We start from the raw sequence: 72,089 nt of genomic DNA, 5'->3' as shown, positions 1-72,089 counted from the left end.
TTTTTGTTTGCCCCTTCCCTTTCAGGAAATCCTATTGATCTTCTTCCCTTTCAGGACAACCTGTTGATTTTTTGAGATCATGAGATATCAGCTAGTCACCAGACTTATTTTATGTTTTGTGCTTTCTTCTGCCCTTTTAGATCAAACTATTGATGTTTGTGGTCATATCAACTTTGTGCGTGATCTTTCACTCCAATCAATCTCAGAGTATTTCGAGGAAGTTACCAGGAAAGTTGATGAAGGCAAGGTTATGGATATTGTCTACATGGACTTCAGCACGGTATTTAGCAAGGTCCCGTATAGGATGTCGGTCTAGAAGATTCAGTTGCTTAGCATTCAAGATAAAGTAGTAAACTGGATTAGACATTAACTTTTTTGGAAGAATCCGGAGTGTCGCTATAGACTGTTGCATTTCTGATTGGCGCCTGTATCTCGTGCAGTGTCACGGGGATCGGTGCTGTGCCTGTTGTTGTCTGTCATCTATATCAATGATCTGGATGAAATTACGGTAAAGAGCATCAGCAAATTTGCTGATGACTCCAACATTGGTAAGGTGCAGTGGACCAAGTGGAAGACTACACGAGCTTGCAGTGAGATCTGAACCAACTGGAGAATGGACTTAAAAGGGGCCGATGCAATTTAATGCAGACAGGTGCAAGATGTTGCACTTTGGATGGACCAATCAGAGTAGATCTTACACAGCGACCGGCAGAACAAAGTGATCTGGGAATACAGGTACATAAGCCATTGAAAGTGGCAGCAAATGTTGATAGGCTCTGAAAGTAAGTTTCTTAGCGCATTAACCTTGGTAAATGAAAATATCGTGTCCGATATGATGTTGTATAAGACGTTGGAGAGGCCTAATTTGGATATTATGTGCAGTTCTGCACACCTACCTGCAGGACAGATGGAAATAAGTTTGAAAGAGTACAGAAAAAAAAACATTACAAGGATGTTACCTGGACTGGAAGACCTAAGTTATAAGAAAAGAGTGAACTGATTAGGACTTTATTCATTGGAACATGAAAGATTGAGCGGAGATTTGATAGAAGTGTAGACAATTACATTGGGATATAGATAGGATAAATGCAAGCAGGCATTTTGTACTGAGGTAAAGAGGTACTGCAACAAGGGGTTATCACTAAAGGGTGAAAGGTGAAAAGTTCAAAGGGTACAAAAGTGAAACCGGTTTACTCAGAGGGTGGTGAGAGTGCGAAACTAGCTAGCAGGGCAAGTAGTGCAAGTGGTTAAGAGAATTCTGAAAAGATGCATGCATAATGAGCGTATAGAGCGCCATGGCCCGGTGCAGGTCAATGGGAATAAGTAGATTCTGTAGTCTGGCATGGAATAGATGGGCCAAAAGGCCTGGTTCTGCACTGTACTTTGCTGTGACTATGACAAGTCAGCCACACATTGTTTGGGAACTCACGGAACCAAGACAAGCTGTGGTTAGCTGGTTTCCCTCCCTCAGGTACCGCAGTGAAGCCGGTTGGCCCCATTGACAGTTTAATACTCATCCTGGATTAATGAGATGAGGTGAAGCTACCCGACGGTTCAGCCAAGATTTGAAATTAGTTTCAGACCGAATGCCTTTTGGAAGTCCAGATATGCAGCCACTGCTCTTACTTCACACTGATAAATACAGCAGGTGATACAAGAAAAGGTGATGCTAAACCTGCAGTTCCCAGTGCTCCCCACCTTAAAAACTGAAACCAGATCTGCGAGAGACGAGTCAGAGATCAAAGCCTCCATTCCCAAGTCGATCTCCTAAAACGTGCAGGAGTTTAATGTTGATCCCTATTCCCTCTGATACCAGCAGATCAGTGACAATACACGAACTGCACTCACCTCATTTTCTTCTCTACTGAAATGTCCCTCCTTTGTCAACATCCAACCCAGTCTCTCAACCTTTTCTTCAATTGCTTGTTTGAGTCTGTCCCTGTAGAACTTTGTCAGTTGGTACAGTCGATATTTCTCCCCCTGTGCCAGGAGGTCGGAGATTGTAAACTCTGGCTCTGTGAATATAAAAAGGAAAATGTAGGCTTGAACTCAGATATCCCTCGTCTCCACCGCTCTCACCCAACTCAACAAAAAACCGTGTCTTGAACCTGCCTACAGATACAAAACTGGATTAATTCTCCATCTCCAACACCATCACACTGAGCACGGAGTCCCCCTACGGCTGTGGGCACAGACCACTGCTGTTCACTCTGCTGACCCACGACTGTGCTGCAACACACAGCTCGATCCAAATCATCAAGTTCGCCGATGACACGACCGTGGTGGGTCTCATCAGCAACAACGACGAGTCAGCTTACAGAGAGGAGGTGCAGCGGCTATCGGACTGGTGCAGAGCCAACAAACTGTCTTTGAATGTGAACAGAACAAAAGTGATGGTTGTTGACTTCAGGAGGGCACGGAGTGACCACTCCCCACTGAAGATCGACGGCTCCTCGGTAGAGATCGTTAAGAGCAACTATTTTCTTGGTGTTCATCTAGCGGAGAATCTCACCTGGTCCCTCAACACCAGCTCCATAGCAAAGAAAGCCCAGCAGCGTCTCTAATTTCTGCGAAGGCTGAGGAAAGTCCATCTCCCACCCCCCATCTTCATCACATTCTACAGTGCTTGTATTGAGAGCATCCTGAGCAGCTGCACCACTGCCTGGTTCGGAAATTGCACCATCTCAGATCGCAAGACCCTGCAGCGTATGGTGAGGTCAGCTGAGAAGATCATCGGGGTCTCTCTTCCCGCCATTACGGCCATTTACACCACACGCTGCATCGGTAAAGCAAACAGCATTATAAAGGATCCATGCACCCCTCATACAATCTCTTCTCCCTCCTGCCATCTGGGAAAATGCACCGAAGCATTCGGGCTCTCACGACCAGACTGTGTAACAGTTTCTTCCCCCAAGCTATCAGAATGCTCAATACCCAGTGCCTGGCCTGACACCTTACTGCCCTATTGTCACGTATATTATTTATTGTAATGTCTGCACTGTTTTGTGCACTTTATGCAGTCCTAGATTGCTGTGTAGATTAGTGTAGTTGTTGTGTGGTTTTTTTTTCTTTTCCTCTGTTGTTTTTTTTTTTACGTAGTTCAGTCTAGTTTTTGTAATGTGTCATGCAACACCATGGTCCTGAAAAACGACTCATTTTTACTATGTACTGTATCAGCAGTTACAGTCAAAATGGCAATAAAAAAGTGACTTGACTTGACTTGAATGTAACACTTGCCTGAAAGCCTACCCAACAATGTTCTAGGCATTACGTAATAGAAGGACCACATTTAATATAAACCAGTCCATCCCCCATCCGACCCATTCACCTATTTAAATTTGGATGGGCATAAATGTTGGGACTGTCGGTAATATGCGCTTCCCGGAGACACTCTCTCCATCCTGGCGAATACATTTCCCCTGATACACATCCTGGAAACACTCTCCTCATCTGGACAGCTGCATTTCCTCCAATTCACATCCTGGAAATCCTCAGAGCAGGTAGTACATTTCCTATAGTGGGGTAACGGCTGCCCAGTGCACCACATGTACCACACCCACACATTTTCCCTCTCCTCTGACCAACCCTCCAACAAGGCCTCACCTTTACCCTCCACCCTGCCGCATTCTGTGAGCACATCACGCTCATATTTCACTCACCCGCTTCTTCTTGGGGACTTGACAGTTCTGTGTTCAATGAGCTTCCGAGTTGACAGACAGTCGCCTCACTTGTGCCGGTTCCAGGGTCCTGATCGGTGTCTCTGACGTCACTGTCTCTGGGCTGACAGGTAGTCGCCTCACTTGTGCTGGTTCCAGGGTCCTGATCGGTGTCTCTGACGTCACTGTCTCTGGGCTGACAGACAGTCGCCTCACTTGTGCCGGTTCCAGGGTCCGGATCAGTGTCTCTGACGTCACTGTCTCTGGACTGAATTTTCTCCTCCTCCTCTGCGGCCGGACCGCATTCCATTGGGACATCGCTCTCAATCTGACCCTGCGTTGGTACCTTGCTTCCCGTGTCCCGATCATCTTCCCTTGATGATCCGCCTGGTAAAATCCTCTTCAGTACTTTCCATACTAGTTTCAATTTTCCACATGAAATAAATAATGAATTGCAAGTTATACAAGTATGATTTAGATCTGAGCAAAACTGATTCAGACTGCAATGGAGCCGAGACTCTGGCTGATCAGATTTGGAGGGAAACTGTGCTGGTTACTGTGACCCGTACACCCTGTCAGGTGACGATCCCGATAAGCCGGTGACTGGACACATTTACTCCCAGTAAAATAGCACGATAAGCACAGTAATACTAATCACAGCAGTTGAACGCACGGATGACCACGGGATCATAATGCACCGGTGTCCGGTGATACTGGGAAATATCACTGTGATTATCTTCCACAAGCTAAAATCTCCCTCGGTCACTAACTGTCCAGTAGTCTGTGTCACACAAAGACCAGCAACGGGATTACACATGGTCCAGTCTGCTGGATCACACATTCTCCAGTTGCCTTGTCACACGAGGGGCTGGAGACTGGACAAGGGGACTGGAGTTGCTTTCTCCAGTCCCCTTGGTCACCGACTGACCATTCCCTTGAGACGCACGTCGTCCGGTCCTCTGGGTCGCAGGCTGACCTTTCCCTTGCGATATATGCTGTCCTCTTCCCTGGTTCCCTTCTTATCCCCCACCTGCTGATCATCATGTAACAACTATGCATGTCATTGGCAAAGTCTTGGTTATAGAGCTTTGTGTGTAGTTGCAGTTGCTAATCGATAGGATGGAGGTGATGAAGGTGGAAAGTGTGAAGTGAAGAATGAACACTACGGTACTGGGCTAGGGTGTTGTTTTTTGTGTTAAATGGGTGGGCTGGGACTGCTTGCCCTGGAGCTGAGGAGCTTGAAGGGAAGAGAGACGCACGCACGCGCGCACACACGCACACACGCACACACGCACACACACACACACACACACACACACACACACACACACACACACACACACACACACACACACACACACACACACACACACACACACACACACACACACACACAGTAATCAGGGGTGCAGTTAGGGTAGATGGTCACAGTCTTTTACCCCGGGTAGGGGATTCTGAGGCTCGAGGGCAGAGATTTAAAAGAGACCAAAGGGACATTTTTCCACATGGTGGCTGATGGGTATAAATTACATGCACCCAGAGGAGGCCGCAAACACAAATAAAATTACAAAATTGAGAGCATGTGGGCAGGAAAAAGGGGAGAAGAAGTTTACTCGGGAAATTTGGGAAAACTGCAGGAAAATGGGACATTTAGATCAGCATGAATTATATGGGCCGAAGGACCCGTTTCCAGGCTGGAGCATCGTTTTTATTCCAGCTGGAATCTCAGATTTGAGCACAATCACAATGTCTACAGGTGACAGAGACATTTGGTCATTGGTTATGCCGGGTTTCCCAGCCAAGATCCTGGGAATTTAAATTCAGGTAGAAGATCATATCAAGAGGGAAATATTTAGAAACTCAGGTTCACCATTTCTCCACAGCCCAGACATTCACTGGCAAATGTATCTACAATGAGCTGCCTCCTGATCCTCAGCCATTCCCAGCACCGGCAATGATCTCCGCTCCGCTACAGAAAACAGATTTCGGTGGCACCCCTCCTCCTTTGCGTAGCAGGCAAGAAAAACCAGGGGGGAGTTGGTAGCTTTCCTTCCAAAACCTGAAATGCTGTGTTATCATAGAACCTCGGAAATCCCGGAAATGCTCCTATCATCTGCTTCTGAATTTTATAAATGAAAGTTGAAGATGTCTTACTCCTCAGGGCCTGTCTGGAGGTGAAACGGACCCTGACCCTGAACATTCACATAAACGACAAGATCGCTGTCACATTCCTGTCTGTGTTTCACTCACGACCACCTGTTTCAGGAGCCCCTGCTCCTTTCACTCAGCTGAAGCTTTGTATGATGAGCGGAGTGATTCGACCATTACTGGTGTCAGGTCCCTGCGCTGGAACTGTTGGGTTGATCAATTACTCAAGGCCGCTTTACCAGTGGGATAAATGACACTGCTTGATGAAACTTTTCTATGCCCTGTTAACACCTGTGTCAGTTTTGTTTTCCATCTGAACTATTGTGTACAAACGCGATAGAAGTTTAATTCAAAGATCGCTGTGATCATACCTTTGGCCATTCTGATTCTGACTGACGATTGTTGATTGTCGTCGTCTTGTTTACACTTTGGTCGCTCTGCAGGACAGCTCCGCCTGCTGGTGAGGCTCTAAATTTCACAACAAGCAGACAGTGAGTCAGAGAGTACGACTACATTGCAAATATGACAGTATTTCCATCCCCTGTTGCATTTGGCATGGGGACCAAACATTCCCTGTTAGTAACCACTTCCACACCATATCTGTCCACTGATGCCTGGCGCATCTACTGACAGAGTCACAGAGCAATAAAATCCAAATTCAGAGCGTTCAACCCAACGAGACAATGACAACCACAGTGCCCGCTGAGATGGTCACAATTTCCTGTGATGGGGCCATCTCCCTTCTGGCCTCTTCACTCCATCTACACACCCCAACTGCTTTTTGAATTATGCAACTGCACGTGCCTCATCCACTTCCTCTGGCTGTTTCCTCCACATGATCCCCAACATCTGCATGAATCCGCTGCTGATCAGATTGGCTTTGCAATCTCTTTACCAGCCCCTGTCCATTTAGATCCCCTAGATGCTACGATAATCTTCTCTGTGAACAGAACTACTAATGTTGTGCATTCTGCGAACTTACCTGTCAAGTAATCCTTGTGGAATCGCATCCAAATCATTGCAATAAAATAACGAATATCAAAGGTCCCAATTTGTAGCCTCATAGCACACCGCTAATTACTCGCCTCCATTGCGAGGAGAAACCTTCAACCACCACCCTTTGCTTGCTACCTTGAAGCTAATTTTGAATACATCCAATTTGCTCTCTCTGGTCAGCATGGGACCTAATCATTGGGGCCAAGCTGTCATGTGACACTTTGTCAAAGGCTTTACTGAAGTCCCATGCACAACGTCCATTGGAACCTAACTTTGAATTTCCACCTCTGCTTAATGTCACGTTCACAGGTTCTGACAATGTAATTAACAGAAACGTACTTGATGAGGCCAAGGTATGTCAATGTAAATTATGGGTTGCCATGTGCTCATTAGGACTGAATAAAATGCAGTGTTGGGATATTTTGCTTTATAAATGGTCTGTTCTCTGCAGAGGCCTACGCGACGATATATTCGAGGGTAAGTATATCACTGCAGATTACAATAGCCAATGGGATCAAGGGCATGTTGCTGCAGTTCATGGTAACTCCACCTTTCTACAATCACTACAACACGACACACTCGGGGCTTTTTATAAAGGGAGGAAATTGTCAATGCATTTTAGGATGATTATAACGTAACAAGGAAACATCAGAACTAAACAAAAGCTTCTTCAGATGATGCAGCACCTTCAAATGAGCAAACACTCAGAGAATGTGAGTGTCTGTAAAGAGCTGGGCTGCTGAAAGCACATTACCAGACCTGGAGTGATTGCAACTTGGTCTGACCGAGGCATTCCACCTATTTCGTACCTTCCTTTGTAAAGATATGTAATGTTTACAGGACCAGTGTTCGAGTGAATGAGACTCACCAAACTTTCTCCTGACTGAATCAATGAAAACTCTGAGTCAGAGGGTTCTCTTCAGTTGGTACTCTCAGTCCTCGGGCTGGTTCACTTGTCGCTGTTCCCTCGTTCTCATTTGTGGCTTCTTTCCAGCTGTGGGCTTTTCTTCCAATAAATCTCTCACCGCAGGTCGAACTTTAACCAGAGAGATAATGAAGCACATTAACAATACAAAGGAGAAAAAAATATTTCTGCTCAATTTTTTCAAAAGCGAATCTCACTGAAATTTAAACGCTGAAGACAAATAAAAGAATCTCATGGAACAAATCTATAATTGTCCCTCACAGGTCACAAATCCTGATACGGGATATGAAGGACTCATCATTCAGTCATGATAAGATATCAGAGCAGAATGAAGTGATTCAGTCCATCGAGTCTCCTCCATCATTCAATCATGGTTAATTTTTTTTTTGCCCCAATGTCATATTCCTGCGTCCTCTTATAAAGTGCTGGGAACTCGGTACAGCAGATTGGATCTGTGGAACAAGACACTGTGGAAGACCCAGTATCAGAACTGGGATTATCCAGGATGATGCGTGATATGCTGAACGCTTAATTGCGCAATTTGGCCCAGATCACATCCTTGCTCAGACCTATAATGGGGGAGTTACTACACACAGTGTTCTGAAAAGATAGTAAAAGTGATTATCGGGGCATTAATAGTGATCTTTCGAGAAACAAAAACGAAAAGCTCTTGAATTTATAGTAAATGGACCATCTAGTTATTCGCTGCTCAATATTAGTTCTATATCATTCAGCACCTGAGCGTCTTTGCCTCACAGTACGCTCCCACGGACAAGGCGAAATTATTATTAATTTTTCTTGCGTTATTCATTACTATTTCCTGGATACCAGAGAGGCTCCCGGTGAAACTGTTCTGTCCACTCTATTGACTTTTAACATCTCCTCTATAACAGGAAGCACGATAATGTACCATATTCAATCGTGATTAATATGCATAGCATGTAACGTGGTTCGGTCTCCAATGTTCCCTCTAATTACTATTTTTGCAGCTACATGGATCAACCATTGCTCTGAGCCGGGAATTTTCACACGGACTGAGAAAAGCACAACATCGTAGATGTGTCCTCTTTTGTAAAATGCAACTATGAATATTTTAGGATGAAGACAGACGAGAAAAAAAATTCTTCTGATTTTACTTACTAATTAAAGGACAGGATAAAAATGCAGTACAACAAAGAAAAACGTTCAGGTTTCATAAACGTTTATCCGGCAGTGTTTAATTCCATCTGCACTGCAGCAAAGGCTCCGTTCGTGGGAGCATTTTGGTTCTGCAGACTAAAGTCCCTTCCCGTACTGAGCATGCGCGATGTCGTCAGCGCGTTATCAGAGCTGTGAGCGGGGCCTCGGAAATGGACCTGCAGATGCTGCAGCCCTGCGGTACAACGGGATCACATGACGGGTGGACGGTCTCAGGATCGAAATACTCTGAGGAAAGTTGTCAATTCAGTCAGCTCCATCATGGGCAGTAGCCTCCGTAGCATCGAGAACATCGTCATGGAGCGATGCCTCAAAATGGCGGCATCAGTCATTAGGGATCTGCTTCACCAAGGAGATGCCCTCTTCTCATTGGTATCACTAGGAAGGTGGTACAGGAGATTGAAGGCACACACTCAACTAGTTAGGAACCACTTCCTACCCTCTGCCATCCCATTTCTGAATTGACATGGAACCCATGAACCTACTTCACTGAATTCATTTTTGCAATAATTGTTTAACTTTTAGTAACAGATATTTACTGTAATGCAGTTTTTTCTCTACTATTATATATTGCATTGTACTGTTGCCACAAAGCCAACAACATTCACTACGTATGCCTGTGATATGACACACCCTCCTGATGACTCTTCGGGGATTAATTCCGATTGAGTCCATCGGGCTGAAGATCCACTTCCCGTGTTCTTCTCTGTTCCCCAATAACAAACTGTGCAGCTGGACGGCCAAAGATCAGATCCTCATCCCTGGGACAATAACAGCCATCGTGAGCCAGTAATGCCGCTGTTCCACTTGTCAGTGATGGGAAACCATCTTTATCGTTTCACTTTCCAGAGAGCCGGACTCTGGGCATTGCCGATTTGGGGCTGGGTTCACAGGGATATCCGAGGCTTTTTGAAACAGACTCGTTCCCACTGCCCTGAGAGGACACTTGCAGTGTGGATGGTCCTGCAGCAGCCCTGGGGTCATCAGATCCTGGACTCAGACAATGGGCAACAGCACAGCTACACAAAGTCTCTACACCCCCCCCCCCCCCCCATTTCCTAACTTTTATGGTTCGTTTCTCCCCAGAGCAGTGAAGGTATGATGTGCAAGAATGTTGTTGGTCAGTTATCAGACTGGAACAACGTGACACTTACTGCTCTGGGAGAGAGAACAGTTAATTTACTGAATTAAAAATATATCGTTCAGTACAATGTAGCAAGACATTTGGCAGAGTCCCACCTGGGAGATTAGTCAAGAAGGTTTGGCATTCAGAATGAGGTGGTAAATTGGTTTGGACATTGGTTTTGCGGGAGAAGCCAGTAAGTGGTGGAAGATGGTTTGACTCTCTGACTGGAGACCAGTGACTCGTGGGGTGCAGTGGGGGTCGGTGCTAGGTTCATTGTTGCTTATCATCTCGGTCAACGCTCTGGATGACTTAATTACTGCAATAGTTGTTTTTTGTTCAACAGTAGGTTATTTGCTGTGGTCCGTACTTATCAACTTAGTTTACAGTAACTCTGTAGTCAGAGCTTTTCTTGTGCACAGACCAGGCAGAAATTGGCCACTCAGCCCATCGAGCCTGCTGCCCCACACAGTGAAATCATGGTGTTCGCTCTGCAATGCCGCCTGTCGCTTTCTGTAACTGGTCACCCCACCCCCAATGTTTGTTATGTACCGAGACCTTGAACAGAATCAACGTCTTTTCTTTTAACGGGCGTTGAGGAAATCAGCTCAAAACACCAACAATAAACACAGTCATGAGAAAAACGACATGCATTCATCTGAAGTCACAAGTTTTAGAAACAGAAGCCATGTTGACTAAACATCTTTTTGCACACTTGCTTTGGAATCGTAACCCCTGATTCAGGAACTGTTTTTAACCTTGACATGAATTGTGGAGAATCTCAACCGTGCAGACAGGATAATGCAAGAACACAAATACCACGACCGCCAGAAGAGACAAAATAGAGCGAATAACTTATTCCAATACACACAAAATGCCGGAAGAGCTCAGCAGGCCAGGCAGCATCTGGGAAAGGAGTCTTGCCAAAGGGTTTCGGCCCAAAACGTCATCTGTTCACTCTTTTCCTAGATGCTGTCTGGCCTGCTGAGTTTCTCCAACATTTTGTGTGTGTTGCTCCAGCATCTGCAAATGTTCTCTTGTTTGCAAGTAACTTCTTGATCACTGGTCCAAAACACGGGTAACGTGTCAACTGGAAGTAAAGATCAGAAATAAAGAACAGAAGCTGAATTCACCTTAATTCACCAAGAATGTTTAGTCTCCCTGTGGGTATATTTTCAAGTCGTTTTCTTCTAGTTTCACACCAGACCATCAGACGAGGGTCATTTAGTAACTATGGGGGAGGGGCCGATGTTGCTGCTCTGTGAGACTCACAGTGCAATTTTCTGTGTGCAAGCTGCTGCCTGTCTGCAGGGCAAATTCTGACACGCAGGCATTCCTCGGAGCAGGGAGCGGCTTCTCTGCTGAAAACAAACTACTTCAACATTTCACGCTCACCTTCAACTGTGAAGAAAGCTAATTTAACACTGAATTTAAATATTTCTGTAACAGGAAAAAACATTAAAACACCGATGATATAGAAAAGAAAGTTCAACAGTGTCTGCAATCTGAATGTCTACTTATTACAATTGCTATTAGACGTTGAGAGTTTCCAGTAGTTTATTTTACTTCAAACATCCAATATCTGTAGTTTTAGTATATATATTTGCGACTTAATTGAATGAATCGATCTGTGGCATCGTCCACGGTGATGTTCCGAATGCCAATATCTTACAGTAGTTCTGTATTCTCAATAGTTTTTCCTGTGTATGTGAGTGAGTGTGTGTCAGGGAGGGCGAAGAGGGAGAGAGACTCTTTCACTGCCCTGTGGGGACATTTCGCATATCACTGCAGAAAGGTTTTTCTACAGCGTCTCAGTAGAAACCAACTGGAGAATGTTTGTAGTTGAAGGTAATTGTTTCTTTTAATCCATTTGGTCAATAATTAATTTGTTAATTTGAAGATTTCAGAGTTCCCTTCTCCCACTGACTTCCCTCCCAAGCCCGACAAAAGCCAAACCCATTGTAAATGCTCCCTGGTTCTGAAGAATCGGAGACAACACTTACTGTGATGTTGAAACCGGACGGAGTTCAGTGAGGTGCCGGGTGAGCGGTGTGCTCACCATACACAGAGATGTCAGTCTGAGCCGCTACACCCGAGGTTATTCGGTTATATAGTGTCTGTCGCTCATTACAAAACACTCGCTTTCCTTCCCGCGCTGTCCTCCCACTTGCCCCCTCCCCGCTGCGCTCTACTCCCACCCCCCGTCCACTTTTCCTCCCACCCTGTCCTTCCCCACCTACCCCGAGCTCTCTCCATCCCCCTCCCGCGCTCTACGCATCCCATGCTCAACTCTCCTTCCTCTTTCCCCACACCCTTCCCCGCTCTCTCATGCCTTCATCCCTCTCCATCTCTCCTTCTTTTTCCTGCCCAGCTACCGCCTGTCTATCCCCGTCTAATAATGTAGACTGTCATCTGCATGGGAGAATGTTCAAACATCAGAGGTGCAGAGGGAATCAGGTGTACTCGGGTCTGACTCCTGGAAGGTTAATTTATAGGTTGAGTCTATGATAAAGAAGGCAAGTGCAATGTTGTCATTTATTTTAAGGGGAATAGAATATAAAAGCAAGGAAAAAATTCTGAGTCTTTATGAGACATTAACCAGGCCATATTTCAAGTGTCATCAACAGTTTTGGGCCCAATATCTCAGAAAGCATGTGTTGTCGTTGTTGAGTGACCGCAGGAGGTTCATGAGGATGATTCCAGCAATGAAGGGGTTCACATATGAGGAGCATGTGGCAGCTTTGGGTCTGTACTCACTGGAATTTAGAAAAATGCTGGGGAATCTCACTGACACCTACTGACTATTAAAAGGACTGGCTGGGGTGAATGTGGAAAGGATGGGTCCTGTGGTGAAGGTATCCAAATCTGGGGGTTGCAGCCTTAAAATTGAGGGGCGACCGTTTAGAAAAGATTAAAGAAGGATTTGTTTTAGCCAGAGAGTAGTGAATCTGTCACAGACTGTAGTGGAGGACAATCCGTGGGTGTATTTAAGGCAAAAGTTGATTGTCTCCTGATCATTCAGAACATCAAAGGATATGGCAAGAAGGTAGATGTATAGGGTTGAGCGGGATCGGGGATCAGCCATGATGGAATGTTGGAGCTGAATTGATAGGCTGAATTCTGCTCCTGTGTCTCATGGTCTGGTGACTGTCACAAACTGATTTTTTAAGGAATCATGAAAAGAATGTTTTAGAAACAAATATAGACAATGTGAGTCTGAAGGAAGAAATGATAAAATTCCAGAAACTCACAGCAAGCAGAGCATCAACTGTAATTGGTAACGTTGTGGTTTCGAAATCATCGGTAGTGTTCTTTATATCAGCTTTCACATTCATTGACCCTCCCTGCAGCAGAAATAGTTAAGCAGACTAATAATGTGAATGTTTTCAAACCCAAATGAGAGGGAAACTTCAAACCAGTTGGATATGGTTTTAGCAGAATGGCCTAAAGTTCTGCTTTGAGAAGAACTGCCTATGGTTCTGTGGAATGTGCAGGGCCAAACAGCTGCTTCCACCAGACCCTGAGCTTGGAATCTTCCAGAAAAACAACCCGCACCTTTTCCCAGTACTCTTTCAACCTTATTTATTTATCTTCTATAGATAGATGACCAAAACTGCAGTCAATACTCCAAATTCGAACTCAGCAATGTCTTGTTCCTGCAAGGACAATAGTTTGCTCATAAACATTCCTCAGTGGATTGAAGGAGTGGCCTTATTTGATGGACACAGTCATTCAGGAGTGATGGATAGCTGAGTCCCCGTTAGTAGGGATAAAAGACAGGTCTGGAGAGACACCCTCCAGACACGCCAGTGGACACTGATTGAGTGTTGGAACCCACAAGAAAGGTCGGGGCTTCGAAGACCGAACCAGGCGGTCGGTCATTAAGGCAATCAGTGTTAACGCAGGGCTGGTGGGGACTTGTGCGTGTGTCCACTCATGCCAGAGTGACGAGTCCACCACAGAAGAACAGTCTAGCAGAAGGACGGAGGGGTCATAACTGAATAACCACACCGATACGACGGATTAAGAAAGCAAAAGAAGGTTTGCCTGACTGTAGCTGTTACATCTCACTCTCTCTCTCACCTAGATGGGGTCAGTTGTGCTGTGAGGATTACATTCCTTGACTTCTCTAGTGCCTTTAACACCATCCAGCCCAAGATCTTAAAGCACAAACTAACGGAGATGGGAGTAGACTCTCACATGGTGGATTGGATAGTGGACTACTTGACAGATAGACCTCAGTATGTGCGGTTGGGAGACTGTAGGTCTGACACGGTGGTCAGCAGCACAGGAGCGCCACAGGGAACCGTACTCTCTCCGGTCCTGTTCACCCTGTACACATCAGACTTCCAATATAACTCGGAGTCCTGCCATGTGCAGAAGTTCGCTGATGACACGGCCATAGTGGGGTGTGTCAGGAATGGACAGGAGGAGGAGTATAGGAAACTGATACAGGACTTTGTGATATGGTGCAACTCAAACTACCTGCATCTCAATATCACCAAGACCAAGGAGATGGCGGTGGACTTTAGGAGATCTAGGCCTCATATGGAGCCAGTGATCATTAATGGAGAATGTGTGGAGCAGGTTAAGACCTACAAGTATCTGGGAGTACAGTTAGACGAGAAGCTAGACTGGACTGCCAACACACATGCCTTGTGCAGGAAGGCACAGAGTCGACTGTACTTCCTTAGAAGGTTGGCGTCATTCAATGTCTGCAGTGAGATGCTGAAGATGTTCTATAGGTCAGTTGTTGAGAGCGCCCTCTTCTTTGTGGTGGCGTGTTGGGGAGGAAGCATTAAGAAGAAGGACGCCTCACGTCTTAATAAGCTGGTAAGGAAGGCGGGCTCTGTCGTGGGCAAAGTACTGGAGAGTTTAACATCGGTAGCTGAGCGAAGGGCGCTGAGTAGGCTACGGTCAATTATGGAAAACCCTGAACATCCTCTACATAGCACCATCCAGAGACAGAGAAGCAGTTTCAGCGACAGGTTACTATCGATGCAATGCTCCTCAGACAGGATGAAGAGGTCAATACTCCCCAATGCCATTAGGCTTTACAATTCAACTGCTAGGACTTAAGAACTTTTTTTTAAAGCTATTATTAATGCTTTTTGAGTTAGTGATTTAGATGCATATCATATTATTACTGAGTTAAGTATTGTATGTAATGAGTTTTTGCTACAACAAGTGTATGGGACATTGGAAAAAAATGTTGAATTTCCCCATGGGGATGAATAAAGTATCTATCTATCTATCTATCTACCATTACAATACAACAACTATAACTACATCAGCACTCATGAACTGAACTGAAGTTTATACTTTTCTATGACAATTTATTTACCCCTAGACATCAATAGAGCTTGTTTATTATTGATTATTATTATTATTCCTACACTTTTAGGTTATTACTGCTAACTGGTTTTATATGTATATTTGCATTATTGATATGGTTTTGCTTATTTTTATTAATAAACACCTTTAGTATAGTACCACCAGACTCCAACAAATTCTTCTTTCTCTGCTGGTTAGACACCCAGTTACGGGGTACGTAACAGATCCTCGCCCTGACTTTTTCCCCTCTCCCTGCTCAACCTCTCTCTCTCTCTCCACCTCATTCTGCCCCTCACCTTTACCCTTACATCAACAATATTTTAAGGGTTATTGGCAATTTTGGGAAAGTTGCACTTTTCATACACTGTGTCGTGTCTTTGTATTGAGGAATGTCACAGTTGGGAATGGCATGGATCTTTTTTTTAAAGTGTCGTGAAAAAATGTTTAAAAACAACTGCAGATAATGAGAGTTTGAAGTAAAAAAAATTAAATTCTGCAAACTCACAGCAAACAGGACAGCAACTGTAACTGGTAATGTAGCTGGTTCAAGCCCATCGGCAGTGTCGTTTATGGCATGTTACAGGTTCCTTGCAAACTATTAACAGTTTAGCACATTTGCATATGCAGAAATAGTTAAACAGAACACGGAAGTGACTTTGTTTATGTGATCGAGAGTGAAATGTCAAACCAGTTTGAATTGGTTTCAGTAGAAAGGCTGCTCCCTGTTCTGAGGAATATGCAGGCAGCTGTTTAAACACAAACCCTGAGCTCCGAGTCTCACACAAAAGCAACCTGCACCTTCCAAATCAATCAATGATATTGCCTCTTCCTTTCCAGTTCCACTGAAGGGTCTCGGCCCGAAACGTTCCCGTTGTATTCAGTTCCATACATACTGCCCGGACCTGCTGAGTTACTCCAGCATTTTGTCTTTCCCTGGTTACGAAATATCCATGACAGGGAGCGTGTGGGCAGTTTAAACACATCCAGGCTGTTGAGTATTCTTGGGGAATTAAGGTGTGAATTATTCAAGTCTGATATTAATTTCGGATCTTTACTCAAACTTTTGTCTGTGATCAAGCAGTCATGGTTAGAGAGTCATATCGAAACAGAACACAGTACAGGTGCATTGTCTGAGCCATTTAAACCACCTGTTCCCACCCACCTGCACGGTAGCCATATTCCCCCATCTGTGGCGACCCACTTCCTAGCGCACTCGAACCGGCTCACAAATAGCCAGCGCGCCGGCACAAAGGCCAGTCCCAAAAGGGCGCCAGGTCTGCTTCACCAACAAAGGGAAAAGCCTGCGCGGGACAGTGAGTACGTGCCCCCTACAGCATCCGCGCCCGGGGAGGGCGGGATCAGGGAGGCTTTAAAGCGAGGCTGTGAAGTTCGAATAAAATCTTCTTATTTAACTGCAGTTTACCGACTCAGTGTCGTTATTTCAGCGCTGCGTGTAGCACACCGCTACAATTGGTGACCCCGACGGTCCAAACGATATTTGGACCGGAGATGGACGATGCCTCCTCTGTTCATGCGGTTTCGTTGAAACTGCCAAGCTTCTGGACGCTGCGACCTCACCTATGGTTCCAGCAAGCTGAAGCCCAATTCCACGTTCGGCAGATAACCTCAGAGGACACACGTTACTACTACGTGGTGAGCTCCCTCGACCAGGAGACAGCCGCCCAGGTTGAGGAGTTCATACAGTCGCCCCCGGAGGATGGCAAATACACGGACTTCAAAGCCCTACTCATAAGGACTTTCGGACTCTCACGGCGCGAGCAGGCTGCCCGCTTACTGCACCTGGATGGCTTGGGAGACAGACCTCCATCAGCTTTAATGAATGAGATGTTGTCTCTGACCGGCGGACACACACCCTGCCTCATGTTTGAGCAGGCATTCCTGGAGCAGCTGCCCGAGGACATACGCCTGCTGCTGTCCGACGCGGATTTCAGCGACCCCCGGAAGGTGACAGTCCGGGCGGACTTGCTGTGGAATGCCAAGAAGGTGAGTGGGGCGTCCATCGCACAGATCACCCGGCCACGCTTCCAGCAGCAAACCAGTCCAGGCCCGGCCACAGAGCCCGCTAAACCCAGTGGCAGGGGTGAGGAGCCCAACAAATGGTGCTTCTACCACCAGCGGTGGGGCGCAGAAGTCCGCCGCTGTAGCCTGCCCTGCAAGTTCCCGGGAAACGCCAGGGCCAGCCGCCGCTGATGGCTACGGCGGCTGGCCATCGGGATAGCCTCCTGTATGTGTGGGACAAGAGGTCGGGACGCCGTTTTTTGGTCAACAACGGTGCCGAGATCAGCGTCTTACCTCCGACGAGTTACGACACCCGCAGTAGGGCACCGGGTCCCCCCCAAGGGCCGTGAACGGCAGCACAGTTAGGACCTATGGCACCCGTATGGTGCAGCTACAGTTCGGCTCCAGCCGGTTCACGTGGGACTTCACACTGGCCGCAGTAGCCCAACCGCTTCTGGGTGTGGATTTTTTGCGGTCTCACAGCCTACTGGTCGACCTGCCGAGGCAGAGACGGGTCCACGCCGAGACCTTTCAGACGTTCTCCCTGGGTGCAGCCCAGTTGCCAGCCCCTCACCTCGACTCCATCACGCTGTCTGACAACGACTTCACCAGGGTCCTGGCGGATTTCCCATCTGTTCTGAAATCGTGCTCGCATGTACCACTTCTGTTGGCAGCTCGTTCCACATTCTCTCGACCCTCTGATTGAAGACTTATCCACTCATGTCCCACTAAAACTTTTCATCTTTCACCCATGATGCATGATCTCTGGTTGTCGTTTCACCCAACTTCAGTGGAAAAGACCTGCTTGCATTTACCTATCTATACCCATCTTCATATTGCACTGCTCTATCAAATCTCCTCTCAATGTTGTAGCATTTCAAGGATTAAAGTCCAAAACTATCCTGTAGGTAGGTGACCAAAACTACACACAATACTCTAAATTTGGACTCACCGATGTCATATACAACTTCAAAATAACATGCCATCTCCTGTAGTCAATAATTTAATTGATGAAGGTCACTATGCCAAAAACATTTATTAACTACCCTATCTGCCTGTGGCACTGCTTTCAATGAATTATGGACCTCTATTCCCAGATCCTTTTGTTCCACCGCAACGTTAGTGCTCTACTGTTTACTGTGTAAGACCTACCATAGCACAACACTTCACACTTGCCTGCATTAAATTCCATCTGCCATTTTCAGCTCAGTATTTCCAGCTGTTCCAGAGCCCTGTAACCTATGATAGATAATTTGCCTCTCTGTCAACTACACCCCTAATCTTGGTGTCACATGTAAATGTGCTTATCAAGTTAAAAACATTACCATCCCAATCATTGATATAGATGACAAACAGCAACGGACCCTACGATTAATGGAGACAATCATCTACCATCATAGTCCACCTTCTAATGGAGACAATCATCTCCCATCACAGTCCACCTTCTAATGGAGACAATCATCTACCATCACAGTCCACCTTCTAATGGAGACAATCATCTACCATCACAGTCCACCTTCTAATGGAGACAATCATCTACCATCACAGTCCACCTTCTGAGACAATCATCTACCATCACAGTCCACCTTCTAATGGAGACAATCATCTGCCATCACAGTCCACCTTCTGATGGAGACAATCATCTACCATCACAGTCCACCTTCTGATGGAGACAATCATCTGCCATCACAGTCCACCTTCTGATGGAGACAATCATCTGCCATCACAGTCCACCTTCTGATGGAGACAATCATCTACCATCACAGTCCACCTTCTAATGGAGACAATCATCTGCCATCACAGTCCACCTTCTGATGGAGACAATCATCTGCCATCACAGTCCACCTTCTGATGGAGACAATCATCTACCATCACAGTCCACCTTCTAATGGAGACAATCATCTACCATCACAGTCCACCTTCTAATGGAGACAATCATCTACCATCATAGTCCACCTTCTGATGGAGACAATCATCTACCATCACAGTCCACCTTCTAATGGAGACAATCATCTACCATCACAGTCCACCTTCTAATGGAGACAATCATCTACCATCACAGTCCACCTTCTGATGGAGACAATCATCTACCATCACAGTCCACCTTCTAATGGAGACAATCATCTACCATCACAGTCCACCTTCTAATGGAGACAATCATCTACCATCACAGTCCACCTTCTAATGGAGACAATCATCTACCATCATAGTCCACCTTCTGATGGAGACAATCATCTACCATCACAGTCCACCTTCTAATGGAGACAATCATCTACCATCACAGTCCACCTTCTAATGGAGACAATCATCTACCATCACAGTCCACCTTCTAATGGAGACAATCATCTACCATCACAGTCCACCTTCTGATGGAGACAATCATCTACCATCACAGTCCACCTTCTGATGGAGACAATCATCTACCATCACAGTCCACCTTCTAATGGAGACAATCATCTACCATCACAGTCCACCTTCTAATGGAGACAATCATCTACCATCACAGTCCACCTTCTAATGGAGACAATCATCTACCATCACAGTCCACCTTCTGATGGAGACAATCATCTACCATCACAGTCCACCTTCTAATGGAGACAATCATCTACCATCACCGTCCACCTTCTCCCAAAATGCCATTGTCTACTCCAATTTACTTCCTTACGTTGAACGTGATGCAAATGAATTTTCTTGACCAACCTCCCACGCAGGATTGTTAAATGCTTGCAAAAGACCATGTGAACAACATACACTTCATTGCCTTTATCGACTTTCCTGGTAACATACCCCATAACCTCATCAAAAAAAAAATTGTGTGTGTTGTCAGGAGTAAACAAAGTCATGCTGACTGTTCCAAGTCAGTCTTGTCTTTTCAAATACTTATATATGCCGTGCTTCTAATACTGATGTCAGAAGCACTGGTCTATAGTTTGCTGGTTTATTTTCTTAAGCCTTTCTTCAACAGCAGGTCTATATAACCCATGTCAGTATGGTGAGCGGGATTTTACACCATATTCCAGGTACAATCTCAACAAAACGCAAGTAATTGTTAATGTCATTTCACTCTTACACCCAATAACTCTTACAATAAATACAATGTACCTTTCACCTCCCTCTCTACCCACTGCACTTAAACTCTCCATTTTAACACACTCAGGATTTCAGTTTCTCCTACAGAAGTGGGTGATCTCACATTTCCCACACTGGACTCCAGTGACCTGTTGTTCCCACTCACTCCTTTTGCCTCCATTACCCCAAAACCTCTCAACAAGAGACACAGAACATAGAACAGTACAGCACAGTGCTCAGTCTATTCAATTAATGAAATGGCCAGCTAAACTAATCCCATCTGCCAGAACAATGTCCATATCCTTCCATTTTCCTCACATTCATGTGCTGATCAAAATATCTCTTAAAAGTCCCAATGTATCTGCCACTACCATCACCCCAGGCAGCACAGACTGGAGGGAGGTTGAACAAGATGGTTGATATACATCATTGAGATGATAGGATACAGACTGGACAGAGATTGAACAAGATGGTTGATATATATCATTGAGGTGGTGGGATACAGACTGGACAGAGGTTGAACAAGATGGTTGATATATATCATTGACGTGGTGGGATACAGACTGGACAGAGGTTGAACAAGATGGTTGATATATATCATTGAGGTGGTGGGATACAGGCTGGACAGAGGTTGAACAAGATGGTTGATATATATCATTGAGGTGGTGGGATACAGGCTGGACAGAGGTTGAACAAGATGTTGATATATATCATTGAGGTGGTGGGATACAGGCTGGACAGAGGTTGAACAAGATGTTTGATATATATCATTGAGGTGGTGGGATACAGACTGGACAGACATTGAACAAGATGGTTGATATATATCATTGATGTGGTGGGATACAGGCTGGACAGAGGTTGAACAAGATGTTGATATATATCATTGAGGTGGTGGGATACAGACTGGACAGAGGTTGAACAAGATGGTTGATATATATCATTGAGGTGGTGGGATACAGGCTGGACAGAGGTTGAACAAGATGTTGATATATATCATTGAGGTGGTGGGATACAGGCTAGACAGAGGTTGAACAAGATGTTGATATATATCATTGAGGTGGTGGGATACAGACTGGACAGAGGTTGAACAAGATGTTGATATATATCATTGAGGTGGTGGGATACAGGCTGGACAGAGGTTGAACAAGATGTTGATATATATCATTGAGGTGGTGGGATACAGGCTGGACAGAGGTTGAACAAGATGGGCGGGGAATGAGCAGATGGAATCAGCTGGGAGAAGGGATCAAGGACGATCACTGATGGTCCTCAGGAGGAGGGGTTGGTCAACAGCCCACCCCCTACATTTCTAATGAGCAGCACTGTTTATTGTTCTTGTGTTAAAATGCCTTTGTGGGATTATGATGGGATGTTCCAGTTCATTTATTGTTACCTTTTAGCTTGGATTATACAGTTACTTGCTTGTGTATTTCTGGGTCACACTAACTGTAACCAGGGTGTGTGATGGTCACCTCCCGTCTGTATGAGACTGGTTGGGTCGTGCTGGCCGGTCTATTTTGTGTTTATCACGATAAAACTGTTACTGAGTTTAATGAGCTGCCTCGTCTGTCGTTATGGACCAAATGCTCACCACAATACTACTGTATAAAAGATCTGAAAATAACAAAGCTAGAACAAACCATAAGAACTTTGGAATATACGCTTTGCCCATCAGCAAATTTTATCAATGCATCATAAAAAGTTTCCCATCCGGATACTCCACGCATTGGTACGGCGACTGCTTTGCCCGTGGCTGCAAGGAACTCCGGAGTTACGGACACAGATCAGCTCATCACAGAACCTAGTCTCCCCTACATGAACTCCTTCTGGACTTCCCACTCCCTCAGTAAAATGACAGATCCCCACAACCTGGGGCATTCTCCTTTCTCACCCACCCCGATTAGGGAGAAGATACGTATCACCAGGATTAAAAGCGGCTTATCTGAAGTGAAAACGTTTTTGAGAAGTTCCAGGAAGCGAGGCGAAGTCGACAGTTCGGGAAGTTAACGGGACTCATTGGCCAATATTAGATTTCTCCAACAAATCCACGTCAGCACAAAACGGTCACTTGGACTCCGCCGGCCAAAAATCACTGCATTCCGCAGACTGTGAGCATGCGCGATGCGATTTTCACATCGACAGAGCCGGGGGGGGGGGGGGGCCTCGGGAAAATTATTCGAACTTCACAGCTTTAAAGCCTCCCTCATCCCGTCCTCCCTGGGCGCGGATGCTCCATGGGACACCTACTCACAAACCCCCGCAGGCTTTTTCGCCTTTGTTGCGGACCTGGCCTTTGTGCCTGCGCGCTGGCTATTTGTGAGCCGGTTCGACTGCGCTAGGAAGTGGGTCGCCACAGTATCTCCATTAACCTACCTGCTCTCACCTCAAATGGATGGCCTCTTATCTTAGAAATTTCAACCCTGGGAAAAATATACCGTCTGTCCACTCTATCGCTCTCGTAATCGTATAAACGTCCATCCAGTCTCACCCCAGCCTACGCCGCTCTGGAGAAAACAACACAAGTTTGTCCAGCCTCTCGTTATAGCTCATGCCCTCTAATCCAGGCAGGGTCCTGGTAAACCTCTTCTGCGCCCTCTCCAAAGCCCCGACATCCCTCTGAGAATGGGGGTGACCAGAACTGTATGAAACACTCCAGATGTGGATTAACTAGTTTTACAAAGCTGCAACACAACTTCCCGACTTTTGAACTCAGTGCTTCAACTAATAAAGACAACCACGCCATTTGCCTTCTTACCCACCCGATTAATCTGTGCAGTCTCTCTCAGGGAGTCTAAGATCCCTCTGATCATCGACACTGTTCAGGGTTTTGCATTTAACAGTGTCCTGTCTCATACATTCGACCTACCGAGCTGCCAAGATGATCATCACTAATCAAATCTCACTGAGATTTCTCAGGTCCTGTTGAATTTATTGCCAAGTGCACAAGTACGGGAAGGTACAGGGACAGAGAAACACTGACTTGTGGCAGCTTCACAGGCAAGTACATTCAGATAACACACGGAACACAAATTGTACATTTCTCTGTCAGTAACAAGATAGAAACATGTTTTACTTCATCCTGCTAACAGGACCAGAACAACAGGGGCTGAGCGGCGGCTCATCTCAGACGGTTCGGTGTGAAGGTCTCACAACCCGGACCGACCCCGGCAGATTCTGTGAAGGAAGCGAGGCCAGGCCGCCAGTTCGGGAAAGTTCATCCCCTCCCCCTTCAGGTTTCACCGATCACCTTGTGTTTCTCTCTCCCTCCCCCACCCCCACCTTTTGTTCTCCAGTTCGGGAAAGTTAATGGCCTAACATCAGACCTCCCCGCTCCGGACCTGCGTCAATACTCACCGAAAGGAAATTCTTGGTGTCGCCCCACAGAGAATGATCCGTCCCCGGCTCCCCGCCCCAAGGGGCGAGGGTGAGGACCCCCTCCCGATCCCGATCCCACCGCCGTTCCGCTTCAACAAAGAACGAAAAACAACACCGCCCTTCCCGTACTGAGCATGCGCGATGTTGCCAGCGCGTCACCAGGTAAGTGGGCGGGGCCTCGGAACCTGCCTGACCAGGTAGACCCATTGTCTCAGATTGCTCCTGCCCACCGAGCATGCGCGATGTCGCCAGCGCGTCACCAGGTAAGTGGGCGGGGCCTCGGAACCGGCCTGTCCAGGTGGACCCATTGTCTCAGATTGCTCCTGCCCCACAGAAATCATTTCTGCATACCTTGATACCTTGAACCTGCCTGTCCAGGTGGACCCATTGTCTCAGATTGCTCCTGCCCCACAGAACTCATTTCTGCATACCTTGATACCTTGAACCTGCCTGTCCAGGTAGACCCACCGTCTCAGATTGCTCCTGCCCCACAGAACTCATTTCTGCATACCTTGATACCTTGAACCTGCCTGTCCAGGTAGACCCACCGTCTCAGATTGCTCCTGCCCCACAGAACTCATTTCTGCATACCTTGAACCTGCCTGTCCAGGTGGACCCATTGTCTCAGATTGCTCCTGCTCCACAGAACTCATTTCAGCATACCTTGATACCTTGAAACTGCCTGTCCAGGTGGACCCATTGTCTCAGATTGCTCCTGCCCCACCGAACTCATTTCTGCATACCTTGATACCTTGAACCTGCCTGTCCAGGTAGACCCATTGTCTCAGATTGCTCCTGACCCACATAACTCATTTCTGCATACCTTGATACCTTGAACCTGCCTGTCCAGGTGGACCCATTGTCTCAGATTGCTCCTGCCCCACAGAACTCATTTCTGCATACCTTGATACCTTGAACCTGCCTGTCCAGGTAGACCCACCGTCTCAGATTGCTCCTGCCCCACAGAACTCATTTCTGCATACCTTGAACCTGCCTGTCCAGGTGGACCCACCGTCTCAGATTGCTCCTGCTCCACAGAACTCATTTCTGCATACCTTGATACCTTGAAACTGCCTGTCCAGGTGGACCCATTGTCTCAGATTGCTCCTGCCCCACCGAACTCATTTCTGCATACCTTGATACCTTGAACCTGCCTGTCCAGGTAGACCCATTGTCTCAGATTGCTCCTGACCCACATAACTCATTTCTGCATACCTTGATACCTTGAACCTGCCTGTCCAGGTAGACCCATTGTCTCAGATTGCTCCTGCCCCACAGAACTCATTTCTGCATACCTTGGTACCTTGAACCTGCCTGTCCAGGTAGACCCATTGTCTCAGATTGCTCCTGCCCCACAGAACTCATTTCTACATACCTTGATACCTTGAACCTGCCTGTCCAGGTGGACCCACCGTCTCAGATTGCTCCTGCCCCACCGAACTCATTTCTGTATACCTTGATACCTTGAACCTGCCTGTCCAGGTAGACCCATTGTCTCAGATTGCTCCTGCCCCACCGAACACGTTTCTGCATACCTTGATACCGTCTTATCCCCCCCCCCCCTTGTTCAATCCCTTCCCACCTATGTTCGTGACACTTCTCACGCTTTGAATTTTTTCAATGATTTTAAGTTCCCTCGCCCCCACCGCCTTATTTTCTCCATGGACGTCCAGTCCCTATATACCTCCACCCCCGGCCAGGAAGGTCACAAAGCTCTCCGCTTCTTTTTGGATTCCAGTCCTAAACAATTCCCCTCTACAACCACTCTCCTCCGTCTAGCGGAATTAGTTCTTACTCTCAATAATTTATCCTTTGACTCCTCCCACTTCCTCCAAACCAAGGGGGTAGCCATGGGCACCCACATGGGTCCCAGTTATGCCTGCCTTTTTGTTGGTTATGTGGAACAGTCCATGTTCCAAGTCTATACGGGTATCCATCCCCCTCTTTTCCTTCGCTACATCGACGACTGCATCGGGTCTGCCTCCTGCACGCATGCTGAGCTCGTTGACTTCATTAACTATGCCTCCAACTTTCACCCTGCCCTCAAATTTACCTGGTCCATTTCCGACACCTCCCTCCCCTTTCTTGATCTTTCTGTCTCCATCTCTGGAGACGGCTTATCGACTGATATCTACTATAAGCCTACAGACTCTCACAGCTACCTGGACTATTATTCTTCCCACCCTGTCTCTTGCAAAAATGCCGTCCCCTTCTCGCAATTCCTCCATCTCCACCGCATCTGCTCTCAGGATGAGGCTTTTCATTCCAGGACGAAGGAGATGTCTTCCTTTTTTAAACAAAGGGGCTCTGACGGTAGTGTCGGAAAAGAGGATGCTGTCCAAGTTGCATGCCATCTTGGACAACGACTCCCATCCACTCCATAATGTACTGGTTAGGCACAGGATTACATTCAGCCAGAGACTCATTCCACCGAGATGTAACACTGAGCGTCATAGGAAGTCATTCCTGCCTGTGGCCACCAAACTTTACAACTCCTCCCTCGGAGTGTCAGACACCCTGAGCCAATAGGCGGGCCCTGGACTTATTTCCACTTGGCATGATTAACTTATTATTATTTAATTATTTATGGTTTTATATTGCAATATTTCTTCACTATTCTCGGTGGTGCGTCTGTAACGAAACCCAGTTTCCCTCGGGGTCAATAAAGTATGTCTGTCTGTCATCACCTCTGCTCTGAAACGCATCTCTCCCATTTCCCGCACATCTGCCCTCACCCCATCTACCCACCACCCGACTTGGGATAGGGTTCCCCTTGTCCTCACCTACCACCCCACCAGCCTCCGGGTCCAACGTATAATTCTCCGTAACTTCCGCCACCTCCGACGGGATCCCACTACCAAGCACATCTTTCCCTCCACATTCCCTTTCTGCTTTCCGCAGGGATCGCTCCGTATGCGACTCCCTTGTCCCCCCATCCCTCCCCACCGATCTCCCTCCTGGCACTTATCCTTGTAAGCAGAACAAGTGCTACACCTGCCCTTACACTTCCTCCCTCACCACCATTCAGGGCCCCAGACAGTCCTTCCAGGTGAGGCGACACTTCACCTGTGAGTCGGCTGGTGTGGTATAATGCGTCTGGTGCTCCCGGTGTGGCCTTTGGTGAGACCCGACGCAGTCTGGGAGACTATTTCGCTGAACACCTACGCTCGGTCTGCCAAGGAAAGCAGGATCTCCCAGAGGCCACACATTTTAATTCCACGTCCCATTCCCATTCTGATATGTCTATCCATGGCCTCCTCTACTGTCAAGATGAAGCCACACTCAGGTTGGAGGAACAATAACATATACCGTCTGGGTAGCCTCCAACCTGATGGCATGAACATTGAATTCTCTAACTTCAGTTAATGATCCTCCTCCCCTTCTTACCCCATCCCTGATATATTTAGTTTTTTTTCCACCCTCCTCCTTCTTTTCTCTCTTTCTGCCCGTCACTGTACCCGTTCTCCATCTCCCTCTGGTGCCCCCCTCCCTCTTTCTTTCTCCCGAGGCCTCCCATCCCATGATCCTCTCCCTTCTCCAGCTCTGTATCCCTTTTGCCAATCACCTTATAGCTCTTAGCTACACCCCTCCCCCTCCGGTCTTCTCCTATCATTTCGCATTTCCCCCTCCCCTCGTACTTTCAAATCTCTTACTATATTTCCTTTCAGTTAGTCCTGACGAAGGGTCTCGGCCCGAAACGTCGACAGAGCTTCTCCCTGTAGATGCTGCCTGGCCTGCCGTTTTCCGCCAGCATTTTGTGTGTGCTGCAGATGCTGCGGATCCGCGGTAAAACGGGATCACGTGACGGGTGGAGGGTCCCCCACGTGACCCGGTGACTCCACTCCTCGCCCCTCACACGCTGCCCGACCTCCCCACCGCATCTCCCGCATTATTCCATGTTTACACCGGGTACATGTTTAACATTTTCCCTCCGTATATTCCCGTCCCATCCCTCCACCTCCTTGGGTCACTGTTACGGGTTCGAATCCCGTTCCGATCCGACTGACATTTTAGATCCAGAACAGAATTGTGCAGGTTTCATGTAAATCAGTCTATGTTTATAAACACTAATTTCTATTCACATTCCTCCTGCCTCACTGGACAGGAACACTGAAACATCAAGTGAGAAACAGCAGGAGGTGGCCATTCCGCCCCTCTAACTATCAACAAGATGGCGGCTGCTCTCCCATCTCGGCCACATGTTTCTGCCCGATCCTCATTTCCTCCATCCCTTCGGTCCCCACACATCTGCCGGCCTCTGTTTTACGTGGGGACGATCACCGAGTCTTCACCGCCCTCTGTGGTGGGGATTTACAGACATTCAACACCCTCGGAGTGGAGGCATTTCCCCTCATCTCAGTCCCGGACCGTCCACTCCTGTTTCAGAGACTGGGATCCCTGGTTCAGCCGGTAATGATGTTGTGAATTTCAATGTGTTCACCTCTCAGTCCCCGATTCTCTAAATGAAAGGGTTATCGCATTTGATCTTTCTTCATATGATGACCCCACCACTCCAGGGATCAGTCTGGTGAATCTTCATCGCACTCTCTATAACAAATACTCTCTTTGTTCATCCTCTATGGAATTAATTTCCACCATCTGCAGCCCCGTGTTGCCCCAACCACTCACCTCCCACCCCTGTCACTATCACCACCTCCCCACCTCCCCACTCACCTGGATCCATCTCTCTCTCCCCAGCTCTTGCCCCATCCCCACCCCTCACCTTTTTCCTCGGACTATTGCCCGTCCACCCTCAGTCCAGAGGGAGGGTCTCGGCCCGAAGTGTTGACGGTCCATTTCCCTCCACAGATGCTGCCCGACCCTCCGGCAGTTTGTCCTTTGGTCTGTATAACCCGTGTTAGTGTGGGGATCGGGATTTTACACCATATTCCAGGTACAATCCCAACAAAGCACAAATAATTGTCACTCTGCCCGACCCTCCGGCAGTTTGTCCTTTGGTCTGTATAACCCGTGTTAGTGTGGGGATCGGGATTTTACACCATATTCCAGGTACAATCCCAACAAAGCACAAATAATTGTCACTCTGCCCGACCCTCCGTCAGTTTGTCCTTTGGTCTGTATAACCCGTGTCAGTGTGGGGATCGGGATTTTACACCATATTCCAGGTACAATCCCAACAAAACACAAATAATTGTCACTCTGCCCGGACCATCGGCAGTTTGTCCTTTGGTCTGTATAACCCGTGTTAGTGTGGGGATCGGGATTTTACACCATATTCCAGGTACAATCACAACAAATCACAAATAATTGTCTCTCTGCCCGACCCTCCGGCAGTTTGTCCTTTGGTCTGTATAACCCGTGTTAGTGTGGGGATCGGGATTTTACACCATATTCCAGGTACAATCCCAACAAAGCACAAATAATTGTCACTCTGCCCGACCCTCCGGCAGTTTGTCCTTTGGTCTGTATAACCCGTGTCAGTGTGGGGATCGGGATTTTACACCATGTTCCAGGTACAATCCCAACAAAGCACAAATAATTGTCACTCTGCCCGACCCTCCGTCAGTTTGTCCTTTGGTCTGTATAACCCGTGTTAGTGTGGGGATCGGGATTTTACACCATATTCCAGGTACAATCCCAACAAAACACAAATAATTGTCACTCTGCCCGACCCTCCGGCAGTTTGTCCTTTGGTCTGTATAACCCGTGTTAGTGTGGGGATCGGGATTTTACACCATATTCCAGGTACAATCCCAACAAAACACAAATAATTGTCACTCTGCCCGACCTTCCGGCAGTTTGTCCTTTGGTCTGTATAGTCCGTGTTATTGTGGGGATCGGGATTTTACACCATATTCCAGGTACAATCCCAACAAAACACAAATAATTGTCACTTTGCCCGGACCATTGGCCCCCATACAGGGCAACAGTCTGCCGGTGTTTGCCCCCCCCCCCAATGTGGTGAATCCCTCCGCTCGACACCACCGTGGGCTCAGACATTTCCACAGATGAGCCCCTCCTGTCCCCCCCGGGACAAACATCCTGTCCGCCCCCTCTCTCACCATCTTCACCCTCTCAATAAAATCCCCCCCCTCCCCGGGGAGCCGGCATCACACCGACGGGCCGAGCGGTCTCCTCCTACCTCCCGGCGATACATCGGACTCCGGCCGCGGGAGACGCTTCACAAACGCCCCAACTTCCCTCGGAGGGAAATGGAAATAAATCAGAAAGCGGACATTTACTTTGAGCTTTTCTCCGAGCGGGAGACGGACTCAGCGGGGGTAACGCCCACTCGGCCTGTCCGCCTCCGCGACTGGTTGTAACCAGTGATTGACATCGGTCCGCACCAATGGGAATAGCGCAGCTCCTGAATCCTCTGTCGACAGCGGTGCGGGAGGGGCTGGTCACGTGATTATTAGCCCAGCCGTTCAACCGATAAAGCTCGAGCACAGCAGCGCGTGGGTGACGTGAGACGCCGCGCACGTGAGGGCAGATTCCGGTGTCGGGAGCCCGTGTGTGACGTCATGCGCGTGGGGGGAGGAGCTTTGTGACGTCACCTGTGGGAGAGCGCTGGCATTTAATGGACCTTTCAGTGGGACAACAACATTAATGACGGGTTTCATCACTGAATCCAGTGTTGTGGGATGTAAAGTCCCCTGTTATGTGTCCGGCTGTGCCGTGTTGTTGGTGGAGTGGGCAGCGTGGTGTTTGTCTCGATTCGGGTCACAACAACAGAATTGCCAGCGGGGTCCACACACAGTGTATTAGTCAACAGAAAACCTCTCGTCCCTGCAGTCTTTGTCTCCTGGTAAACTCAACACCCTGACAGTGTGGACCATAGATACCCCTTCCTCTCAGAGTCAGGGGATCACTCAGACAGCTGATCGCTGAGAGGAATTATATTTATTGGTCATTAAAGTTCACCCAGATTTGATGTGGAGTTCGGGGTGTCAGAGTGAAAGGGTCGGACGGCCGAACTCTCTCCGTTGTGCAAACATCCTTCCAGGTGAGGCGACACTTCACCTGTGAATCTTCCGGGGTCGCCTGTTGTGTCCGCTGCTCCCGATGCGGCCGCCTCTACACTCGTGACACCGGCTCCTCCGCAGTTATGCGGGGTAGGGTTGTTCTTTTTTGGGGTGTCATCAATATTATAGTTCCCTTTTGTCTGGAGGTGTGGGTTTGGGGGTTGATTATCAGGATGACGTTCTGTTTTATGCGGGGGGGGTGGGGTGAGTGTTTGATTTTTCTCCCTGAGCGACTTTCATGCTCTTTCTTTGTTTCGTGGTTCTCCGGAGAAGAACAAAAAAACTCAGAGTTGTTTATGGATACCTGCTTTATAATAAATTAAACTTTGAACTATCCGCTCCGAGCGGGAGTTCCCGGTTTCCAAACATTTTCATTGCGATTCCCATTCTCGTTCCGACGTGTCAACCCATCGCCTCCTCTTGTGCCAAAATGAGGCTACCTTCAGGGTCCAGGATCAGCACCTCATATTCCGTCTATGTACCCCCACCCCCACAACCTGATGTCATGAATATCGATTTCTCCTTCCGGTGAACAAATTTCCCTCACACCCCTCCCTCCCACTCCCTCTCTTCCTCTCTGACTTTTCACGTCCTCGCACCTGCGTATCACTTCTCTCTGGGTCCACTGCTCCATATCTGTCTCCTATTCTCCACTCCCCTCTCCTATTAGACTCTATTTTCTTCTGCTCTTGAGCTTTCCCACCAACCTGGCTTCACTTATCACCTTCCAGCGAGACATTTCCTCACCCGCCCCGATTTTATTCAGATATTTCTCCCATCCCATCTCAGTCCTGAAGGAGGGTTCAACTGAAACTCTTTTCGATAGAGGCTGCCCGGCCTGCTGAGTTCCGCCAGCATTTTGTTTGTGTTGCTCTGAATTTCCAGCATCTGCAGACTTTGTGGTGTTTGTGATTTACCTCTCCGTTGTCCCTCCCGCCTCCAGCCACTAGTGGCGCTGCATGGACCTCCAGAGACTGGTGGCGCTGTATGGACCTCCAGAGACTGGGGGCGCTGCATGGACCTCCGGCGACTGGTGGCGCTGTGCGGGCCTCCGGCCACGGGTGGCGCTGCGGAGAAACATCTGCTATACGCACGCGCAGTGCTCTCTGTAGCTGTTGGCATTTCTCCGATGCGAGCGGAGGTGAGTCGGGGCTGATCCCGAAATTGTGTAAATGTGGGTCGGTTGCATCATTGGGAAAGGGCCGGGCCCGAGCTCTGCCGGACGGCTGGAGCAGGGGTGCAGTGTGCCGGAGCTGTACGGCGGGGGGTGGGGGGGGTGGTTGGTTGATAAGTTCGCGGCCTAAGTTAGCAGGCTTAAAGTTATACAACTCTCGGTACCTGCACGTGGTTCAACTCTTTGAGTGATTATGCATAAAGTTTGAAATTAATAACTTTTGCGGTATTTCTGTTTCAGATAATTGAAAATTGCTTGGTTTTCTAAAATTGACTCGTTCCACCTTAGGCCACGAAGTTATCAATCACCTCTGGTGTGTGACACCCAATTTGTCTACCTGTTCATTTCATGTACTGGGCAACTTCCTTGCCCCATTCGTGTAATGAGCAGGTACACAAATTGGGTGTGACATATATAGGGCTTCTTATAATGTCAAGCAGTAAACCAAGATGAAAGAAATATGTGAATTCCAGAGCTCCACAGAAATATAGTGATAGCTAAGACATTAACAAGATTACAGCCTCTCACTACATTTCAGTGTATAACTGGTACAATTAAACATATAATACTTAATTTAATAATATGACAAAGTATTGCACGGTTGCACTTAACTGATTATCATAAAATATAATTATCAAGCAAGTAAAATAACTTTGTTTGCTTAGAAGCCAAAGGGTTGTTAGTGAGAAAAATTTACTTTAGGATTAGCGAGTAATCCACGGACCACCACAGATGTAGCCTTACTAATACGACTGAGTCGGAGCAGACGGCAGGGCCCGCAGCGCTTAGCAGTGTTCCTCAGAGGTATAAAAATAACAGAAATAAAGCCATTCATTTTTTTTACACTTTTAGCCACCTAAATTGGAACCAAGTAATCAAGTATGAAAAAAGAACGTCTGACGAACTATTGCTAAAGCCAGGAATATTGCTGAATATTAGTCTCAAAAGTGGTAGGTTGGCAACTCTGCCTCGTACCGTTTCTCTCGCAGAAATGGTTGGACGGGAAGTGTACCTGTGAGTGTCGATACTCACAATATTCTCACACGTCGGGTGTTACGTGGTTCGATCTTTACAGATTCTGTTTAGTCTTTAAATATATAAAAAGTTAAAGAAGCTTGAATCTTTACATGAGTTATTATCGCATTTATACAAATAGAAAATATCGTAGTTTGCAGGTGACAAATGTTAACGGGAGGACAGCAACCATTTGGGAGTTTTGGAAATGCATGTCATCTCGTTCATTGCCTCACTAAATTACTCTTTTTCCTATCAACACAAAGAGAAAAAGAGCCTCTTTCCCATCATCTACAATTGGTGGAGTGAGGCCAAGGGGTTGATCCGCTATTAATGATAGTTGAAATGACGTAAAACTAGCTTATAGCCCAGAAATGCTTTTCTTCCATTTAGCTTGTAAAACAAAACTAAATTTATCCAGGTGTAGAAGAGGATTTTGGATGATTAGCTTGTGTATTTGATCAAAATCAGGAAGAAGATGAGCGAGCAGTGAATTTTTCTTTTATTGTTTTTGACTTTTAAACTTGGGTTTCTATGTTCATTCCTTGCTTAATATAGCTCCTTCCTGGAATCCAATGGTTCCCATTGGAAAGAGCGGAAAAATGCTTGCACTTGTGTGCAGGTATTTCCCAGCTTCCTAGGACAACGGGTCGAGCGAGAAGGAATTTCACAAATACCTAAATAAAAAACAGTCACAGCTCCAGGATTTCACCAAAAACGATCAAATATCCTAATGTTATTAGTGGTATTTTTCCCCACCAGCCAACACCCCCTCTTCCCAACCCCCGCTTCGGTAAAATTCCCTCTATTTAATATGCGGCCGCTGTTAAATTCCGTGCTTGTTTATTTTGACTGTTTTACAGAGGTGTCGGAGCGGCTCTCCGGTGAGCTCTGGTAGCACTGCAGCCCTGAATGTATGAGACAGTACAGTGTTAAATGCAAAACCCTGAACAGTGTCGATGATCAGAGGGATCTTAGACTCCAAGTTCATCGCTCCCTGAAAGAGACTACACAGATTGATCGGGTGGTTAAGAAGGCAAATGGCGTGGTTGTCTTTATTAGTTGAATTAGTTCAAAAGTCATGAAGTTGTGTTGCAGCTTTGTAAAACTAGTTAGCCCTCATCTGGAGTGTTTCATACAGTTCTGGTCGCCCCCATTCTCGGAAGGATGTCGGGGCTTTGGAGAGGGCGCAGAAGAGGTTTACCAGGACCCTGCCTGGATTAGAGGGCATGAGCTATAACGAGAGGCTGGACAAACTTGTGTTGTTTTCTCCAGAGCGGCGCAGGCCGGGGTGAGACTGGACGGACGTTTACAAGATTACGAGAGGAATAGGTAGAGTGGACAGACGTTATGTTTTACCTGGGGTTTGAAATGTCTGACACGTTTAAGGTGAGAGGAGATGTGAGGGGCAAGTTTGTTTATTTCCACAGAGTGCTGGGAAGCTGGAGACTATGCCTGGGGTGTTAGACCCCACCGGTCACGTGATCCCATTTGCCCCTCCCATTTAACCGCAGATGTAACAATCTCTTTGTGCATGTTCACAATCTCCAGATTGGTGGTCATGCATCCTCCATGTTGTGTTGGGAAATCTGATGTTGGCCACTGAGTCCCGTTAACTTCCCCCAACTCACCTCGCTTCCTGAGGCTCCTCACATTTGTCCTGGAGCTTTATGGCTGTTGTGTCTTCTCCCGGACTGGGGTGGGTGAGAAAGGAGAACGTCCCAGGTTGTGGGGATCTTTGATTTCACTGCCTGCTTTACCGAGGGACTGGGAAGTCTAGGGGGGAGAATGGTTTCTGTGATGTGCTGATCTGGATCCAAAGGTCTCTGCAGTTCCTCGCAGTCACAGGCAGAGTAGTTACCATGCAAAACGTGAAGTGTCCGGATGGGAAACTTTCTATGTTGTGTTGATAAAAATTTTGGTGAGGGTCAAAGTATATCTGGCAAAGTTCTTGTTATTTTTGCTAATTCTGTCATTTTAGAATCTTTTGTACAATAGTATGTACTATTCATTCAGTACCTATGTGTTGCTGGAGGACCATCAGTGATCGTCCTTGATCCCTTCTCCCACCTGGTTCCATCTGCTCATCTTGTTCAACCTCTGTCCAGTCTCCTCCACCCCCCGTTTCAGTGATATACATCGACCATCTGGGTCATCCTCAGTCCGCCTTGTATCCCACCTCCTCAATGTTATATATCAGCAAACTTTCTTCCAACCCTTGTCTTCATTGTGAAGTGTTCTTTTGTACCTTTGGCCTCGCTGAGTCATTTCCAGAATCGGTTATTGTTAGTTGGAATGTCAGAGGGTTATCAGGTCCCAGTTCTGTTGTGCATTGGTGTGGAGGTGCTAGTTTATGAACAGTGACGGGCTGACACACTGCAGCATTTTACTGGCAGCAAAGATTACTGGGAGAGTTGGTGCTTGGGCTCTAATCCTGTGATCGGCATTCCAGGCAAATGGAACTATTGGTGTTTTGGCTTTGACTTTGGTTTGAGCTTCTACAGATGGTGCTGTAAGATACAGATCCTGCAATGAAGCAGAAATTTTGAGCAGCTGGACATTGGTTGTGGTGAAATCTTAGATTGCGCTACCCAGTGTGAGATGTGGGGACGATGTGTGAGACTCTTAGGGTCGGTGAGTGGCAGATTCAGCTGTGTGAGTCTGTGAGGTTGGGTCCTGGGAGATCACGGTTTTTGATCCAGGTAAAGTGGACCCGGGATTGAGCTGTTTGGGCTTGTGAGGTGTTGATCGAGTATTTCTGGTCTGGGATCAGATGTTTGTTTCTGGAGTTCCTTTGGAAGCAATGACTGCCAATCTGAGGAGAGGATGAGTTCCCATTTCATCCTCGCAGGGAGAGGCTGTGAGTAAATGGGCTGTTCCGTGTTTACAACAGTAGAAATAGACCCTGAGTTCGGTGTTCAAACTGTGTTTGGAAATCCTACCCCCCCACCCCCCCCCCCACTGTCACAGAGTGGAAATCAGGCAGCTGTGCTGGAGATCTGCACTAAAAACTGAAAATGTTTGAACTCAATCTGATGAAATGTTATTAATTGAATTGTAATGTAAGCTGTTCCTTACCTGCTGAGTGTTTCTGGTACTACCAGTTTCTTTTTATTTCTTGGTTTATATTTCATGAAATGGACCTGTTTTAACCTGGAAATGAAAATGGCTGTGATAGTTTGTAGGTCTCCGTTAGAGTCTCTGCAAGTCTCCCCTCTCCACGCCAGCGATGTTGTCCAAGGGAAGGGCATTAGGACCCATACAGCTTGGCACTGGTGTCGTCGCTCAAGGACACACACGCAGCCTCTGCCAAGGCTCGAACTAGCAACCTTCAGAACACTAAACCAACGCCTTAACCACTTGGCCACGCGCCAGCACATGTGATAGTAGAACAGTAAAGAAAGCACAACGTTTCCCTTTAAATTATCCTGGTACCAATTTGTCTGTTTTTCCTGGAAATGTGTTCAGTACAGTTGTTGCTAACAAGGTTTACATGAATAATCTCAGGAATGATCGGCGTTATGTATGAGGAGCATTTGATGGTTCTGGACCTGTGCTCGATGGAGTTCAGAGGAACGGTGGGGGTGGTGGAGGGATGTATGGTTAAGTAAACTTACCGAATACTGAAAAGCCTGGATACAGTGGACATGGAGAGGATGTTTCCATTAGACAGAGTCTGTGATCTGACAGCACAGTCTCAGAATAAAGATGCTGCCTGTTAAAATTCAGTTGAGAAATTTTTTTTTGCCAAAATATGTCTGATCTATGGAATTTGTTGCCGCGGAGTCTGATTGAGGCTGCCATTTGGGTATATTTATGACAGAGATTAATATATTCATGATTGCTAAGTAGCTTCAGGGTTACAGGAGGAAGGCAGGAATATGGTGTTGGAATAAAAATCAGCCCTGGTTGAGTGGTGTGGCAGACCAGATGGATTGAATCATCTAATTCTGTTCCTTCGTCTTATGTCTTACCATGACTGAATGATGGCTCCTTCTTATCCCATATCGTTTTGTGACATATGAGGAACAATAAAAGATTGTTCACTGAGATCATTATATTTGCCTTCAACGTTTAAATTTCAGTGAGTTTTGTTCCTAGTAACATTAAGCAGAAATGTTTGGTCCTCCTTTGTAATGTTAATGTGCTTCATTATCTTTCATGTTAAAGTTAGACCTGCAGTGAGAGATTTATTGGAAGAAAAACCACGACTGAAGACGAGGGAACAGCAACAAGTGAACCAGCCCGAGGACTGAGAGCACCAACTGGAGAGAACCCATCTGACTCAGGGTTTCCATTGATTCAGTCAGGAGAAAGTTTGGTGAGTCTCGTTTACTCAAACACTGGTCCTTTAGACATTACGTACCTGCAGTGAGACAGAATGTGCCCAGAAGAACCAGTTATGCCTCTGTCAGAACCAGTTGTGAAGAAGCCCCCTCCCCCCAATGTTCCCTTTAAACTTTTTGCCCTTCACCCTTAACCCGTGTCCTCTGGTTTTTTTCTCCCCTAGCCTCAGTGGATAAAACCTGCTTGCATTCACTCTATCTAAACCCATCATAATTTTATATACCTCTATGAAGTCTCCGCTCATTCTTCTACGCTCCAAGGAATAAAGTCCTAAACTATTCAACCTTTCTCTAACTCAGTTTCTCAAGTCCCGGCAACATCCTCGTAAACCTTCTCTGCACTCTTTCAACCTTATTAATATCCTTCCTGTAATTCGGTGACCAGAGCTGCACATGATACTCCAAATTCAGCCTCACCAATGCCTTATACAACCTCACCATAACATTCCAATTCTTATACTCAATACTTTGATTCATAAAGGCCAATGTACCAAAAGCTCTCTTTACTACCCTATCTACCCGTGACGCCACTTTTAGGGAATTTTGTATCAGTATTCCTAGATCCCTCTTCTACTGCACTCCTCAGTGCCCCACCATTTACCTTATCTGTTCTACATTGGTTTTTCCTTCTGAAGTGCAATACCTCACACTTGTCTGTATTAAACTCCATTTGCCATTTTTCAGCCCATTTTTCTAGCTGGTCCAGATCCCTTTGCAAGCTTTGAAAACCTTCCTCACTGTCCACTATACCTCCGATCTTTGTATCATCAGCAAATTTGCTGATCCAATTTACCAAATTATTATCCAGATCATTGATATAGATGACAAATAACAATGGACCCAGCACTGATCCCTGTGGCACACCACTAGTCACAGGCCTCCACTCAGAGAAACAATCCTCCACTACCAATCTCTGGCTTCTCCCATTGAGCCAATGTCTAATCCAATTTACTACCTTACCATCTATACCTAGCGACTGAATCTTCCTAACTAACCTCCCATGCGGGACTTTGTCAAAGGCCTTACTGAAGTCCATGTAGACAACGTCCACTGCCTTGCTTTCATCCACTTTCCTTGTAACCTCCTCAAAACACTCTAATATATTTGTTAAACATGACCTACCACACACAAAGCCATGTTGACTCTCCCTAATAAGACCCTGTCTATCTAAATAATTGTCGATCCTGTCTCTTAGTACTCCTCCAATATTTTACCCACTACCGACATCAAACGTACCAGCCTATAATTTCGAGAATTACTTTTAGAGCCTGCTTTAAACAACGGAACAACATGAGCTATCCTCCAAATCTCTGGCACCTCACCCGTAGATAACGACATTTAAATATATCTGCCAGGGCCCCTGCAATTTCAACACTAGTCTCCTTCAAGGTCTGAGGGAATACCCTGTCAGGTCCTGGAGATTTATCTACTCGCCTCAAGATAGCAAGCACCTCCTCCTCTTCTATCTGTATAGGTTCCATGACCTCAATACTTGTTTGCCTTATTTCCATTGACTCCATGCCAGTTTCCTTAGTAAATACAGACGCAAAAAAAACGTTTAAGATCTCCCCCATTTCTTTCGGTTCCATACATAGCCGACCACTCTGATCTTCAAGAGGACCAATTTTATCCCTTACTATCCTTTTGCTCTTAACATACCTGATGTAGCTCTTTGGTTTATCCTTCACTCTGACTGCCAAAGCAACCTCATGTCTTCTTTTAGCCCTCCTGATTTCTTTCTTAAGTATTTTCTTACTCTTTTTATAGTCCTCTAGTACCTTATTTGCTCCCTGTTTCTTATACATGTCATACATCTCTCTTTTTCTTTATCAGAGTTCCCTCGAGAACCAAGGTTCCTTATTCTTATTCACTTAGCCTTTAATCCTGAGACTGTTCCCAGGGTGTCCTCATGGGGCGTCCAGAAATGATTTCAGCTGGTGACAACCCTGTTTTCCCCTGTGGGGTAACCCTCACGTGGAATCGGGCTAATGGTCGGACCTTCAACCAAGTGAGTCCAGTCTCCGCTGTTAGTCTGGCCAGTTTACTCTTCAGAGTTGCATTGGCTCTTTCCACCATACCGGTGGCCCGTGAGTGGTGTACACAGTGGAATTGTTGCTTGATAGCTAGTTCGTTACGTACCCCTTCGTTTGCTTTCACCACAAAGTGTGGGCCATTGTCAGAGCTCAGCATCTCTGGCAGGCCGTACCTGGGAATTATTTCCCGTAATAATACCTTCACAACAGTCAGCAGTATTAATGGTCGTTGGAAAAGCTTCAACCCATCTACTAAACACGTCTATAATAACTAAGCAGTATCTATAGCAATGTACTCGAGGCAATTCAATGAAATCAACTTGTAGACACGAAAAGGTTTCACCTGTCAAGGGAGTCGTACCCGGTGTGCAGGGTACAGGTTACCAACCATTCCCTCCTTTTCCAAGTGTGTACAGTTATGTACATAATTGACCAATGTTGGTAAAAACTGTGTAGGAACACAAACCTGTCCCACTGGGTGATCCAAAAACCTAGGTCGGGGTCTTTCTGGCATCCCATCTGGGACCACAGTTTGCGCTCCTCCTCAGAGACGTCCCCCTGGAAAGTACGCACCTCCCGCATGTCTGGCAAACCCGTTCTGCTTGAGTCATGGAGGATTGCTTGACGGGAACCCGAGCGGACTACAACTACCGAGGATTGTGCCGCACTTTTCGCTGTCTCATCTGCTAAAGCATTGCCCGTAGTGACCAGGTTAGACATGCGGACGTGGGCTGCACACTTAATAATAGCCGAAACTCGAGGTAGCTGTAGAGCAGTGAGTAAGTTGTTTACAAAGGTGGCCAAAGGTTTACTAATGGGGTGGCCAGAGGAAGTCAGGAATCCCCGTGTTACCAGAGAGCCCCGTAGTCATGTACCATTCCAAACGCATAACGGGAGTCTGTGTGAACGTTCCCATTTCTGTCTGTTGCTGGGATACGGACACGAGTCAGAGCAAACAGCTCAGCCTTCTGGGCGGAGACAGCTGCTTCAAAAGAGGCCTGCTCAATTACTTCACTGTCCGTCACTATCGCATAGTCAGAATGTCGTTTTCCTGCTGGATCCACAAAAGAGCTTCCATCCTCGTAAAAAGTTGCCTCAGGCTTGAGGGGGTATTGCAGAATGGATGGGAGAGTCTGTCCTTCTTTCACTGTGATCCAGACGGGGGGCAGTTGGTGCGGCCGACTTCATGGCCTGAAATTGCCCAGAGATGTGGTGCAACATCTTGGGTTTTGTCAACATTAAAAGAGAGTTTTACTCGATGTCCCGTCTTCACTTCCGACTCCTTCCAGTATCGGAGTTGGCCCACAGGAAATCTCGCCAGTCTCCTTTCGTGCTGGAGGCTTGTTTTGTCAGGGTGTAGGCAGGGAACCCAGGGCAAACCCTGATGCTGGTATGGGCAGCCACCAGTCCTGTCTGTCGCCAAAGGGAATCCAGACAGTAATGAACTGCCCTGTCTTCCTTTAACCTGTCCAATCACCGTGAAAGGGAACTTCTGTCCCTCGAGGGCTGCATAAATATGGCTTTCCTCAGTTGAGCACCCCGTAGGGTCAAAGTACAGAGTCACATGAGAGTCGGCCGCTGGCAGAAGGGGTTCAAACTCAGTGGAGTCCGGATTAAGTGCCCACCACTGGGGGGGGGGGGGGTGCAGAAATTGGGGAAGCTGTCGGTTGTTCGCTAGTTGCAGGGTGATACCATTGTCTCTGCAGAGGATCTCGACTTCCAACAGACAGAGCAAGTCTCTCCCTGCTAGATTACACCCCCGACTGGTGGTGACTGTGAATGAAACCTCACACTGGTTCCCCTGGAATTCCACCTGCAGTGGCTGGTTATGTGAATACGTACATCCTATGCCCTCAAAGCCAGACACAGTGATTGCAGCGTCTGATAGCTGGAATCCCTTTTCTGATACTGTTTCCTGATCGAGAGTGGTTGTGGTTGCCCCCATATCAATCATAAACGGAATTGGAATTCCAGCAACTTGCAACATTACATTGGGCTCTTCCTGAGGGGCGGAAATCACAGTAGGAAGCATCCTTGCTTGTCCATTTCTAAACGGGTTGTTTTCCCCACGTGTCCCGTGGCAGCTTTCTGTTCTTCTGTTCCCATTTCTGATCCCCAGATATAGCCCGCTCGCACCCTTCTTTCCACTGAACATATTCTCCTTTAATATTAGTTCCCTTCAGGGTCGATCGGGATTCGAAAGTCGGGTCGCAATGATATGTCAAAGCTCAACGTATTCCATTTCGGTCATTGTCAGGCCAATCCATATTATTTTTAATCCTGTTGGCTATCTATATTGGTAAGCGATAGAACAGTAGGGCATTAAACTGGGGGGACAGATTCCCATTATTAAAGGCTTGGTCTCCTGCGAAAGTGCCATAGCAGGCCACAAATCACTCCCAGTAGTCTGGTCCCGATTCCCCAGGGTTAGGTTTGCATTCAACTACTTTAGTAATGTTTACAGGTTGCTGGAGAGCCCTTTCCAAGGCTTGAATAATCTGGTCTGTCTGTTCATTCTCATTATGTTTTCCCACCTGTAACTCCTGATAGGTTTGTTATCTCAAATCTGCCTTCCATTTCCTCCCCTCAGCAGCTGAGAGAATCATGCAGCAGAGACTGAATAAATCTTGTGGAGTTGCATTAAACATTTTTGTATTGCGGACACACTGCTGGGTTTTCTTTTCTATCTGGGGACTGATTCATGATCATTATCGTTTCTTGAAGCTTCCGGGGTGCAGACACAGGAATCACTGAGGGCTGTCCCTCCTCCTGCTCGTGGATTGGGCAGCATTCAGGTGGGAATTGTCTTTGTGGAGCCATTAACTGGGGTTTTATTGGATTCTTCCCTCCCTGTCTCAGAATAAACCTCTGTATTCCCTTTCAGGATCACATGGTAAAGTGACACCCCCCGCCCTTCCCTGTCCCGCTGTTTTACCCGAGCGGCCACCGTTGGGGTTTGGGATCACTGAATGAACTTGGCCCCTGATAAGGTAGGAGAGGTACGGTGGGTGCCCACTCCTCATCACGGTCACTGTCCTCAAACAGGGTCGGTATGACAGACATGGGTTTGGGATCCCTTGTTTCCCTATCAGTATGTAACGAAACCCAATTTCCCTCGGGGTCAATAAAGTATGTCTGTCTGATGTTCCTGCCCTTCTCTCCTGTCTGGGCCGGCCTTGGTTTGCTTACGTTGTTCTTCCTGCTCTCATTTTCGGCATCCATCCACCCAGTCACACTTCACTTTTAGCATCTCCCAACCTTTGCATTACATACCTCTATCCTGTTGTCACATGCATTATTCCTCCAACTTGCTAATAATATACTGTTCCACTTCATATCTGCTTTTCCTTCCATTCCCTTTTCAACAATTTCCACTTCTTTCCACAGTTCTTTTTCCATATCAAATTTACTGCTTGTTCTCATGATGTAATATCCCAGGCTCCTGCACCCTCCCCCGTCCGTGGCCACATTTTGTTCCCCAATTTCTTATTCAGCGCTGCACTCTGCATTTGAAAATCTTTTTCCTTGTCTGGAAAACTCTCAATCGACTGCAATTGACCCATGTTTTCTTTGTCATTTACCCGGCACAAAGCCTCCTGCTCAATTATCGATCAGGTAACTTTACCCGGCTGGCACCTCCTGCTCAATTAATGAAATTACCTGGCATGTAAGCCTCCTGCCCACTTAGTAAAATTTACCTGGCACCACCTCCTGCCCACTTAGCAAAATTTTGCCTTATACGAGCCTCTCGACAGATTCTTTCCTGATCCCGTCAAGCTAAGCAATCAGCCTTGGGCGAGGGACCATACCTCCAAATGAACTAACGGAGAGTGACAAAAGGTAAAATACCTATTGGGCACCCGGTCACTCTCCGCAGTCCCCAGAGTGGTCCAGCCACTTGCTCAGCCCGTCTGCTTGGCACTCCCTGTATTGGGATTGTGTTCGTGGTGACAAATGTTAAAAGTTGAATCCAATTAAAACTCGGGAGTCCAGTTTCTTATCATCACCACAGTTTATTGTGCATTCTCCTGCAGGAGTTTGAGACCCAGTTGTCAAAGGGAAGGCATGTAAGCACTGCCACCATCTGACAAGTGGACTGACTTAGTCAGGTTACAGCCGTATACCTGTACATAGTAAGCCCATACATTACAATTGCAATATGTTGTTTGAACTGGTACACCCAAGTCTGTTGGTGCAAAACTTAATTACTTAGAATTGAGAGTTCACTAAATCAAGGTTTTAATTACAGATGGATGTACAGTCCAGTCCTTGTCAGTTATTCCCTTTGCAAGACCCTGATTTAATTACAAACAGAAGTTCATTCCTGTCCTTATCAGTGAGTCCTCCTCCACTTACTCAAACAAGAGTACAGTGTATAATGTTATCAGCTAATGAGAGTACAATGTATAATGTCATCGGCTCTCAGTGTGTCTCTCTGCAAGCCACAGAGAACTGGTTATGAGCCTGTCTTAGCTAAATGCTGAAAACGGAGTTCACTTCAGTTCAAAATTCCTATTCAGTCCCAATTATTCTTTCAGCCAGAGGTTACATAGGTTCAAAATGATTTTTTTATATATCCTCAATTCCTCAGGTGGGTTCAGGGGAAATATTTATGTCCAATATAGAAACTGCTGTTACCTGTGTGTATTGTGGCGATGCAAAAGTTGCTGGAGAATTTGCAAGTGGGAAGAAGTGGAGTGATATTTGGAAATCTGACTTTTTAAAGCGTAGTTTAGCAAGCAAACCACATATGGACAATGTACAAAAGCTCTGGTGAGAAAATCCTTCATTACCCGTTACAGGCCTGCTACATAGGTTGTGTGAGAGTGCAGATGAACTCGATAACGTATAATGTGTAAAATGTCCTTGTTTATGTTAAGAGCTTTTTTAGTTGTATAAGATGATGAGGGGCATTGATCGTGTGCATAGCCAGAGGTTATTTTCCCAGGGCTGAAATGGCTAGCACAAGAGAGCAGAGTTTTAAGGTGCTTGAAAATTGATACTGAGGGGATGTCAGGGGTAACTTTTTTTACACAGAGGATGGTGGGTGCATGGAATGCATTGCTGGCTTTTTGGGTGAGAGTGTTTCAGTTACTGTGGGAACAGGAAACCATGCAGCTCAGTGCGAACAGGGAATAATACCAATGGAGAGAGTGAAACTGAGCCAAGTCACAGATTGGAGATGGCAGAAATGCCCCATTCTTATAGAGACAGGAAGAGCATCAGAGAGTTTGAGGGTCATTCCAGATGCCAGCACTGTGCCCAGTTAGAAGGTGATTTCTCTCTCCAACTTGGGTTGAACTTCACTGTAACAGTGTGTTGCCAGATCACACCTTGACAACTCAAGTGATCTCATCTGAAATGTTGTCCGACACCCATTGATTGATTCTGTAAATCTTTTTACAAGTTAAAAATGACAAGGAATTTGTCTACGGGAATCTCGAACACAGCACACCAGTTTTGCTGTCTCCATCCAGATATTGAAGAAGTGGAGCAAGGGATTCACTCGACCATCCTTCCTGCTCAGACTGTGGGGAGGGATTCACTCGATCATCCTTCCTGCTCAGACTGTGGGGAGGGATTCACTCGATCATTCTTCCTGCTCAGACTGTGGGGAAGGATTCACTCGATCATCCTTCCTGCTCAGACTGTGGGGAGGGACTCACTCTATCATCCTTCCTGCTCAGACTGTGGGAAGGGATTCACTCGATCATCCTTCCTGCTCAGACTGTGGGGAGGGATTCACTCGATCATCCTTCCTGCTCAGACTGTGGGGAGGGATTCACTCGATCATCCTTCCTGCTCAGACTGTGGGGAGGGATTCACTCGATCATCCTTCCTGCTCAGTCTGTGGGGAGGGATTCACTCGATCATCCTTCCTGCTCAGACTGTGGGGAGGAATTCACTCGATCATCCTTCCTGCTCAGACTGTGGGGAGGGATTCACTCGATCATCCTTCCTGCTCAGACTGTGGGGAGGGACTCACTCGATCATCCTTCCTGCTGAGACTGTGGGGAGGGATTCACTCGATCATCCTTCCTGCTCAGACTGTGGGGAGGGATTCACTCGATCATCCTTCCTGCTCAGACTGTGGGGAGGGATTCACTCGATCATCCTTCCTGCTCAGACTGTGGGGAGGGATTCACTCGATCATTTCAACTGAATGTACATCAGCAAGTTTACACTGGGACAAGTCCATTCACCTGTTCTGTGTGTGAGAAGGGATTTGGTCGGTCTTCCCACCTGTGGCCACACCAGTCAGTTCACACTGGGCAGAAGTAGGTCATGTGCTGTATTTGTAAGGAAAGATTCATTCGGTCATCTGACATAATGGCTCACCAACGAGTTCACACCAGGGAGTGGCCGTTCACCTGCTCGGACTGTGGGAAAGGATCCACTTGCTCATCTAACCTGAAGGTACTCCAGCGAGTTCACACTGGAGGGAGGCCGATCACCTGCTTGGACTGCGGGAAGGGTTTCACTCGGTCAGCTAACCTGAAGGTACACCAGCGTGTTCACACGGGGGAGAGGCCGTTCACCTGTTCAGACTGTGGGAAGGGATTCACTCAGTCATCTAAACGACTGGTACAGAAGTCAGTTCACACTGGAGAGAGGCCATTCACCTGCTCAGACTGTGGGAAGGGATTCACTTGCTCATCTAACCTGAAGGTACATCAGCGAGTTCACACTGGAGAGAGGCCATTCACCTGCTCAGACTGTGGGAAGGGATTCATTCGGTCGTCTGACCTAATGGCTCACCATCGAGTTCACACAAGGGAGCAGCCATTCACCTGCTCGAACTGCGGGGAGGGATTCATTTGTTCATCTAACCTTAAGGTACATCAGCGAGTTCACACTGGAGAGCGGCCGTTCACCTGCTCAGACTGTGGAAAGGGATTCACTCGGTCATCTAAACTGAAGGTACATCAGCGAGTTCACACTGGAGAGAGGCCATTCACCTGCTCAGACTGTGGGAAGGGATTCACTTGCTCATCTAACCTGAAGGTACATCAGCGAGTTCACACTGGAGAGAGGCCATTCACCTGCTCAGACTGTGGGAAGGGATTCATTCGGTCGTCTGACCTAATGGCTCACCATCGAGTTCACACAAGGGAGCAGCCATTCACCTGCTCGAACTGCGGGGAGGGATTCATTTGTTCATCTAACCTTAAGGTACATCAGCGAGTTCACACTGGAGAGAGGCCGTTCACTTGCTCAGACTGTGGAAAGGGATTCACTCGGTCATCTAAACTGAAGGTACATCAGCGAGTTCACACTGGAGAGAGGCCGTTCACCTGCTCGGACTGCGGGAAGGGATTCACTTGGTCATCTCAACTACAGAGACACCAGCGAGTTCACACTGGGTAGAGGCCGTTTACCTGCTCAGACATTGGGAAGAGTTTCTCTCAGCCATATCCATCAAATGTGCATCAGCTAGTTCACACTGGAGAGTAGCCATTCACCTGCTGTGATTGTGGGAAGCGATTCACTCAGTCATCTCGGCTTATGTAACTCTCGCTTCGTCTAGCAGCTTAATATAGGGGGTGATATCCCCCCAGCCCGCCCAAACTTGAGAAATCTTGTTTGGGTGGATGGTGTGTGATGTGTTCCCTGTTACAAATCAGTTCCCTGAAATAACAAACAGTACACAATATCTGATTAAACTATTGAGCTTTATAATTCTTACTTTGACTATAGGGTTAGTAAAGTTAAACAAAAAAAGAAGAAAAAGGGCCCACTGTCTCCATTTGCATCTTTTCATCTCCCCCAGCAAAAGACCACGAAAATCTCTCTTCTAGACTCACAAGAAAGAACATTTCTATCATCGGATAGCCCCGCATTCCATAACCCGTATCTCTGGTCGTAACATAAACATTGCTGCTACAGAGAAACCATTACCTTGGCTGTGAAACATTACAGAGAGGCCATAACATTAGCAGTGAAACCTTAGAGCATGTTACACTTGTGACACACTGTTCACACTGGGGAGAAAGTTTCAATGAGCTGCATGCTGGATATTTGTCCATCACCGTTGCTGAATGCAATTTCGAGAGTGACTGTCGGTGCTGAACTCTGCAATTATTGCTGCTGCTCACCACACCCAGGTCTGCACCCTGGTCACTGGGCATGGGAGGAGTTTCTTCTGCTGCACATTCACCTTTAATGGGACTGGAGTTTAATATTCTGGATCTGAGACAAGTAAATCAGTTCTATTTTAAACTCTGTCTCCGGTACTTAGTGAATCTTTAACACACCTAGTGTACAGTAGAGTCAACTCAGGCCTGCTGGACCCGGCCAGTGATTCTGTTCCACGACAGTACTTTCAAATCCTCCCCTTTACGGCCAAAGTCGGCCTCAGGAGAAATCTTCCCAGACAGATCTGTTGGAATTCTTTGTTGAAATACGAAAGGAGGTGGGTGTTGTTTGTTTGGATTTTCAGATGGTTTTGAACAAGGTGCTGCACCTGAAGCTGCTGAACAAGACACCAGCTCATGGTATTTGATGTCTCTGTGCTGTTCCCGCTGGAGTTTAGAATTATGGGCGGGGTGTGGAGTTGGGGTGAGGCGTGTTTCCCGAATACTGTAAAGCCGATATGGAGAGGATGTTTCACATAATGCGGAGCCCAGGTCCAGGGGTACATCCTCAGACTACAGGGAAATCAATTCAAATGAGGAGGAAGTCTTATGATATAATGTTTATTCAGCATGGCCGTGTCTGATCTATGCTTCTGTGCCCATCCCCCTGTATCTCCAGCTCAAATGTACTCAGCCACCCGCCTACACTCAGATAGATAGACACTTCATTGATCCTAAAGGAACTTACATGGCAGATTTAGAATTTTAGAAAATTCCATGTGTCTCCATTTAAAAGGAGTGGCCCTTTTCGATCCCTGTCTCTTCCTCTTTTCTCCTCTTTTCTCTCTCCTCTCTCTCCCCCACTCTCTCTATCTCTCCCTCCCCCTCTCCCACTTCCCCTTCTCTCCTCCTCCCTCTTCCTCTATCTCTCTGTCTCTTTCTCTCCCTCCTCTGCTTCATCCAACTCCGAACGGCAGTATGTTCCGATGTCACCAAGGCTACTTATCCTGTCGATGTCACCGTCGCACATTGAAAGGTGCTATCATGGAGTGAACATGGGCCGAGGTTCAGGGTCAGTCTGTAAAGGCGGGGTGGGGTGTGGTTTGCAGACATAATGTGGAGAAGGGAAGTGAGAGTGAGAGGAAGTTGGGGTGAGCAGAGTAAGAGAGGGAGGTGAGGAATTGGGAGAGGGTTTATTAAGATACGAGCGGAGAGGAGGAGAGTGAGAGGAGACAGAGGAGAGAAGCTGAGAGGAATGTGTGCTGAGGATTGAGAGGAGGGTGGGCGATAGGGAGAAAGGGAGTGACAGATCTGGTGAGCGCACTATGGAGAGAGGGAGGAGCAAGATGTTGAGGGAGCTGCACACACTCAGTGTTGAGGGAGTTGCGTTTCCTCTGTCCCACTCACAGTAACTCTTCTAAGGATGTATTTGCATCAACAAAAGCAGGATTCAACATGCTGTGAGCGTGTGCCGTTCTGAACTGAAATGAAAGCTCAACCCAGAAAGATGAAGGAATTATCACAATGGAACAGTGATTCCCTCTGGGGGCAGTTACGTGTCCTAAGATGGCTTTAGGAGCAAATAACACTCACCGGGGGTGGGGGGCATTCGAGATTCTTGGTGGGGCAATAAGCTGCCTCTAACTTGTGGCAACAGACCTGATCGACCGTTAGTAGAGCAGGCACTTCCAAAAAGGATGTGGCACTGGGACACAGGAAGAAGCATCGCACTGCAGGCCTTGAGCATCCGTCGTCACAACGGGTCTGACACTTGGCGATCTTGTCCGACCTTACCAACCTAACGGACGTCGTTGGGGATTAGCAACGAGGGTGCTCGGCATTTCGCCTTGACTCGCGGCACTGGGGCTAAAATAGGCTGGGAAACACTGCTGTAGAAGAAGGATTTAGCCAATAGGTGAGCATAATCGTCCATGGATGGGATCCCCACGATGTGAGCAAAGGAGGAAAGCGTCCAACGTCAGGCTCAAAGCTGGAGACCTCTTGCCAGAAACTGCGTGGTTCCTTGTGTCAACACAGGACCAGGCGGTTGACACAGAAATAACAAAAATGCACATTAAAAGAGTCACAAACTCAAGACGAAGTGTTGTGCCTCTCTCGGGGCTCTAAAGCAGAACATGCCGTTTGATTGCTTACACAGGCGCCATCAGGTGGCAAGCGTCATTCACCAAAGTCCTGCTTTAAGAGACGATCATGAAAGATACTATCGATGACAATCAATACAAGCCTGATCCAGTTTTAGAGTCGGAGTCAAACAGTTGCATTGCTACCGACCCGCTATTAGAGATAGGGCGATACATGATCCTGTCCGGATATAATATCACAGGATAAACATGCAAATTAGATTTACTGAATAGATACAGGCATTCCGACACACACAGCACGCTGAAATCAATAAGTGAAAAAGCCTGAAATATGCCATGGCGTTGATAGCAGTGTGACGTCATTCACTGGCTCTCATTTTGGAAGGGATTCAATCGGTCATCGCCGATACACCAACAGCTCCGCACTGGGAGGCGGCCGTTCACCTGCACCGTGTGAGCGAAGGGACTCATTCAGTTAACCCACCTTGTGATGCTCCGGTGAGTTCACAATAAATAGAGGCCACATTTCTGTCCGGAGTGAGCAGAGAGTTTTACTCAATCATCCCAGATGCTGCAACACCAGCAAATTCACATCAGGGAGGAAGTTCAAATCAGCTCTGTGTTAAATGTTTAACCTTCACGGTCACTGAAGGCAGCTGCAGGTTCATGAGGGACTGTTACTGTCGGATTCTACAGTTCTTGCGGCTGCTCATCGCACCCAGGACTGAACCCTGGTCACTGAGCATTGGAGGAGTCTGTTCTGCTGATGTTAGCCTTAAACTAGACTGCTGTTTAATATTACGCTCACTCTCTACTACGCTCACAATGTACACTTGAGAGGCCACTCAATCCATCTGGTCTCAGCCCATGTTTCTGTTCCATATCAGTATTTTAAAGTGTATCTCCGCCGTTTATCTCTCACACTCCTGTTGCAAATAGTCACTACTCTGTGGGAGAACAGAATTCCCTTGAATTTCATAGAATCATAGAAATCTGCAGCAAATTACAGGCCCTTCGGCCCACAATGTTGTGCCGACCATGTACCCTACTCTAGAAGCTGCCTAGAATTACCCTACCGCAGAGCCCTCTAATTTTCTAAGTTCCATGAATTCTCTTAAGATTCTCTTAACAGACCCTATTGTATCTGCCTCTACCATTTCAAGCACCTTAAACTATTTTCACTCATTTCAAAGGACTAGGCCTCAGACAGCTGTGTTTTTGCAATGCATCTCTCAAGTCTGACAGCAGACTAGCGAATGAATCTTCGATGGAGCAGAGTCAGAATCCAAAGAGTTGCCAGCAGCAGTCGGGGCTTTGGGGCTCCAGAAAAAGATGGGGTCTGGAGGTTTTGAGCAGGAGGAGGGAAGAGGAATCAGACCAGCAGGATCTGGCTATGAATAAAAGATGAGAAACATTTGGAAACTGGTTAATTGAAAAAACAAATTGGTTAATTTCTACAAAATATTGCCTGTAATCAGCAGATCAGGCAGCAAATGTGGAGAGGAATAAATAGACAGCATTTTAGCCGAGCCCCTTCAGCATGCCTGGACTGTGTACTCCTCTGCTTAGTTGCCGCCTGAACTGCAGAGTTCCTCCAGCATTGTGTGTGTTTGCATTCCTCTTTTTCCAGCAACTGCAGAAACATGCCCACTCTGGGTGATCAGAATGGTAATCTATACGGGAGACAAAGTAGATGGGGGAGGTTTTAAATAGTAGTTTTACATCCGTATTTCCTCAGGAGATGGACACAGAGTCTGCAGAAGTGAGGCAAAGCAGCATCAACTTCATGGACCCTGTACAGATGACAGAGGTGGAGGTGTTTGCTGTCTTAAGGCAAATTGGCGTGGATCAATCCCCAGGGCCTGACAAGTTGTTCCCTGGGACTCTGGAATTGCAGAAATTGTCAGAGCCCAAGCACAGATATTTAAATCATCCTTAGTGACAGGTGAGGGACTGGAGGATTGGAGGACAGCCAATGTTGTTCTGCTGTTCAAGAAAGCCTCTAAACTTAAACTAAAAAATTGTACATTGGTGAGCTTGTCATCAGTGGTGGGAACGTTAATGGAACGTAAGTGCAGGAACTGGATATACAAGTTTTTGGATAGATGTGGACTGATTAAGGATAGATAGCATAGCTTTGTGCATGGTAGGTCATGTCTAACCAATCTTATAGAGTCTCTCGAGGAAGTTGTCAGGGAAGTGGATGAAAGCAAGGCTGCTGATGTTGTCTACATGGACTTTAGCAAGACACTTGGCAAAGTCTCACATTGGAGGTTGGTCAAGAAGGTTCAGTCACTCAGCCTTCAAGATGAGATAGTAAATTGGATGAGACACTGTCTTTGGGAGAAGCCAGAGTGTGGTTGCAGATGGTCGCCTATCTGACCGGAGGCCTGTGACTAGTGGTGTGCCATAGGGATCAGTGTGGGATCTGTTGTTGTTTGTCATCTATATCAGTAATCTGGATGATAGTGTGGTTAGCTGAATCAGCAAATACGTGGATCACACCAAGTCTGGGAGTTTAGCGGACTGTGAGCAGGCTATCATGGCTTGCAGTGCGAACTGGACCAGCTGGAAAGATGGCTTGAGAAATGGAAAATGGAATTTAATGCAGACAAGTGTGAGGTGTTGCACTTTGGTAGGACCTACCAGGGTAGCTCTTACACAGTGACTGGTTGGGCACTGAGGAGTCTTGTAGAGGAAAGGATCGGGGAATACAGGTCTCTATTTCACTGAAAGTGGTGTCACAGTTCAAAAGGTACAGAGAGAAAGATTTTGGCCCATTGGCCTTCATAAACTCAAGTACTGTCAACAATAGACGGATGTTATGTTGACGTTGTACACGACATTGGTGAAGCCTAATTTGGAGTATTGTGTGCAGTTTTGGTCACCAACCTACAGGAAAGATGTAAAAGAGGTTGAAAGAGTTCAGAGAAAATTCACAAGGATGTTGTCAGGTCTGGAGGACTTGGGTTAGAAGGAAACATTGAACTGGACTGGACTTTATTCCTTGGAAAGTAGAAGAGTGAGGGGAGATCTGATGGAGGTATACCACAGTTTTGAGGGACATAGATGGGGTAAATGCAAACTGGGTTTTTCCACTGAGATGGGGTGGGACCACAACCAGAGGCCATGTTGTGGTTGCACGATTGCAACATGTTAGAGGTCGGTATAGGTACCTGGATGGTAGGGGTATGGGAGTGGAAAGCGTAAATAGCTTGGCACCAACTAGATGGGCCAATGTGTCTGAATCTTTCTATGACTGTGACAAGAATCTTAAACAATACTAATATTCACTCTAATTCATTTTAACAGCTGTGCAGACCAACCATACATCTGGGTAGGAAATATTTACATGGCATTAAAACTGTGGCACTTTAAGTTAACAGTACATAAAAGAAAATCCCAGCTGCACGTCAACAAAGGGTATTTGTGTGAGAGTGTTTCAGTTCCTGTGGGGCCAGGCTCCCATGCAGCTCAGTGGGAACAGGGAATAACCCCAATGGAGAGAGTCAAACTGAGCCAATTCACAGATTGGAGATGCCAGAAATGCTCCATTCTTATAGAGACTGGAAGAGTATCAGAGAATTTGATGGTCATTCCAGACACCAACCATGTGCCCAGTTACAAGATGGTTTCTTTCTGCAACTTGGGTTGAACCTCACTGTAACAGTGTGATGCCAGATCACACCTTGGTAACTAATGTGATCTCATCTGAAATGTTGTCCTACACCCATTGATGGATTTTGTAAATCTTTTTACAGGTTAAAAATGACAAGGAAATTGTCTATGGGAATTCAAACAAAACACACCAGTTTTGCTGTCTCTGTCCAGATATTTAAGAAGTGGAGCAAGGGATTCCCTCAATCATCCTTCCTGCTCAGACTGTGGGAAGGGATTCACTCTATCATCTGACCGACTGGCACGCCCGTTATTTTACACAGGTAACATTCACCTGTTCAGACTGGGAATGGAATCACTCGTTAATCTCAACTAAAGGTACGTCAGCAAGTTCACACTGGGACAAGGCTATTCACTTGTTCTGTGTGTGAGAAGGGATTCAGACGATCTTTCCAGCTGTGGGCACACCAGTTAGTTCACATTGGGCAGAGGCTGGTCATCTGCTGAAATTGTGGGGAAGGATTCACTAGGCCATATCTGACCGAATGGCACACCAGCGAGTTCACACTGGAGAGAGGCCATTCACCTGCTCAGACTGTGGGAAGGAATTCATTCAGTCATCCTCCCTATTGGCACACCAGTCAGTTCACACTGGGGAGTGGCCGTTCACCTGCTCAGTGTGCGCGAAAGGATTCACTCGATCATCCTCCCTATTGGCACATCAGTCAGTTCACACTGGAGTATGGCCATTCATTTGCTCAGACTGTGGGAAGGGATTCATTCGGTCATGTGATCTGCTGGCACACCAGCGAGTTCACACTGGGGAGAGGCCGTTCACCTGCTGTGAATGTGGGAGGGGATTCGCTCGGTCATCTGATCTACTGACACACCAGTCAGTTCACACTGGTGAGAGGCCATTCACGTGCTCAGACTGTGGGAAGGGATTCATTCGGTCATGTGATCTGCTGGCACACCAGCGAGTTCACACTGGGGAGAGGCCGTTCACCTGCTGTGAATGTGGGAGGGGATTCGCTCGGTCATCTGATCTACTGATACACCAGTCAGTTCACACTGGTGAGAGGCCATTCACGTGCTCAGACTGTGGGAAGGGATTCATTCTGTCACACGAACAACTGGTACACAAGTCAGTTCACACCGGGGAGCGGCCATTCACCTGCTCAGACTGTGGGAAGGGATTCACTCGGTCATCTCAACTACAGAGACACCAGCGAGTTCACACCGAGTAGAGGCCGATCAACTGGTCAGTCTTTGGGAAAAGTTTCTCTCAGCCAAATCAGCGAGTTCACACTGGGGAGTGGCCGTTCACCTGCGGTGAATGTGAGAAGTGATTCACTAAGTAATCTTAGCGTATGTAACTCTCACTTCAGCTAGCAGCTTCATATAGCTTAATTTGGCCCCCCCAGCCCGGCCAAACTTAAGAAATCTCTTTTGGGTGGATGCTGTGTGATGTGTCCCCTGTTACAAATCAGTACCCTGAAATTACAAACAGTACACAACATGTGATTAAACAATTGAGATTTATAATTCTTACTTTGACTACAGGGTTAGTAAAGACAACAAAAAAAAAAAGAAAAAGAGCCCACTCTCTCCATTCGTGTCTTCTCATCTCTCCCCAGCAAAAAAAGACCATGAAAATCTCTCTTCCAGACTCAGAAGAAGGAACATTTCTCTCATTGGATAGACCCGCACTCCAAATCCCTGTTTTCTCTAGTCGTAACCTAAACATTGTTATACTTGTGACAGACTACCAGGTTCACACTGGGGAGAAAGTTTCAATGAGCTGCATGCTGGATATTTGTCCATCACCGTTGCTGAATGCAATTTCGAGAGTGACTGTCGGTGCTGAACTCTGCAATTATTGCTGCTGCTCACCACACCCAGGTCTGCATCCTGGTCACTGGGCATGGGAGGAGTTTCTTCTGCTGCATATTCACCTTTAATGGGACTGGAGTTTAATATTCTGGATCTGAGACAAGTAAATCAGTTCTATTTTAAACTCTGTCTCCGGTACTTAGTGATTCTTTAACACACCTAGTGCACAGTAGAGGGTCAACTCAGGCCGGCTGGCCCCTGCCAGTGATTCTGTTCCAGGACAGTCCTTTTAAATCCTCCCCTGTTGTTCCCCTCTCGCTCTCCCTGTGGTGATGGGTTCCAAACAGTCACCATCCTGTGGATGAAGAGGTTTCCCTGAATTTTCTGCAGACTGAAGAAATTGAGCTGACTGCAGTTCTGTCTGAGATGTCCTTCGCCCCTGAAATCTCTGGGATGAGGAAGAATGAATTTGGGAGTTACCCTCCTTATTCATGGCTCATTTCCAGATTATGGGTCATTTTCCCTGCTTCTGAAGGGTTGTTGAAAGCACCGCTGTCCTCTAAAGACTGAAAGCAGAATGGGAAACCATCCGTTGGATGTTCAACGGAGCAGGGTCAGAAACCAGAGGCGGGTCTGCACAGGGCAGAGTTTGAGGCTCTGGACGATGGTCGGGGTAAGAACGTACGATGATGAGAAGGGAATCAGCAGCGGGGCGTGGCAACGAATGACAGAGTAGCAACATTTGGAAGCTGATTGACAGAGAAAATATTTCGGTTGTCTGACTGATGACACAAACAATGCCTGTGGTGAGGTGCTCCACTGGTTGAGGAACGTATGTGTGTTTGGTATGGTTTTATCTATTGGGGGAGTTGTTCCTGCTTGTTTATCCTGTAATATTATATCTGAATGGTTATTATGGATTGTCCTATCTGAAATAATGTATTGATTATAAAACATATAGAATAGTACAGCACATTACAGGCCCTTCGGCCCACAATGTTGTGCTGACCCTCAAACCCTGCCTCCCATATAGCCTGCCACCTTAAATTCCTCCATATACCTGTCTAGTAGTCTCTTAAATTTCACTAGTATATCTGCCTCCACCACTGACTCGGGCAGTGCATTCCACGCACCAACCACTCTCTGAATGAAAAACCTTCCTCTAATATCCCCCTTGAACTTCCCTCCCCTTACCATAAAGCCATATCCTCTTGTAGTGAGCAGTGGTGCCCTGGGGAAGAGGCGCTGGCTGTCCACTCTGTCTATTCCTCTTAATATCTTGTACATCTCTATCATGTCTTCTCTCATCCTCCTCCTCTCCAGAGAGTAAAGCCCTAACTCCCTTAATCTCTGATCATAATCCATACTCTCTAAACCAGGCAGCATCCTGGTAAATCTCCTCTGTACCCTTTCCAATGCTTCCACATCCTTCCTATAGTGAGGCGACCAGAACTGGACACAGTACTCCAAGTGTGGCCTAACTGGAGTTTTATAGAGCTGCATCATTACATCGCGACTCTTAAACTTTATCCCTCGACTTATGAAAGCTAACACCCCAGAAGCTTTCTTAACTACCCTATCTACCTGTGAGGCAACTTTCAGGGATCTGTGGACACGTCCCCCCAGATCCCTCTGCTCCTCCACACTACCAAGTATCCTGCCATTTACTTGGAGTTTATCATATAAATTGTAATATTTTGACTCTAAAACTGGATCAGGCTTGAATTTATGGTGCCTTTATGAAGTAATGGAGGGCATTTATGAGTTTGTATTTTAAAGCAAGATTTTGGTGAATGATGAATGAATTAATTAGGTCACGAGTTCAAGGAACCCTTCGGGTGAAGTGCTCTTAATATGATCAAATTCACCCTGACATTAGAGAAGGTGACATTAATGTTACCCTGACATTAAAGTCAGATGTGTAATTTGAGAATTTGAGAGCAAGAGAGAAGAATTGGACAAAATTGATTTGAAAAGAACACGGGCAGGGATGAAAACAGAATAGCAATGGCTGGAATTTCTGGGAGCAATTCGGAAGGCACAGGGTATATACACATCACAAAGAGCAAATAGTATTCTAAAGGTAAGGTGACAAAACCGTGGCTGATAAGAGAAACCAAAGACAACGTAAAAACCAAGGAGAGGGCACAGAGCAAAAGTTATTTGGAAAGTTAGAGAATTGGGAAGGTTTTAAAAACAAACAGAATGCAACTAAAATAATTAAGAAGGAAAAGATGGAATACATAGATGAGCTAGCCCGCAATATTAAAGAGGATACCAAATTTTTCTTCAGGTACATATATTGTAAAAGAGAGGCTGAAGTGGATATCGGACCAGTGAAAAATGATGCTGGACAGCTAGTAATGGGGTGGGGGTGCAAGGTGATGGCAGATGAACTGAATAAGTCTTGTACATCACTCTTATCTCTCGAAGACACTGGCAGGAATATGGAAGTCCCGGATGTCAGTGGTCAGAATGTGTAAAGTTACGTTACACGGGAGAAGGTTCTTTGGGAAACAGAGATGGTCTGAAGGTAAATAGGTCACCTGGACCAGATGGTGTACACCCCAGAGATCTGAAAGAGGTGGCTGAAGTGATGTGGAGGCATTGGCAATGATCCTTCGAGAATCGTTAAGGAAATAAAATCCAAAGAAGATTTTTCCTTCACTGCTCCCCCTCTCCCAGTTTCACCCATCACCTACCACGTCTTCCACCCCTCCAACCCCCACACTTCTTCCTCTGACGTCTCATCATCTTTGTTCCCAGTCCTGATGAAGGGTCTCGGCCCGAAACGTCGACTGTTTACTATTTCCCATATATGCTGCCTGGCCTCCTAGCTTACTCCAGCATTTTGTGTATGTGTTGCTTGGATTTCCAGCATCCACAGATTCTCTCCTGTTTTTGATAAAAGCAAAAGCGGGGTCACGTAATATAGCAAGAAAACAGTGGGAAGTGAGAGGATTGGAAATCTTTTACATAACCAACAGGAGACAACAAAAAAAAAAACACACACACACACAGGAGAGACATGATGAAAAATTAAGGTAAGTGAGCCAAAAATATCAGGTATCAAAAGTTGTTCAGATATATAAAGAGTGAAAGAGAGGCAAGAGTTGATGTTGTACCACTGGAAGATGATGCTGATGAGTTAGTAATAGAGCAAAGAAATCGCGGCCGAATGTAATAAGTATCTTGTGTCAATCTTCACTGTGTCAGACACTCGCAGTATAAGACTATCAGACATAGGAGCAGAATTAGGCCACTCAGCCCTATCGAGTCTGCTCCGCCATTCTATCATGGCTGATCCCAGTTCTTACTCAACCCCATGCACCTGTCTCCTCGGCATATCCTGTAATGCCTCGACTGATCCGTACACTGGAGAGAGAAGGAGACGAGGTGCGAGATCAGACTGCAAGGTTTGAGCGGCTCAGGGACCGTGTGACCATTGCTCCCATTCTGACCCCGTCTCCGCATTCCGACACTGCCCCCTTGTGGTGACACTGTGCCGCCTCCTTTCTGTGCTGTTGCTCTTTCAACTTTGCCAATGGAAGCACGGCCGTCACTGTATTGCCACCGGCGTCAGTTATCACGGTGTGCAGTTGTGCCTCTTCTTCCCAGACGATATCTTACTGCAGGCCGTCATTACACTTCACTCGACATATCTGCAGCGGTTTGCTGAGATGCCGAAACTCGGCAGGCTCCTGCTGGTTTAAAAGTGTTGGCGTGCTTTCCTCGCAATGATATTTATACGGGGGCTCCAGGACTGGTTCTCGGAGAGAGTCGTACCCAGAAATTTAAAGTTACTGACCCTCTCCACCTCTGATCCTCTGCTGATTACTGGCGCATGGACCGCTGGTTTCTCAAAGGCCGAACATTTATCTGATGATTACGTCACTTTGCTCGTGACTCTCCCTCGGGTGAAAACAATTTAATATCACACATAGAGCAGGACAGTGCAGGAGCAGAGCCTTCGGTCATCGAAAAAAAGTTGAAGTCACTTGTGACGAACAAGAGAATTCTTCAAAGACGAACATGGACAAGTGATAACAAACCCATTCAGGATAATGAAAGGAGGTCTCAGTATTCAGAAAATTCTAATCTGAACATAACCCGTGTTCACAGAAATGACATGGGAAAATATAAATGTACGATAAACAATGAGTTCAGTAGTGACAGCGCTGAGATCTACCTGCATGTTAACTGTAAGTTTGCAGATGGCTCATTACATCAAATTGCCTTCAGTATTACTGATTACAGAAACAGCATACTATATCGATTCCCTTTGAAGATGGACCAGACAACTTCATGATTCAGCTTCAGGGTCCCCAGTCAGTTCCCACTGCTGACAATAGATGGCGCAATGGGATAACCTATGTGCAGACAGGCCAGGACAGCCCCACCGAGTCGGTAAACAACGTTGACCGTAGAAATTATAATTGGCAGATTGAGATCAAAGTAACCATGAAACACAGCGGCTTTTCTGTAAAGATTACAGTACAGGGCAAGTGAAAGTTTCCGTCAATATTCAACTTCCAACCACCGCTTCAACTTCTGAGCAATTTTATTTTGCAGCTCTATTCTATCTACTTTATTTGTCATATTAAAGAAAACAACTGTTTATCAGGGATAGTGAAGGTGGAGGAGAGTAACAGATATACTAGAGGTCCTTCAGGGCTTTTTAATTGTAAGTCAAGTTCCGGGATTTATTTATGTCAAATTTCAGCAGATGTTCATTTCAGTCTACAGCGAATAACGTCCCACGCTTGCCAAAACATTTTAACTCTTCATTTAAAATAATGGAGAACCGTGCCGGTTTATCTGCCTCTGTCACAGAGGGACATTCTGTGCCCATGTTTGGAAGCAGGATTGCCCATCGATTCTCTTCACACCGGCAGCTTCATTTGGAATCACAGCTGACTGTGAAATGAAGCTCTTGAAGTTTTGAGAAGCAGATCTCTTTCTCAGAGTTCAGACCTTCATGCAGCGCCGACGTGACTTCACGACGTTAAGGAATCGATCCCTTTGTGAATGAAATTCAGCCACTGCACATACTGAACGAACCAATCTTATGCAAACTAAATTAAGTAGGCAGTGAAAAAAAAGAGGCGGACAAAATGAAACGTATCCTCTCCATGATTCCGTAGAATTATACCCGGGAACTCCTTTTTTATAAACTCCAATTCGTTTGCCATTCAGGCTAATATGTTGGACAGGATACAAATTGGGTCCACCGAGCCCAGCTGATGTGATTGGACTGCAGTAGAAAGGAGTGATTCCATTCCTCTTTCAGTTCTATTGGCAGAGCCCGTGTCTCGTGTCAATGTAAACATCAACTCGTACACTCTCAGATAAAAAAACAGCGATAAAGTTGTATACACCTGTGACGTTAAGGGTGCAATTCAGATAAAACATCATTACAAGACATCTAACATCAATATCTCGATTTTCAGAAAACCGCGTCTGAACATAACCCGTCTGAACAGAAATGCCACAGGAAATTAAAGACGTACTGTCAATATTCATTGCAACAGCGACAGTGCAGAGATCTACCTGCAAGTTAATTGTAGGTACGCAGGTTGCTCATTACATTAGTTTACATTCAATATTACCGATCACAGAAACAGCATACAATCTCTATTTCTGCTGTAGATGGGCCAGACAGCATCAGGATTCAGCCGCAGGGTTCTGTTTTCAAAATACTGTCACAAGTCTGAAATTAACTTGATCTGTCCAGTCAGTGTCCAATACTGACTATAGATGGCGCAAGGGAGCAAATGACCAGCAGACAGAACAGGGCAACACCATCGAGTCATTTATCAACGTTGCTAAATAAGTGGAAATTATACTTGTAAAGATCACTTGAACATAAACATCCAAGTAATTTTATTTTGCAATTTTGTAATTTTCACGCCTTGCTCTTCTGTAGACTTCGGTCACGAGAAGTATAAAAAAAAGACATTGTGAATATTCAGCAGAGTTGTAGATATCATGGAAGGTCTGGAGTGATTTATTTAGATGTCAATTTGCCGGAAATTTAATAACTTCATTTAACCCTCCGGCGAAGAGTATTTCATGTTTCCCAGAGCATGGAGAACTAAAGAGCAGGCAGAACTATTCAGTTAAAATTACGGAGAGCCATGTCGGCTTATCTGCTTCGGTACCCGAGGGACATACTGTGCCCAGGCCTGTCAGCAGGATCGCTCAAAGCCGTTCTTCACAGTAGCAGCTTCAGTTGACGTCACGACGTATTGTCGAGTGAAACTCCTGACGTTTTGAGAAGTAGATGCGTTTCTCAGAATACAGATCCCCGAGCAGTTCAAACCTGATTTCACGAAGTTAAGGAAACAACACGTTTGTGAATAAAATACAGCCGTTGTACATATTGAAGAAATTAATCTTGCAGCCAGTTACCCGGGGTATAAGTCACATAACATTAAGGGGCAGAAACAGAATCTGATGGAGCCAGTGAGCAGGTCGGGAAGCATCTGTGAAAGGGAAAACAGAAGTCGACATTGCAATGCAGGGCTGGGAGGTGGGGAAACAATGAAGTATTAAATGAACCTTCACCGGAGAGAGAGGGAAATGGGGCCGATGGGATTCGTGCAGCAGTTCTGACAGAGCATCTTCGGCTTGAAATCTTAACTGTTCCTTTTCCACGGAGGCTGCTCGACAGCCTGAGTGTATTCCGGGATTTCCCTTTTCTTTTAGAGACTTCCAAAATCGCCAGCGCTTGCGTAGTTGTCTCCATGTGTGCATCCGACATCAGATGTTCTGGACACTGCAGGTACAAAACAAGTCTCTGATCTGACAAAACAGGATGAAGCACGTCAAAGGTTGACTGTCGTGAAATGTTTTTCCATTGTTTTTGGTACAATTGAGGGTTCGTTGAATTGCGCTCGGGAAGTGTTGGTTACACAATGCCAGTTTGCTCAGAACCAACTTCATTTACAACAAAGGATGGAGCCGATTGCAGCTGCAGAAATCAGGCCCACAACAACCTTATTAACCCTTTATAAACGCCCAGAGAGAGAGAGGGCGGAGAGCGAGATTGAACACGGGACTCTGCGGCTGCGCCACTGCAGAACACTTTGGTCTCTGATCTCCTGTCAGTGCTTTGTGTCCCAGTGTCATTTCTTCCTGGAATGGGGACAAATTACTGTAAGGACACGCTGGTTCAGGCAGCAGACGTAGTCTGTGTTTCGGGTCCGAGATCCCGAATGAAGGTACCAGGACCCAAACCATCAGCTGGTTCTCCCACCCAGACGGTAGGCAGTGTTCCACGTGTAATTTAACACACCCAAACTGGACATTACCTTTCCTCAGCCGCTTTCTGGAACATCTGCAATGTCTCTGATGCTCTTCTGGCTGCTGGGGCCAGTATTGGGACCCTGTTGATCCGCGGAGGAGAAACTAGATTTGTAAACTGCACGTCAGCTGGATTTGACCAAGAGTCTAGTTACTGCTGAAGACGCGATCACTGGCGTTTCAGTTTGACTCGCTTTCCCTCCCCCAACATTCCTGTGCTGGTTTCTTGTCATTTCTTTTCTAGTCTTGATGAAGGGCTTTGGACTGCAACACTGTCCTTCCATGTATTCTACAAGACTTGTTGAGTCCCTCGAGCATTGTGTGTGTGTGTAACTGCTGAGCGTGTGAAAACAACTCTCAGATTATTTAAAGAAACGTGTTCGACAATTTACAACGATCGCGGAGGAGTTTGAACCCGCATCAGCCAATTGTTGCCACCCACCCGGGTCCCTGACAGTATGTTGGAGTTTGTCGCTTCTGCAACATCGGTCACAGTGCACCCATGGGTGGGGCCGATGCCCGACAGCTCCCAAGTACCTCCCGAGATGTGTGTGTGTGTGTGTGTGTGTGTGTGTGTGTGTGTGTGTGTGTGTGTGTGTGTGTGTGTGTGTGTGTGTGTGTGTGTGTATGTGTGAAGAACTTTCAGCCAATCATTGGTGAAATACCAAGACTTCTTAACCTCCCAGTGAAGTAGATCAATCTCTTTGTTCTCATTCTATCAATATGCCCGTCACGGGATGGATCCTCTGAGATGCTGACACCCAAAACCATGAAACTGGTCACCATTCCATTTCTGATCCATCGTTGAGGACTGGTGTGTGCTCCCCCGAAATCCTCTCCCTGAGGCACAAATTTATTTGCTTGAATTTATTGACATTGAGTGCACGGTTGCAACACGAGGCGATCAACTCAACTATCTCACAACATGATGGCTCTTCGTCAGCTTCAGAGAATCTGCGAACTGTTGTTTCAGGTGATGAATAGATAGATGGTGATTGAGCTGTCCAGCTGCAGAGTCTTGATCGTAGGTAGTTTGGAGCAGTCGGCTAAGTCAACATCCTTTTGCTGTACTTGCACTGATGATCAGTGAAGCGGGGATGGTATTTCCAATCCTGGCTGACTGTGGCCTGCTGCTGAGGGAATCAAGGACCGAGGTGCCGAGCGCCGCCTAGAGGCTGGAATTGGAATCATGTTGCTGAGTACTGAGGTAATGACGGTGTTCGATTCTGATCTGGTAGCAATCAATAGCTGTTGGGTGCTGGGGCAGCAGGCTGAGGGTAGCAGACACCAACAGAATCAACAAACTCATTCGTAACCCAGTGATGTTGTGGGGGTGGAACTGGACTCTCTGACGGTGGTGTCTGAAAAGAGGATGCTATCCAAATTGCATGCCATCTTGGACAATGACTCCCATCCACTCCATAATGTACTGGTTAGGCACAGGAATTCAGCCAGAGACTCAATCCACCGAGATGTAACACTGAGCGTCATAGGAAGTCATTCCTGCCGGTGACCATAAAAGTTTACAACTCCTCCCTCGGAGTGTCAGACACCCTGAGCCAATTGGCTGGTCCTGGACTTATTTCCACTTAACATGATTAACTTATTATTTAATTATTTATGGTTTTATATTGCTATATTTCTGCACTATTCTTGGTTGGTGCGGCTGTAACGAAACCCAATTTCCCTCGGGATCAATAAAGTATGTCTGTCTGTCTGTCTGTCTGTCTGACGTAGGTTGTTGTGCTGTTCATCGAAGACTAGGTGGAGAGCCAGTTACAAATGCAATCCCGTTGAACTATTGTGGTGGTCGGTAACTTGCAGCGGGATTCAGATCCTTGCAGAGCCACGAGTTGACTCAGGCGATGACCAGCCTCTTAAAGCCCTTTATCTCAGAGTATGTGAGTGCCAATGGTCCGCAAAACTCTGTGAAAAGAAACTTTCCCATGCAACTCCTTCAAATCTCACCCTTCCCCCCACTAATATATAACCCCCAATATTTGTCAATTCTACGATGGGTGAATTATGCTGATTGTCTATCTTAATTGTGCATCCCATAATATTATGAGCCTCAGTCGCAGCGATTCCTGAGTTTCTGTTTTACTGCATAGATCTCTGTCATTAACCGAGGCGCCCATGGACCCTCGGCTGGGAACCCGTGACCGATATCCGGGCGGCTTCCAACACCCCGGAGAGGATAACACAGGATTAACCGAACTCTCTTCAACGCACACAGTCCTCGGATCGAGACAGCATCCTGGTGAACTTCCTCGGCGCCCTCTGCAATGCTCTAGAACAGTCCGGTTTCATGCAATTTTCAAAACTCCACCCCCACATCTCGTCATCAGTCTGCGTCTGTCCAGTCTGAACTCCGTTTCGCAACTGCAACTGCAGTTCTAATTGAACCAGAAATTCGGTCAAAACAAACCAGTTCCTCCTCCGTCGATCACTCCCCCCACCCCCCAGAGCATGGTGAACAAAATACAGACAGTTGTACACATATATGTAAATAATAGCTACTGTAGAATAGTCCTGGTGAGTTACTGTGTTGCATTCTATAGTCTGTGCACACATCGGCCATTAAATGCCAGTTGGGGAAGAAGGGAGCTTGCATGTTGCAATTGCATTCGTTTGCTCTGTAGCAGGGTCTCACACTACAAAGTCTACTAACAATGGATAAGAGAGAAATAGGAACCTGTGGTAATTACTTCCTCATAGCTCTTCAGCAGTTCAATTGAACCACACATACTGTCAAATCAACCCAGTTCCTCCTCCATCGATCACTCCCCCCCACCCCCTAGATCATGGTGAACAAAATACAGACAGTTTACACATATATGTAAATAATAGCTTGTTTTTCCATCATGTTGGAACTTGTACTAAGCATAATACTCACACAGCACACAAGACCCTCTCAACCCACTCTCAAACATTGAATCAGTTCCATGGGAATGTATTAAATATTAAAACATGGGCCACACACCCATCACCCAGCAAGTTTCCTGCAACTCGGCTTGTTTCCCATGTTTCCAGCAATATATCGAGGTACCGACGAGAGAGGATGCAATATTAGATCTCCCATTGGGAAACGAGTTAGGACAGGTGACGCAAGTGTGTGTAGGGGAACGCTTTGATTCCAGGGATCAACAACATTAGGATCAACTTGATCATGGATAACGATAGTGTTGGTCCTCCAGTTGAGGTTGTAAACTGGAAAAAGGCCAATTTTGAAGAAATGAGGAAGGATATAAAAAGCGTGGATTTGGACAGGTTGTTCTTTGCCAAGGATGTCATTGGTAAGTAAAAGACCTTGAACGGGGAAATTTTGAGAGTACAGAGTCTGTATGTTCTTGTCAGGATTAAAAGCAAAGTGAATAAAGATAAGGAACCTTGGTTCTCACGGGATATTGGAACTCTGATAAAGAAGAAGAGAGAGATGTATAACAGGTGTAGGAAACAGGGAGCAAATAAGGTATTGAGGGGCATAAAATGTGCAAAAAATAAGAAAGAAATCAGGAGGGGTAAAAGAAGTCATGAGGTAGCTTTGGCAGTCAAGGTGAAGGATAATCCAAAGTGTTTTTAACAGATATATTTAAAGCAAAAGGATAATAAGGGATAAAGCTGGTCTTCTTGAAGATCAGAGTGGTCGGCTATGTATAGAACCAAAATAAAAGGGGGAGATCTTTAATGGTTTTTGCGTCTGTATTTACTAAGGAAACTGGCATGGAGTCAATGAAAATAAGGAAATCATGTAGTGAGTTCATGGAACTTTGGATTCTCATTGACCTTGACTTCCAAAGCTACCTCATGTCTTACATAGAACATAGAACAGTACAGCGCATTACAGTCCCTTCGCCCCACAATGTTGTGCCGACCCTCAAAACCTGCCTCCCATATAACCCCCCACCTTAAATACCTCCATATACCTGTCTAGCAGTCTCTTAAAATTCACTAGTGTACCTGCCTCCACCACTGACTCAGGCAGTGCATTCCACGCACCAACCACTCTTTGAGTGAAAAACCTTCCTCTAATATCCCCCTTGAACTTCCCTCCCCTTACCTTAAAGCCATGTCCTCTTCTATTATGCAGTGGTGCCCTGGGGAAGAGACGCTGGCTGTCCATTCTATCTATTTCTCTTAATATTTAGCATACTTCCATCATGTCTCCTCTCATCCGCCATCTCTCCAAAGAGTAAAGCCCTTAATCTTTGACCAAAATTCATACTCTCTAAACCAGGCAGCAACCTGGTAAATCTACTCTGTATCCTTTTCAATGCTTCTACATCCTTCATATAGTGAGGCGACCAGAACTGGACCCAATACTCCAAGTATGGCCTTACCAGATATTTTAGAGCTGCGTCATTTCCTCGTGACTCTTAAACTCTGTCCCTCGACTTATGAAAGCTAAAACCCCATAAGCTTTCTTAACTACCCTATCTAGCTGTGAGGCAACTTTCAGGGATCTGTGGACATGTACTCCCAGATCCCTCTTCTCCTCCACACTCCCTTGTATCCTGCCATTTACTTTGTAATCTGCCTTGGAGTTTGTCCTTCCAAAGTGTACCACCTCACACTTCTCCGGGTTGAACTCCATCTGCCACTTCTCAGCCCACTTCTGCATCCTATCATTGTCTCTCTGCAATCTTCGACAATCCTCTACACTATCCACAACACCACCAACCATTCTGCCCTCTGTAAGCTTTCCAACCCACCCCTTTACCCTCTCATCCAGATCTTTAATAAAAATCACGAGAAGTAGAGTCCCACAACCGATCCTTGTGGGACGCCACTAATCACAACCCTCCAATCGGAATGTACTCTGCAGGCAAGCCAATTCTGAATCCACCTGGCCAAACCTCCCTGGATCCCATGCTTCTGACTTTCTGAATAAGCCTACCGTGTGGAACCTTGTCAAATGCCTTACTAAAATCTACGTAGCTCATATCCACTGCACTATCTTCATCTATATGCCTGGTCACCTCCTCAAATAACACTATCAGGCTTGTTTGGCACGATCTGCCCTTCACAAATCCATGTTGACTGTCCCTGATCCGACCATGATTCTCTATATGTCCATAGATCCTATCGCTAAGAATCTTTTTCAAAAGTATTCCCACCACAGACGTAAGGCTCAGTGGTCTATAATTACCCGGACTAACCCGACTACCTTTTTTGAACAAGGGGACAACAGTCGCCTCCCTCCAAACATCTGGTACCATTCCCGTGGACAACGAGGACATTGAAGATCCTGGCCAGAGGATCTGCAATCTCTTCCCTCGCCTCGTGAAGCAGCCTGGGGAATATTCCGTCAGGCCCCAGAGACTTATCCGTCCTAATGTATTTTAACAACTCCAACACCTCCTCTCCCTTGATATCAACATGCTCCAGAACCGCATTCATATTGTCCTCATCGTCACCGAGTTCCCTCTCATTGGTGAATATCGAAGAGAAGTATTCATTGAGGAACTCGCTCACTTCCACAGCCTCCAGGTACATTTTCCCACCGTTTTCTCTAAACGGTCATCCTTTTGTTCTTCACATAAATGAAGAATGCTTTGTGCTTTTCCTTTACCCTTCACGCCAAAGCCTTCCCATGCCCCCTTCTTGCTCTTCTCAGCCCCTTCTTAAGCTCCTTTCTTGCTACCCTATATTCCTCAAGAGCCCATTCTGATCCTGGCTTCCTAAACCTCATGTACGCTGCCTTCTTCCACCTAACTAGACTTTCCACCTCACTCTCACCCATTGGTCCTTCATCCAACCATTCTTCATCACCGGGACAAATTTATTCCTTATATCCTGCAAGAGATCCCTAAACATGGGCTGAGAGTATGTTGAGAATGGATTGGGTGAGGTGTCAATAGGCTGTGTACTACAGGCGACAGTCCTAATGGAGAAACAAGCTATTACTTACATGGATATGTAAAACTGCCTATATGTTTTTCACCATTAACTGGCCTGTGGGGGCGGGGAGGTGATGGACGGAGGAGGAACTGGGTTGTTTTCAGAGAATTCCTGGTTCAATTGAACTGCTGAAGAACTGTGACGAAATAATTACCACAGTTTCCTATTTTCTCTTACCTATTATCAGCAGACTATGCAGTGTTAGACACTGCTAGAGAGCAAACAAATGCGTGTGTAGGTTCCCTTCCTCAACATAATGGCCGATGTGTGCACAGTGTACAGAATGCAGGTGTGTGTGTGTGTGTGTGTGTGTGTGTGTGTGTGTGTGTGTGTGTGTGTGTGTGTGTGTGTGTGTGTGTGTGTGTGTGTGTGTGTGTGTGTGTGTGTGTGTGTGTGTGTGTGTGTGTGTGTGTGTGTGTGTGTGAGAGAGAGAGAGAGAGAGAGAGAGAGAGAGAAAGTGAGTGTGCGTGTGAGTGTGTGTGTGTGTGTGTGTGTGTGTGTGTGTGTGTGTGTGTGTGTGTGTGTGTGTGTGTGAGTGTGTGTGTGTGTGTGTGTGTGTGTGTTGGAAACATGGGAAACAAGTCGAGTTGCAGGAAACTTGCTGGGTGATGGGTGTGTGACCTGTGTTTTAACATTTATTACAGCCCTGTGGAACTGATTCAATGCTTGAGAGTGTGTTGAGAATGGCTTGGGTGAGGTGTCAATTCTCTATGTAGTACAGCTGACAGTCCTGATGGAGTAACAAGCTATTACTTACATGGATCTGTAAACCTGTCTGTATGTTATTCACCATGAACTGGCCTGTGGGGGCGGGGGGGGGGGGGGGGTGGTGTTGCTAGGAATGCTCGATGGAGTGAGAACTGGGTTGTTTTGACAGTATGTGTGGTTCAATTGAACTGCTGAAGAACTGTGAGGAAGTAATTACCACAGTTTCCTATTTCTCTCTTATCTGTTATTATCAGACTGTGTAGTTTTAGACCCTGCTGCAGAGCAAACGAATGCAATTGCAACGTGCAAGTTCCCTTCCTCCACCACCGGCACGTCATGGCCGATGTGTGCAGAGTCTGCAAAATGCAGCACAGTTACTCGTCAGGACAATTCCATGGGAAACTCCGGAACACCACTCCCACCACTACCAACTACCCCACCCCCCACCCTAACAACCGTCCTCACCCTGAGGGCGAAGGTCAGCAAGGTAAAAGAGGAACAAGACGATTAAAGACTACTTTTGTCCCCAAGATTCCCCGCCACTCGAAAATCACTCTGAGCTGCCTGTATCACGGTGCGGGTCCGATTCCCGGAATTCCCTGCCTGTGACAACATTGGGAACAGCTTTCCCAGACAGCGTCTGCCAGTTTAAGGAGACAGCCTAACACAAACCGCTCAGTGATGGTTTTGTTAAGGGAGGGGTAATAAATTCCTGCCTTGTCAACAACACCCAGACTCATCCCGTAAAATGCAAACAATCCCCCCACTCTTTGATGAAAATATTCCTCTGGGAATTGTTTTCCTGGTCACCATTTCTCGCTGAGATATGTCTCAGAGGAGAGAATAAGCTCGCTGTGTAATCTATCAACACACAATGATATTGGAAAAATCAGCCAACGTCCCTTACCCCCAGAGCCCGAGAAACTCACCTCGTACTGCTAAATCTCTCTGCTCCGCCCTCAGCATCCTGAACGATAACAACTGGAACTGATTGCCCGGAGAATGTTTAAAATCAGAACCATATTTATCATCACTGACATATGTCATTCGCTCTGTTGTTTTGAACAGAAGTACAGAGCAATAGATAACTGTGTCTATGAGTTAAGATAAGAAGCATAGAATAAATAAGTATTGCAAGACGAGAAGAAAAATGTTGGTAGTATTCATGGGTCCAGAGACCATTCAGATATCTGATGGTGGAGGAGAGGTCGTGTTTCGGGTGCACTGAACGAGTATCTTCATGTTTCTATACCATCTCCCTGAGAGGAACATCAATGTGGACATAAATGACCTAATGATTCATGACTGTTAATAGAAATAAAACAACTTCAGAACGTTTAAAAAAGAGTGAACAATACAAAATGATGGATACTTTCCCTGTCTGTGACATTCCAGCCTCTACACCACTCCCTCTCTGAAACCGCACCCAGTCTATGCACACCCTCCCTGTCTCTTTAGACAACTTGCCCCCACGCCTCTCCGACTCTATGAGTGTTCCTGCAGCAAAGCCCATCTATTTCTCTCTAACCACAGCCTTCCCCCAATACTACCTGAACCACTTCACAGATCTCGGTCTCGTAAACCACCCTCCCGCCCGCATCTGCAATCTAGAGCCTCCTCCAGTCCCGAGACCTTCCCTGTTTCTGTGTCTCCTTTCAAGCTTTACACCATTCCCGTTTCACTACGCCCTTCTGGCCTCTACAGACTCTCCGTCTCTGTATCCATCTCGTGCTAATCCCCTCACGGTCTCTGTAACCCTCCCCGGCCCCTATGGCCTTCCACATCTCTGAACCTGTCTGCACCCTCATTGAAACAGTCAATGTCCTTGGGAGACATGGCCGTGCACATGTGTAGATCATATTTTCACTTGTCGTAAGTACTTGTTGTCGGGGCAAATTGCAAGTTTGAACCCGGTTTGGGTGAAGCCTTCTGTTGGAGTGTTCAGAATTAAGGAATTCTCAGCCCCCGATGGATGTAGAGGGCAGATCGCTGAGATGGACTTAAAGCGTGGGAGATTAATGCTTGAACAGTCGTTGTGGTGAGTTGGCAGTGGGTAGAGGCTAATGGGGAAGTGGGTGAGAAGTGTCTGGGACAGATACTGCTGTATGGTTGGAGATGTTAGCTGACCGAAGTAGTTCCCAGTTCTGCTGTTTCCGTGTGTACATCCGACAGGAGATATTGGGGACACTGTAGGTATCCAACCAGGCTTGGGGCATGATCTCTAATCTGACAGCACAGGACTAAGCACATTAAATTCTGACAACCGACAGGAGATATTGTGGACACTGTATGTATCCAACCAGGCTTGGGGCATGATCTCTAATCTGACAGCACAGGACTAAGCACATTAAATTCTGACATCCGACAGGAGATATTGTGGACACTGTATGTATCCAACCGGGCTTGGGGCATGATCTCTAATCTGACAGCACAGGACTAAGCACATTAAATTCTGACATCCGACAGGAGATATTGTGGACACTGTATGTATCCAACCAGGCTTGGGGCATGATCTCTAATCTGACAGCACAGGAATAAGCACATTAAATGCTGACATCCGACAGGAGATATTGTGGACACTATAGGTCTCCAACCAGGCTTGGGGCATGATCTCTAATCTGACAGCACAGGACTAAGCACATTAAATTCTGACATCCGACAGGAGATATTGTGGACACTGTAGGTATGCAACCAGGCTTGGGGCATGATCTCTAATCTGACAGCACAGGACTAAGCACATTAAATTCTGACATCCGACAGGAGATATTGTGGACACTGTATGTATCCAACCAGGCTTGGGGCATGATCTCTAATCTGACAGCACAGGACTAAGCACATTAAATTCTGACATCCGACAGGAGATATTGTGGACACTGTATGTATCCAACCAGGCTTGGGGCATGATCTCTAATCTGACAGCACAGGACTAAGCACATTAAATTCTGACATCCGACAGGAGATATTGTGGACACTGTATGTATCCAACCAGGCTTGGGGCATGATCTCTAATCTGACAGCACAGGACTAAGCGCATTAAATTCTGACATCCGACAGGAGATATTCTGGACACTGTAGGTATCCAACCAGGCTTGGGGCATGATCTCTAATCTGACAGCACAGGACTAAGCACATTAAATTCTGACATCCGACAG

At 46.5% G+C, this 72,089-nt stretch overlaps 3 protein-coding genes across 3 annotated transcripts in view; 1 reads left to right on the top strand and 2 right to left on the bottom strand.

Moving 5' to 3' along the window:
* Positions 1 to 22,949, bottom strand: part of LOC140721622 (NACHT, LRR and PYD domains-containing protein 3-like) — a 1,017,925-nt gene extending 994,976 nt beyond the window's left edge. The window contains exon 1 of the mRNA XM_073036433.1: positions 22,851 to 22,949. The gene's annotated coding sequence lies outside the window, so the exon portion shown is untranslated. The remainder of the gene's footprint in view (positions 1 to 22,850) is intronic.
* LOC140721618 (NACHT, LRR and PYD domains-containing protein 3-like) overlaps positions 1 to 23,956 on the bottom strand; it is a 56,819-nt gene extending 32,863 nt beyond the window's left edge. Inside the window, exons 1-6 of the mRNA XM_073036430.1 lie at positions 23,822 to 23,956; positions 13,297 to 13,389; positions 7,669 to 7,836; positions 6,176 to 6,272; positions 3,660 to 4,073; positions 1,849 to 2,015 (exon numbers count right to left, since the gene is read on the bottom strand). Coding sequence (XP_072892531.1) covers positions 1,849 to 2,015; positions 3,660 to 4,073; positions 6,176 to 6,185 — 591 coding nt within the window. The 5' untranslated portion in view covers positions 6,186 to 6,272; positions 7,669 to 7,836; positions 13,297 to 13,389; positions 23,822 to 23,956. The remainder of the gene's footprint in view (positions 1 to 1,848; positions 2,016 to 3,659; positions 4,074 to 6,175; positions 6,273 to 7,668; positions 7,837 to 13,296; positions 13,390 to 23,821) is intronic.
* Positions 23,957 to 42,956: 19,000 nt separating this feature from the next.
* On the top strand, positions 42,957 to 46,763 carry LOC140721610 (uncharacterized). Its single transcript, XM_073036421.1, has 3 exons — positions 42,957 to 43,010; positions 45,570 to 45,673; positions 45,842 to 46,763. The coding sequence occupies exons 1-3, from the start codon at positions 42,957 to 42,959 to the stop codon at positions 46,761 to 46,763; spliced, it is 1,080 nt and encodes a 359-aa protein (XP_072892522.1).
* The last annotated feature ends 25,326 nt before the right edge of the window (positions 46,764 to 72,089 follow it).

Source organism: Hemitrygon akajei, unplaced genomic scaffold (genome assembly GCF_048418815.1).
Source record: "Hemitrygon akajei unplaced genomic scaffold, sHemAka1.3 Scf000058, whole genome shotgun sequence".
In the NCBI taxonomy this organism is placed as follows: Eukaryota; Metazoa; Chordata; class Chondrichthyes; order Myliobatiformes; family Dasyatidae; genus Hemitrygon; species Hemitrygon akajei.
Note: the sequence above shows the minus strand (reverse complement) of the source record. Positions and strands in the feature narration are given on the sequence as shown.

Bases quoted from the DNA above. Each gene is read 5' to 3' on its own strand.
- LOC140721610 (XM_073036421.1), top strand. From the start codon at position 42,957: ATGTTTTCTTTGTCATTTACCCGGCACAAAGCCTCCTGCTCAATTATC. The intron at 43,011-45,569 runs GTAACTTTACCC...AATGTACATCAG, and splicing joins CCTGCTCAATTATCGATCAG to CAAGTTTACACTGGGACAAG. The intron at 45,674-45,841 runs GTAGGTCATGTG...CACTGGAGGGAG, and splicing joins TCAGTTCACACTGGGCAGAA to GCCGATCACCTGCTTGGACT.